Source organism: Capricornis sumatraensis, chromosome 15 (assembly GCF_032405125.1).
Source record: "Capricornis sumatraensis isolate serow.1 chromosome 15, serow.2, whole genome shotgun sequence".
NCBI classification, from domain to species: Eukaryota; Metazoa; Chordata; class Mammalia; order Artiodactyla; family Bovidae; genus Capricornis; species Capricornis sumatraensis.
Genome location: NC_091083.1, coordinates 22,970,427 through 23,042,515, shown reverse-complemented (window position 1 = coordinate 23,042,515; position 72,089 = coordinate 22,970,427). Strand labels below are relative to the sequence as shown.

The window sequence follows — 72,089 nt, the reverse complement described above, 5'->3', positions numbered from 1 at the left end:
GGGTCATTTATTTTTCTGGAATTGAGCTGCATGAGCTGCTTGTATATTTTGGAGATTAATTCTTTGTCAGTTGCTTCATTTGCTATTATTTTCTCCCATTCTGAAGGCTCCCTTTTCAACTTGCTTGTAGTTTCCTTCGTTATGCAAAAGCTTTTAAGTTTAATTAGGTCCCATTTGTTTATTTTTGCTTTTATTTCCAATATTCTGGGAGGTGGGTCATAGAGGATCCTGCTGTGATTTATGTCAGAGGATGTTTTGCCTATGTTTTCCTCTAGGAGTGTATACTTTCTGGTCTTGCATTTAGATCTTTAATCCAATTTGAGTTTATTTTTGTGTATGCTGTTAGAAAGTGTTCTAGTTTCATTCTTTCACCTGTGGTTGACTGATTTTTCCCAGCACCACTTGTTAAAGAGATTGTCTTTTCTTCATTGTATATTTTTGCCTCTTTTGTCAAAGATAAGGTGTCCGTAGGTGCATGGATTTATCTCTGGGCTTTCTATTTTGTTTCATTGATCTATATTTCTCTCTTTGTGCCAGTACTGTACTGTCTTGATGACTGTAGCTTTGTAGTATGGTCTGAAGTCAGGCAGGTTGATTCCTCCAGTTCCATTCCTCTTTCTCAAGATTGCTTTGGCTATTCAAGGTGTTTTGTGTTTCCATACAAATTGTGAAATTATTTGTTCTAGTTCTGTGAAAAATACCATTGGTAGCTTGATAGGGATTACACTGAATCTGTAGATTGCTTTGGTTAGTGTACTCATTTTCACTATATTGATTCTTCCAATCCATGAACATGGTATAATTTTCCAACTATTTGTGTCCACTTTGATTTCTTTCATCAGTGTTTTATAGTTTTCTATACATAGGTCTTTTGTTTATTAAGTACATGTATTCCTAAGCATTTTATTCTTTTCACTGCAATGATGAATGGGATTGTTTCCTTAATTTCTCTTTCTGTTTTCTCATTATTAGTGTATAGGAATGCAAGGGATTTCTGTGTGTTGATTTTATATCCTGCAACTTTACTATATTCATTGATTAGCTCTAGTAATTTTCTGGTGGTGTCTTCAGGGTTTTCTATGTAGAGGACCATGTCATCTGCAAAGGGTGAGAGTTTTACTTCTTTTCCAATCTGGACTCTGCCAGGAGCCAGCGTGAGGAATTCCACCCGTGACAAGGTCATGAGGCAGAGCTCTGATGGCAAGGCTAATCAGATCTCAGGTTTTCCCCCTGGTATTTCCTGAGCATGTACCCCCCAAAATAAGAATCTGCCTGCTTTTCCACTCTTCTGATAGTCTCTGGAAAAAGTCAAATCAGGGCTTTAGTCTTCTGCATTTGAAAGGGATGTTTCAGTTAAACCCCTCTGATAGCTCTCTAGCTTGCCTAACAGGTTCCCCCGGACCTCTTACAGCTTGTGAATTGCTTACAGCCCCCCAACCGTGAGAGGCGCAAAGCTTAAAAGCATCTTAAAGATACAGAGCCTTTTCTAGAGAGTTAAAAATCATATTGGTGACGGGTTTTCACTGTTGACTCAATGATTGCTGCCAGGCCTCCATATTGTTTATCTTTTAGGCACCTGGGAGGATGTTAATCAATGTAAATGGGATATGGAAAAAGATATATAATAGTTTTGATGTTAGCAACACTAGACTTTTGAGTTAATTACTTTTCTCTTTGTTATATATCACTGCACTCCTCTTGTGTCCTTGCTATGTAAGAATGTAACTTTATTTAGTGCTTTCTGAGAGTGGCACCAGACTTTGGGAAGATCAACACAAATAAGTCTTCTGGTTGACAAACCCTTATCAGAAAAAAGGCTGTAAAATGTTAATTGGCCCTTTTGGCCAGAAGATGATGTAAATCACCTAAGACTTGTATGCAGAGAGAAAAGCCTGGTTTTGATAAGAGTCTGGGCTGCTAACACTGCATAACTTTGTATTACCCATCGATCTCTATGTATAATCAAAAGTATAAGAGGCTTTTCTAGAAAATAGAGGCCGGGCAAGTCATTGGAAGGACTGGTTTCCCCCATGTCTCCTCTTTACTCTAATTTCAGGCTGAATTCCCATCTGGGGCGTGGAGGCTCGCCATGTCTACTTACTTGTCCTGGCTTCTAAGATCCATAAGAGAGAGAGCCCAAGGCGGGGCACTCTCTGATATTCAAATGGATGCCGGTGGCCTAACGTAGATGGTGCAAGCTCCTTGTCTGGAACTTTATTGGCTTTCCACATAAACCAAGTTATTAAGCCTCTTTTCTCCACTTAGTTTTCCTACTACACTATTTCTTCCTAATCTAATCTTATATTAATAAATAAGTTTTTTCCTCGCCTACTCTGTCTCCCCTTCGAATCACCCTGAATCCACCGGGGCTGGACCCCAGCAGGACTCCTTTTCTTTTTCTTATCTGATTGCTGTGGCCAAAGCTTCCAAAACTGTGTTGAATAGGAGTGGTGAGAGTGGGCACCTTTGTCATGTTCCTGACTTTAGAAGAAATGCTTTCAATTTTTTGCCATTGAGGATAATGTCTGCTGTGGGTTTATCATATATGGCTTTTATTATGTTGAGGTATGTTCCTTCTGTGCCTGCTTTCTGGAGAGTTTTTATCATAAATTGGTGTTGAATTTTGTCACAGGCTTTCTCTGCATCTATTGAGATGATCATATGGTTTTTATCTTTCAGTTTGTTAATATGTTATATCACATTGATTGATTTTCAAATATTAAAGAATCCTTGCATCCCTGGGATAAAGCCCACTTGGTTATGATGTATGATCTTTTTAATATGTTGTTGGATTCTGTTTGCTAGAATTTTGTTGAGGATTTTTGCATCTATGTTCATCAATGATATTGGCCTGTAGTTTTCTTTTTTGGTGGCATCTTTGTCAGGTTTTGGTATTGGGGTGATGGTGGCCTCATAGAATGAGTTTGGGAGTTTACCTTCCTCTGCAATTTTCTGGAAGAGTTTGAGTAGGATAGGTGTTAGATCTTCTCTAAATGTTTGGTAGAATTTACCTGTGAAGCCATCTAGTCCTGGGCTTTTGTTTGTTGAAAGATTTTTTATTACAGTTTCGATTTCTGTGCTTGTGATGGGTCTGTTAAGATTTTCTATTTCTTCCTGGTTCAGTTTTGGAAGGTTATACTTTTTAAAGAATTTGTCCATTTCTTCCAAGTTGTCCATTTCATTGGCATATAGTTGCTGATAGTAGTCTCTTATGATCCTTTGTATTTCTGTGTTGTCTGTTGTGATCTCTCCATTTTCATTTCTAATTTTGTTGATTTGATTCTTCTTTTTTTTTCTTGATGAGTATGGCTAGTGGTTTGTCTATTTTATCTTCTCAAAAAACCAGCTTGTAGTTTTGCTGATTTTTGCTATAGTCTCCTTTGTTTCTTTTTAATTTATTTCTGCTCTAATTTTTTGATTTCTTTCCTTCTGCTAGCTCTGGGGTTCTTCATTTCCTCTTTTTCTAGTTGCTTTAGATGTAAAGTTAGGTTATATGTTTGATTTTTCTCTTGTTTCTTGACATAAGTGTGTATTACTATGAACCTTCCCCTTAGCACTGTTTTTACTGAATCCCATAGATTTTGGGTTGTTGTGTTTTTATTTTCATTTGTTTCTATACACATTTTGATTTCCATTTTTATTTCTTCCATGATTTGTTGATGATTCAGAAGCGTGTTATTTAGCCTCCATATGCTTGTATTTTTAATACTTTTTTTCCCCTGTAGTTGACATCTAATCTTATTGCATTGTCATAAGAAAAGATGCTTGAAATGATTTCAATTTTTTTTTTAATTTACCAAGGCTAGATTTATGGCCCAGGATGTGATCTATCCTGGAGAATGTTCCATGTGCACTTGAGAAAAAGGTGAAATTCAGTGTTTTGGGGTGAAATGTGCTATAGATATAAATTAGGTCTAACTGGTCCATTGTACCATTTAAAGTTTATGTTTCCTTGCTAATTTTCTGTTTGGTTGATCTATTCACAGTTGTGAGCAGGGTATTAAAATCTCCCGCTATTCTTGTGTTACTGTTAATTTCTCCTTTCATACTTGTTATCATTGCCTTATGTATTGAGGTGCTCCTATGTTGGGTGCATATATATTTATAATTGTTACATCTTCTTCAGAATCCACCTGCAATGCAAGAGACCCCAGTTAGATTCCTGGGTTGGGAAGATCCGCTGAAGAAGGGATAGGCTACCCACTCCAGTATTTTTGGACTTCCCTTGTGGCTCAGCTGGTAAAGAATCCGCCTGCAATGCGGGAGACCTGGGTTGATCCCTGGATTTGGAAGAATCCCTGGAGAAGGGAAAGGCTACCCACTCCAGTCGGTATACAGTCCATGGGGTCACAAAGAGTCGGACATGACTGAGTGACTTTCACTCACTTCTTGGATTAATCCTTTGATCATTACGTAGTGTCCTTCTTTGTCTCTTTTTACAATTTTTATTTCAAAGTCTATTTTATCTGATATGAGTATTGCTACTCTTGATTTCTTATGATCTCTATTTGCATGAAATATTTCTTCCAGCCCTTCACTTTCAGTCTATTATGTGTCCCTTGCTTTAAGGTGGGTCTCTTGTAGACAGCATATATAGGGGTCTTGTTTTTGTATCTATTCAGCCAGTCTGTCTTTTGGTTGGAGCATTCAACCCATTTACATTTAAGGTAATTATTGATAAATATGATCCCATTACCATTTACTTTGTTGTTTTAGGTTGGAGTTTGTAAATCTTTTCTATGTTTCCTGTCTAGAGAAGATCCTTTAGCATTTGTTGAAGAGCTGGTTTGATGGTGCTGAATTCTCTCAGCTTTTGCTTGTCTGTAAAGCTTTTGTTTTCTCCTTCATGTTTGAATGAGATCCTTGCTGGGTACTATAATCTGGGTTGTAGGTTTTTCTCTTTCATCACTTTAAGTATGTCCTGCCATTCCCTTCTGGCCTGAAGAGTTTCTATTGAAAGATAAGCTATTATCCTTATGGAGATCCCCTTGTGTGTTGTTGCTTTTCCGTTGCTGCTTTTAATATTTGCTCTTTGTGTTTCATTAGTTTGATTAATATGTGTCTCGGGGTGTTTCGCCTTGGGTTTATCCTGTTTGGGACTCTAAGTTTCTTGGACTTGGGTAGCTATTTCCTTCCCCAATAGCTTTCAACTATTATCTCCTCAAGTATTTTCTCACGCCCTTTTTGTCTTCTTCTGGGACTCCTATGATTCTAATGTTGGGGTGTCTAACATTGTCCCAGAGGTCTCTGAGGTTGTCCTCATTAATTCTTTTTTCTTCTCTGCTTCATTTATTTCCACCATTCTATCTTCCACCTCACTTATCCTATCTTCTGCCTCAGTTATTCTACTGTTTGCCCCCTCCAGAATGCTTTTGATCTCATTTATTGCATTATTCATTATTGACTGACTCTTCTTTGTTTCTTCTAGGTCCTTGTTAAACATTTCTTGCATCTTCTCAATCCTTGTCTGTAGTCTATTTATCTGTAATTCCATTTTGTTTTCAAGAGTTTGGATTATCTCTACTATCATTATTCTGAATTATTTTTCAGGTAGACTCCCTATCTCCTCTTTTGATTGGTTTGCTGGGCATTTATCATGTTCCTTTACCTACTGAATATTTCCCTGCCTTTTCATTTTGTTTTTATTGCTGTGTTCGTGGTGCCCTTTCTGTAGGCTGGAAGTTCGTGGTTCCTCTTTATTGTGGTACCTGCTCCCTGTGGATGGGGTTGGACTAGTGGCTTGTCAAGGTTTCCTAGTTAGGGGAGCTTGTGTCTGTGTTCTGGTGGGTGGAGCTAGATCTCTTCTCTCTGGAGTGCAATGAAGTGTCCAGTAGTGAGTTTTGTGGTGTGTAGGGGTTTGGCATGGTTTTGGTTATCCTGTCTTTTAATGCTCAGGGCTGTGCTCCTGCTTTGCTGGAGAATTAGCATGGTATGTCTTGCTCTGGAACTTGTTGGCTCTTGGGTGGAGCTTGGTTTCAGTGTAGGTATGGAGCCTTTTGGGTGAGCTCTTGTTTGTTAATGTTCCCTATAATCAGGAGTTCTCTGATGTTTCCAAGTTTTGGAGTTAAGCCTCCTGCCTCTGGCTTTCAGTCTTATCCTTACAGTATCCTCAAGACTTCTCCATCCATACAGCATAGATGATAAAACATCTAGGTTAACGGTGAAACAATTCTCCCCAGTAAGGGACACTCAGAGAGGCTCACAGAGTTACATGGAGAAGAGAAGAGGGAGGAGGGAGATAGAGGTGACCAGGAAGAGAAGAGGGGGAGTCAAAAGGAGAGAGAGCAATCTAGCCAGTAATCAGTTGCCTAAGTGCTCTCCACAGTCTGGAACAGCCAGAAAGAGTCACAGAATTACACAGAGAAGAGAAGAGGGAGGAGGGGGGAGATAGAGGTGACCAGCAGGAGAAGAGGGGGAGCCAAAAGGGGAGAGAGCAATCTAGCCAGCAATCAGTTCCCTAAGTGCTCTCCACAGCCTGGAACACCCAGAGAGATTCACAGAGTTAAGTAGAGAAGACAAGGGGGAGGGAGAAGATGGAGGTGACCTGGGGGAGAAAAGGGAGAGTCAAAAGGGGTAAGAGCAATCAACCCAGTAATCACACCCCTAAGTGAAAATGGATACTGAAGATTAGATTCTTAAAGGTACAAAATTGATAACAAATACCAAAAAGCAAAGATTAAAAATCTAGAGGTTAGACTCTCAAAAAAAAATTTTTTTTAACAAAATCAATCACAAAAATTATAAAATATATATATATGAAATTTGCTTTTAAAATAGGGTCTTTTGGCAAGGTAATAGGTTATGAAATGAAAATTAATAGAATGATAAGAACTTTAAAAAATTAAAAAGTGATAATAGTAAAAATATATCTAGGAATTTCTCTGGTGCTGTTGTGGGCAGTATGGGGTCAGTTCAGTTTCAGATATTTCCTTGTTCCAGCTTCTACTTGTTCTCAAGGTGTATAAGCCCCCTCCAATGCTTAGTCAATGTTCAGTTCAGTTCAGTCGCTCAGTTGTGTCTGACTCTTTGCGACCCCATGGACTGCAGCACGCCAGGCCTCCCTGTCCATCACCAACTCCCGGAGTCCACCCAAACCCATGTCCATTGAGTCGGTGATGCCATCCAACCATCTCATCCTCTGTTGTCCCCTTCTCCTCCTGCCCTCGATCTTTCCCAGCATCAGGGTCTTTACGAGTCAGCTTTCGCATCAGGTGGCCAAAGTATTGGAGTTTCAGCTTCAACATCAGTCCTTCCAATGAACATTTAGGACTGATTTCCTTGAGGATGGACTGGTTGGATCTCCTTGCAGTCCAAGGGATTCTCAAGAGTCTTCTCCAACAGCACAGTTCAAAAGCTTCAATTCTTCGGTGCTCAGCTTTCTTTACACTCCCACACTCACATCCATACATGACCACTGGAAAAACCATAGCCTTGACTAGAGGGACCTTTGCTGGCAAAGTAATGTCTCTGCTTTTTAACATGCTGTCTAAGTTGGGCATTCTGTTAGACCTCTCAACCATGACCTGTCCATCTTGGGTGGCCTCACATGGCATGGCTTAGTTTCATTGAGTTGGACAAGGCTGTGGTCCATGTGATCAGATTGGCAGTTTTCTGTGATTGTGGTTTCAGTCTGTCTGCCCTCTGATGCCCTCTCTTAGCACCTATCATCATACTTGGGTTTCTCTTACCTTGGACATGGGGTATCTCTTCATGACTGCTTCAGCAAAGCACAGACGCTGCTCGTTATCATTAAACAGTGGGAGTGAGAAATAGATTTAAGGGACTAGATCTGATAGAGTGCCAGATGAACTATGGACGGAGGTTTGTGACATTGTATAGGAGACAGGGATCAAGACCATCCTCAAGAAAAAGAAAGGCAGAAAAGCAAATTGGCTGTCTGAGGAGGCCTTACAAATAGCTGTGAAAAGAAGAGAAGTGAAAAGCAAAGGAAAAAGGAAAGATATATCCATTTGAATGCAGAGTTCCAAAGAAAAGCAAGGAGAGATAAGAAAGCCTTCCTTAGCGATCAATGCAAAGAAAGAGGAAAACAATAGAATGGGGAAGACTAGAGATCTCTTCAACAAAATTAGAGATACCGAGGGAATGTTTCATGTAAAGATGGGCTCAATAAAGGACAGAAATGGTATGGACCTAACAGAAGCAGAAGATATTAAGAAGAGGTGGCAAGAATACACAGAACTGTACAAAAAATGATCTTCATGACCCAGATAGTCACAATGGTATGATCACTCACCTAGAGCCAGACATCCTGAAATGTGAAGTCAAATGGGCCTTAGGAAGCATCACTCTGAACAAAGCTAGTGGAGGTGATGTTATACCAGTTGAGCTATTTCAAATCCTAAAAGATGATGCTATGAAAGTGCTGCACTCAATATGCTAGCAAATTTGGAAAACTCAATAGTGGCCACAGGACTGGAAAAAAGATTTTTCCACAGTTTTCATTTCAATCCAAAAGAAAGGCATGCCAAAGAATGTTCAAACTACCTCACAATTGCACTCATCTCACACACTAGTAAAGTAATGCTCAAAATTCTTCAAACCAGGCTATAGCAATATGTGAACTGTGTACTTCCAGATGTGTCAAGCTGGTTTTAGAAAAGGCAGAAGAACCAGAGATCAAATTGCCAACATCCACTGGATCATCAAAAGAGCAAGAAAGTTCAAGAAAAACATTTATTTCTGCTTTATTGACTATGCCAAAGCCTTTGACTATGAGGATTACAAGAAACTGGAAAATTCTGAAAGAGATGAGAATTCTAGACCACCTGACCTGCCTCTTGAGAAACCTGTATGCAGGTCAGGAAGCAACAATTAGAACTGGACATGGAACAGACTGGTTCCAAATAGAAAAAGGAGTATGTCAAGGCTATATAGTCACCCTGCTTATTTAAATTGTATGCAGAGTACATCATGAGAAACGCTGGGCTGGATGAAGTACAAGCTGGAATCAAGATTGCCAGGAGAAATATCAGTAACCTCAGATATGCAGATGACACCACCCTCATGGCAGAAGGTGAAGAAAAACTAAAGAGCTTCTTGATGAAAGTGAAAGAGGAGAGTGAAAAAGTTGGCTTAAAGCTCAACATTCAGAAAACAAAGATCATGGTATCCCATCCTGTCACTTCATGGCAAATAGAAGGGGAAACAGTGGCTGACTTTATTTTTCTAGGCTTCCAAATCACTGCAGATGGTGGTTGCAGCCATGAAATTAAAAGACGCTTACTCGTTGGATGGAAAGTTATGACCAACCTAGACAGCATATTGAAAATGAGACATCGCTTTACCTACAAAGGTCCATCTAATCAAGGCTATGATTTTTCCACTAGTCATGTATGGATGTGAGAGTTGAACTATAAAGAGAGCTGAGCGCTGAGGAATTGATGCTTTGAACTGTGGTGTTGGAGAAGACCTTGAGAGTCCCTTGGACAGCGAGGAGATCAACCAGTCCATCCTAGAGATCGGTCCTGGGTTTCCATTGGAAGGACTGATGTTAAAGCTGAAACTCCAATATTTTGGCCCCTGGATGCAAAGAGCTGACTCATTTGAAAAGACCCTGATGCTGGGAAAGATTGAGGGCAGGAGGACAAGGAGATGATAGGGGATGGGATGGTTGGATGGCACCCACGACTCAATGGACATGAGTTTGGGTATTCTGGAATTTGGTGATGGACAGGGAGGCCTTGGCATGCTGCAGTTCCTGAGGTCGCAAAGAGTCAGACACACCTGAGTGACTGAACTGAACTGGACTGGGTTGGTCATAACTTTTCTTCCAAGGAGTAAGCATCTTTTAATTTCATGGCTGCAATCACCATCTGCAGTGATTTTGGAGCCCAGAAAAATAAAGTCAGCCACTGTTTCCAGTTTCCCCATCTATTTGCCATGAAGTGATGGGACTGGATGCCATGATCTTAGTTGTCTGAATGTTGAGTTTTAAGCCAACTTTTCACTCTCCTCTTTCACCAAGAGGCTTTTTAGTTCTTCACTTTCTGCCATGAGGGTGGTGTCATCTGCATATCTGTTATTGATATTTCTCTCAGCAATCTGATTCCAGCTTGTACTTCATCCAGCCCAGAGTTTCTCATGATGTACTCTGCATACAATTTAAATAAGCAGGGTGACAATATACAGCCTTGACGTACTCCTTTTCCTATTTGGAACCAGTCTGTTGTTCCATGTCCAGTTCTAACTGTTGATTCCTGACCTGCATCCAGGTTTCTCAAGAGGCAGGTCAGGTGGTCTAGAATTCTCATCTCCCTCAGAATTTTCCACAGTGTGTTGTGATCCACATAGTCAAAGGCTTTGTCATGGTCAATAAAGTAAAAGTAGATGTTTTTCTGGAACTCTCTTGCTTTTTCGATGATCCAGCAGATGTTGGCAGTTTGATCTCTGGATCTTCTGCCTTTTCTAAAACCAGCTTGAACATCTAGAATTTCATGATTCACATATTGTTGAAGTCTGGCTTGGAGAATTTTGAGCATTATTTTACTAGCATGTGAGATGAGTGCAATTGTGTGGTAGTTTGAACATTTATTGACATTGCCTTTCCTTGGGATTGGAATGTAAACTGACCTCTTCTAGTCCTGTGGCCACTGCTGAGTTTTCCAAATTTGCTGGCATATTGAGTGCAGCACTTTCACAGCATTATCTTTTAAGATTTGAAATAGCTCAACTGGAATTCCATCACCTCCACTAGCTTTGTTCAGAGTGGCGCTTCCTAAGGCCCACTGCAGGTTGTATCTGCTGCACCTGTCACTTCCAGAGCAGTTCCCTCTTCTTTGTTTATTTTGGCTTCCTGTTTGCAGATCTCTTCAGTGTCTAATTTCCACCCTGCCACAGGAGGGTGAAGGTGGTCACTTATTTAGGCTCACTTGTTCAATTGCGTTGTGGGGAGAGAGGGACACTGCAAAAAAAAAAAAAGTGGCATGTGTGGTGATTACGTACAGTGTATGGACCACACTGGGTTTGCCCCAGCTCACAGCGGTGTGTACTTTGCTGGTCTACACTGCTCAGGCTCCACAGTACTCTGCAGGAGCACTGTCCAAGTCAGGCCCTGCATTTCTTGCACTTCCCAGGTCTAAGCCACTCAGGTTCTCGGGTTCTCTGCAAGGGCACCACTCGGTTGGGTGTGTGTTTTTTGCCCTTCCCTTGTCTGAGCAGCTCAGGCAACCAGGTGATTGGCAAGCGCACTGTCCCAGGTGGGCCATGCATCTTAATCACCTCCCCTGTCGCCACGAGTGCACTGTCTCAGGTGTGCCGTGTGTCTCCTCTGGGGAGCTGATCTCAGGCTGTGACCCTCCTGGCAGATGTCAACTGTTCAGGATCCCAGGAAGACGTGGTTAGCAGCTGGGAGCCTGCTCATGGTCTGGTGGGGGATGCTGGTCTCTGGGGCTGAGATGGGAGCCTGTAGGCAGCCGGCTAGCTCTCCTTTGGTATTTACTCAATCCCTTTGTTCTGTGAAGAGGCATTAGAGCCTTTCGTGGGAAATTTCCCTTTTCTTTTTCTCTCTGGCTATGCCACAGTTTGGTTGCTATCTCACGTTAGCTCCCTCAGATTGTCCTCAGGGCATTCAGGCCCGGTCCTTACCCTAAGCGCTGATTATGCAGCCCATGCCCCCCTGTTCAGCCCCTGCTCACTGGTGGTGGATGGGAGTCTCTGTTGGCAGTTGCAGTTAGGCACGTGTTCCGTGGGGTTCTTTTCCTCCCCGTTATGTTGCCCTCTGAGATTTCAAAACTCCCCACAGGCCCTCCTGTGAGAGGGTTTCCTACAGTTTGGAAACTTCCCCTCCTTCATGACTCCCTCTCCAAGACGGGTCTCCATCCCTAACTCTTTTGTCTCTCCTTTTGTCTTTTATATTTTGTCCTACCTCCTTTCAAAGAGAATGGGCTGCCTTTCTGGGTGCCTGGTGTCCTCCACCAGTGTTCAGAAGTTGTTTTGTGGAAGCTGCTCAGCATTCAAAGGATCTTTTGATGAATTTGTGGGGGAGAAAGTGGTCTCCCGGTCCTATTCCTCTGCCATCTTGGGATCACCTGAGTTACTCATTTTTGTAAATTATCTTTAAAGACCTCCTCACCTTCTATTACTAGTTTCTGAGTTTTTTTTTAAACATGACTTCTGAATTTTATCTAATACTTATTTGCATCTATTAAGGTTATCAAATGATACTGCTCAACTCTATAATATGGCAGATTGTATTAAAATAATTTGTTTCCATTGAGGTATAACATAGTAAAGGAGGTAAATTACATAATACAAAGTGTAGTTCAATGAATTTTCACATTTGTATATAATCATGAATCTACCACCAAAGCCAAAGTCAAAATATAGAACATGTCCATCACCACAAAAATTTTCCTTTTACTCTTCCCAGTCATGACCCACTCTCACCCAGAACTAATCACCATTCTCATTTCTATCACTTCTGATTATTTTGCCTATCTTGAACTTCACATAAGTAGAATCATACGGTATGTACTCTTGTGTATGTATCCTCTTATCAACACTGATTTGTGAGATTTATCCAAGTTGTTGCATGTGTCATTACTTATTCTTTTTTTTTTTCTTTAATCAATTTTGTTGCATTGTATAAACTGATAATGAACATTTGGTTTGTTCCAAACTGTTGACCGTTAGAAATAGAGGTGCTATGAAATGGTTTGTTCATGACTTCTAGTAAGTTCATGTACTTGTTTATCTAGGGTAAACACCTACAAGTAAAACTGAAGGCCCATAAGTTACACACATGATTAAATCTACTAGATAATGCCAAACTTTTTTTTTTTTAACATTTCCACAAGCCACAAATGAAAATTGTGCTTGCTGGACATTCTTGCAAATACTTGATATTACCGTATTTTTCCATTTCAGCCACTCTAGTGTGTTTGAAGTGGCATGGGACTGCAGTCATGCTGTTAATATGCCTGGCCCTGTTGCACAGTTATGGTGAGCATCTTTTTCTGTGTTTACTGGTCATACAGATCTCTTCAGTGATGTGTGTGTTCAAGCCTTTGCCACTTTCTCAAAGTGGGTTATTCTTTTGCTTAATGATTATAGGAATTATTAACATGTTCTGAATATAAATTCTTTATTACATGTATGTATATCCAATTTTGATTTTCCAGTATCTTGCTTAATTTCTCACTCTCTTAATAATTCAGTAACTGGAAGTTCATAATTTTAGTGAAGAGCAATCTATAATTTATTTAGCTTTGTTTCCAGTATTAGAAATTTCTGCCTACCTAAAGAAGAGATATTTCTCTAGTAGTAGTAGTAGTATTTCACATTTTGATTTTTGATTCTTCAGCTTCACAGAGTTAGTCTATATTTTTTAAAGAGCCTCTTTCTTAGTGGATGTTCTTTGAGCATTAAATGTAATGTATATGCTGTGGGACCTGTGAGTTTACCCATCTGATTTCTTCTAAATTTCTTTTTACCCACTCTACTTTTATCTATTTATAGGCTTCTCACCAACCAACCAAGTCATTCACCATTACCAGTGAGCAAGGGTATAATCTCACCTCAGGATCCTTCTCTTGACACAGAGTGGGTAAGCTCTGACCATTGTGGGATTTCTCTTTGGAGGATTACTTGTCTTTCAGCATCACCCAAGTATGAACTTAGAATACAACAACCCATTTTTAACTTGTTTCCACATTATTGGTACAGGGTGATCCCTCTGTGAATGCTACTTGGTTATTTTTTAACTCATCCATCAGCTAGACACAGACTTCCCCAACCTCCTAACTGACTGTGGGTGTGGCTGATGGTGGATAACATGGGGGTCTGAGTCACCCACTCATCCGGATAACTTGAGCCCTCTGGCCTTACTTGTGCCCCGTCTTGGATACAGCATCTGCATCTACCCCGGAACAGACTGCTATTGGATCCATTGTCATTTTAATGTGAAGCATCTGACAAAACTCAGGTGATAACGGGCAGTTGAGTAGCTCAGTCATGTCCAACTCTTCGTGACCACGCCAGGCCTCCCTGTCCATCACCAACTGCCAGAGTTCACCCAAACCCATGTCCATCGAGTCGGTGATGCCATCCAGCCATCTCATCCTCTTGTCGTCCCCTTCTCCTCCTGCCCCCAATCCCTCCCAGCATCAGGGTCTTTTCCAATGAGTCAACTCTTCGCATGAGGTGGCCAAAGTACTGAAGTTTCAGCTTTAGCATCAGTCTGTGATGTCCCAGTCAGTAGTAGTTTGTTTTTTTTTTTTTTTCATGTCAGTCTGGCCCCCAGGGTATAGATTTTTATTCTCCTACTTGAGCTTGCCATAAACTCCACATTCATCTTTCCAGTCACTTGGTATATTAGAGCCTGTTAGTTCATAGGATTCAATCATCTTGTCTGTTTACCCCTAGACTGCACTTGCTGCAGAGCTCTTTCCCGAGTCCCATTCAAAGCCAGCAGTATCACCTGATATATGGGTCAGGTAAGTACTTTCAAGTAAATACACATCCTCCAGAACCCAGATAGGATTACCAAGCACTTTTTAAAATCCTCATCACTGAGATCTGTGACATGTAATTATCTTTCATTTTTGAGGGGATATCTTAGCATGCTCCTAAGAACCTTACTGATATGGTATGCCATTGAATATTTACTTTGTCTCCTACCCCTTGGAATACATATGGCTATAAAGGCATCCAAAATACTGTGACCTCTTAGCCATCTGGAATAACGAGCCTAGTTCTGAAGACATAGCTGATGTGCTGTTTATCAGATGTCTGACTGGGTCACATCTCTTCAGACATATGAGAGGCTGAGAGAGTAAACACTGCCAGATAGACATATATACTGTTGTCCATCCCAAGTGGATGCAAATTCATGATCTTTTCTGGTAAAAATGAAAAAGAACACATATAGTGGCTCAATGGACACATGCCATATACCACAGGCCATGAAAATCTGCTCCAGCACTTACACCTCCTCTCTCCTGGCATCTATCCATGTGCCTACTAGTTGAGTCCAGAGGGGGCAGATTAGCCAATTAAACATATGATGGAGTCCACCATGCCTGCATCCTTTGAGCCATTAGTTTCTGCATTTATTTTTGCTGTTCTCATAGATGTTTTTCAAATTTACTGGCTTAGATGGGTCTGAAGTAGGTTCAGAGGCCTCTATTTGGCCTTCCTCACTATATTTTTGTTCTGTTTGTGACAAACCTAGATAGTGTATTAAGAAGCAAAGACATCACTTTGCTGACAAAGGGCTATATAGTCAAAGCTATGATCTTTCCAGTAGTCATGTACAGATGTGAGAGCTGGACCATAGAGAGGCCAAAGTGCTGAAAAACTGATGCTTTGGGGACTGGAGAAGACTCTTGAGAGCCCCTTGGACAGCAGGGAGATCAAAACAGCCCATCCTAAGAAATCCACCCCGAATACTCATTGGAAGGACTGATGCTGAAGCTCCAATAATTTGGCCAACTCATGTGAACAGCGAACACATTAGAAAAGACCCTGATGCTGGGAAAGACTGAGGGCAAGAGAAGCAAGTGACAGAGAATGACAAGGGTTGGATGGCATCACCAATATGAACATGAACTTTAGCAAACTCTGGGAGATAGTGAGGGACAGGGAGGCCTGGCATGGGGCAGTCCATGGGGTCGCAAAGAGTCTGACATGACTGAACAGCAGTTGCTGTAACAAATTATCACAAAGTTATCAGCTTAACACAAATTTATTAGCCTACAGTGTGGCAAACTAAAAGTAGAACACAGGTTGCACTAGACTAAAAATCAGGTGTCAGTGGTCCTGTGTTCCCTCCTGCAGTCTCTGCCAGAGAATCCATTCCTTTGCCTTTCTGGGCTTCCATGTGCCGGCCACACTCCCTCCACTTGTGGCCCCCTTTCCTCCATCTTCAAAGCATCTTTCTGATCTGTCTGTAGACACATTTCCCCCTGGCTCTCTTCTCCTGTTGAGAGCCTCTTGCTTGTAGTCTTCTCACATGGCCTTTCCTTAGCATATGTGCACAAAGAGCAAGAGTTCTGCTCTCTCCTCCTCTTGTAATGAGGACACTAATCTTATCAGGGCCCTATCTGTATGACATCATTTAACCTTAGTTATTTCCATAAATGTCCAATTTCCAAATACAGTCACAGTTTAGAAGACACATTCAGCCCATATAGGATGAATTTGGTTAATAAAAACATGTCAATACTGGTTCATTAATTAGGATAAATGTCCCTTACAAGATGATGGTATTACAGAAGTATATTTATCATGCCTTTTTATTTTCTGTATTTTTGATGCATTGACGTCTGGGGCCTTCCCAGGGCTGAACAGTTCCTGAAGGTGATAAACAACTCACCTGAGAGCACTGTTCCAATACAAAGCAGCCAATACAGAGCCCACACCCAATAAATCTCCTGTATCAGGCCCTCTGGTAATTGAGTCATGTAATGCTATACGAATGTGTTTTATGTTGAAATATCTACTTTTGAGTCATTCATTTTTTTTCCTTAGAGTTTGTCAACTTTGTTGACATATTCAGAAAACCATTTAGTTTCATTTTTTTCTATTGGTTTTCTATTCTCTATCATATCAAAGTATAACTGCTAAAACAAACTGCTAAAACTTCAATACATTTAAGGTGTACAACATAATGTTTTATGTATATACTGTGAAATGTATGTATACACTGTGTTAGGTAACTGTACACTTACAACTGAGCTTCCCTGGTAGCTCAGCTGGTAAAAAAGCCGCCTGCAATGCAGGAGACTCTAGTTCGATTCCTGGATCCATAAGATCCCCTGGAAAAAGGGACAGGCTACCCACTCCAGTATTCCTGGGCTTCCCTGGTGGCTCAGACGGTAAACAATCTGTCTGCAATACCGGAGACCTGGGTTTGATCCCTGGGTTGGGAAGATCCCCTGGCGGAGGAGGGCATGGCAACCTACTCCAGTTATTCTTGCCTGGAGGATCCCCATGGACAGAGAAGCCTGCAGGCTACAGCCCATGGGGCCACAAAGAGTAGGACGGGACTAAACGACTAAGCACATACTTACAACTGCTCTTTTGGGCCGCACCTTTACATAATGCTCAGAGTCCGCTTTGTCTGACCTGAGTACGGCCACTCTTGTTCCTTTTGGTTGCCATTTTATCTTTTTCCATTCTTTTACTTGCAGCATGTGTCCTGAGATCAAAAGCCAGTCTCGTACATGACATGCAGTTCAATTTTTTTCTCTCCATTCAGCTAATCTATAGCTTTTGATTGGTACATTTAAACTGTTTAATTACTGATAGAGAAGCACTTACTATTTCCATTTTGTTAACTGTTTTTTATATGGCTTTCATCATTTTTGTTCCTCTTTCCTGTCTTAATTGGTGTTTTTTTTTTTTTTTAATATATATATGTACTTTGATTCCCTTATTTTTCTGTTTCCTTTCTAGGTATCTTTAAATTGATGTTAATTTACAATGTCTTAGTTTCAGTTATACAGCTGAGTGATTGTTTTACATATATATTCTTTTCCATTTTAGGTTAGTACAAGATATTGAGTCTAGTTCCCTGAGCTATACAGAAGTCCTCGATGTCTACCTATTTCACTATAGTTTACTATATGGTAGTGTGTATAGGTTCATCCCAAACTCCTAATTTATCTCCCTGCCTCAATCCCTTTTGGTAACCATAAGTTTGTTTTCTATGTCTGAGTCTATTTCTCTTTTGTAAATAAGGTTATTTGTATCACTATTGTTACAATGCACATATAAGTGATATCATAGGATATTTGTCTGTCTCTGACTTACTTAGTATGATAATGTCTAGGTCCATCCATATTGCTGCAAATGGCATTATTTTTTATGATTGAGTGGTATTCCAATGATGTGTACATGTATGTCTAAATATCTTTTCAAATTAAGAGTTTTCTCAATATATGCACAGGGTTGGGATAACTGGCTCATATTTTAACTATATAAAAACATGTTAGGAGAAAAATCACGTATTATAGAAAGACTATGTTCCTATATTATTTTTAAAAATCTCATTAAAAAAAGCAAACTTATGGAGTAAAAAAATACAAATTCAGTTATACTGTGGGTGTAAGGAAATGAGTTGAACCACACAGCAGTGTAGATGGTAGGAATGGAAAATGAAGCGGGTGAAATGGATGGTTCTTTTTCTCATAAAGAGGTATAATCCTCAACTTAAAGATGATTTACTCTAAGCTAGGAAATACATTTAAACAGGAGAGGTAAAAGAGATACCCATTTTTAAAACCAGGAAGGGCACTGCAAATGTGCTGGGACGACTTCTACCACAGTGCTTTCCCCCACATCTAACACTTGCAATGGTCCAGCAAGGGATCTATTTTGAAAAGCTTCACACAAATATTTTTTATGGATACATATACTCTATAACATAAATAAACCAAAGACAAATGAAAAATTTTAAACAACTCCTTAACAGAAAAGTAACAATTTCCTGTCTGAATCTTAAGTAAAATGATATAGTTTCCAGCTTCAAGTCAACAGCTGTAAGATCATGTTCTTAAAGAGTTAATTCTGCTTAATGTAGGAATGAAACCCAGCTCCTAAGGATGGAAGAGAAGCAGATTTGTCCAGTATTCGGAGCCAAAAAATAGACTGACATCTTATTTTACTCTATCTACCTACCTTCCTTCTCTCTTTTGGCTTAAGTAAAATACCAGAAATTTTTTAAGCTATAAAAACTTCACGTATACAAACTAACAAAATATACAGAGCCCAAACATCTGATTTAAATATTTTAAGCATCTTTATTTAATAAATAACTTCACTAAAACAGCATTGTAAAACGTGAACTGTTAAAATTAAAAGGCACTTAAAATAAGAAAGTGAATAGTATGAAACAAAACAGGAAACTCAAACAGTGAGAAGTAAATATACAGTGGTCTGTTATAGCACTAATTGAAAGTAAATGCTTAAGTGATAGATATTGCATGAGCCACAGTACAACTTCACATGTTCAATAAAAAGGCAAATGTACAGCTAAAACATCAATGAAAAAGTACTGATTTTTTAAAAGTCTTACCCCAAATTGCAAACAAATACATTAAATGATTAGAAGGTGATAAAAAGCACCAGGCTTTAAAAAGAAAATAAAATAAAATTCACCTGGAGGTCCTCAATTTAGCAAATACTATGTAAATTAAGGCCTTTAGGTAGATAATGCTAAATCAAGGACTTTTTGCAGAAAATTTCCCAAGACTTGAATTTACAGAGAGAAGGCATAAAAGTTACCAAAATTAAGTAACTCTTAAAATGGCACACAGGTTTTAAAGCTATGTTTTCCCTTTCTAGCTCTGACTTTCCCCATGGCCTTTGCAGATCAAATATTTCACTATTTTACACCTGTAACTCCTAGCATACTCATCTTTCAGGTATGTCATCAGTCATGTCTAACAGGCAAATAGCAAAATAATACATTTAAAACAATTCTAAACTAGCTAGAAGGACATTACTTTGGATTCTGTATAACTGAAAAATGACATGTCTGCAAAGCTAGAAATCAGTTTTAACACTTGATTAACAGAAAATATCATCCTCATTAACTATTGCCTTTCAATCACTCTAGAAATACTGCCTAATCCAGTAAGAGCTGGATTTCACTAGTCCAGGAGAAAAGGTCAAAAAGGCACATTGTGACCTTAGATGACAAGGATAACCATCCTGTCTCAAGTCTTTTGTCAGTCCCTGGCATCGGTTATAACATTATTTTCAAAGTAATAAAAAATTTTCAAATTATACATATGGTACATTTTCAGAACCTGCCCATGAGAGAACCATGGTGGCGCTGCCCTGAAGCTATCTCACTGTGACTGTGGATTACTGCTTTGCCTTCAGTGCTGCGGGCACACACAGGCAGTGCTCATTTCCCCTCGTACTTCGGATTAACAACAGTTGTCACAGCACTCTTGTAAATAGGATTTTCACCCTAAAAAAGAAAAAAATTATCAGTCTACTAAAGTCATCTAACTTTATAAAGCAATATTAAAGACCATTTTCATAAGTAATTTCCATTTGATCTGTCCAGATATCAAAAGCTTAGAAAAAATGAAAAACGAAAGCTTTGTCCCACAAGGCTAAAGATGCCCCTGAAAAGGCACTTTTCCTTTCTAAAAAGTCCTTTCTCCACTAGTGATCTGCTGTCAACGGCCTCTCTTTTTTAAACTAGTTTTGAATACTATCTTGAAACTAGTTTTTAACACACTCTTCTGCCATCAACTGCCTGATTCTTAATCCTTATTGTGCACAAAGGTGCTTGATAATGAACAGACTGCTTGGCTTTCTTGTCTGTGAGGGAGGTGCTCTTCTGAGGCTTTGCCACTCAGGGTGCAGAGATTCTGAGGTAAGACTGTCACAAGTGGGCACAGTGCCAAATGTGCTTAGACAAAAATAATTACTATTCTTTATGAAATAACTGCTATTCTTCAATATGCTGATGAAACATTTTATCTTTGACACTGTATTTTACTGAAGAATTAAATGATTCCAAGCCATAAACATGAGAGATCTTTCAAGAGTCAAAACTTCACTGACAGTGATGTTTTAAAATACATAATTTTCTTTAAAAATTCTCATTCTATATTATACATTTTAATATCTTCTACAGCATTCTTTTTCTATTCTTTAAAACTGAAGATAGGCTTGAAAGTCAAATGAGAAATACAGGCAAATATTCCTATATCAGAGGAAATAAGTGAGTACAAATCAAATAAATGTTTTAAGATTTTTAAATGCTATTTAGTTTCATATTTTACTATAGAACTATTTGAGGTTATTTTTAAATTATTTATAGAAAGCACCTAAAGGGTAATTTTTGCTTTTAAATTTTATCCACATTTCACTTCAGGTTACATTTGGATATCGCTTTCATTGCCACAATTTCTGCCTCCTAGAAGGGTATAGTTTGGTGGATGACAAACAAGAAGATAAAGAACTCTGAAACAGTACACAAGAGAATTACATACATAAAATGGGAACAGCATAAGAAAAAAGGGATTGACTGAGATTAAGGATATTGTCAAAATGAAACTGACTACAGATAAAACACTGAAAGGTCTATAGAAGCAGTACACATGCAGAGTTAGAAATCTATATGGTTGAGAAGTTTTTAAGGGTACATATGTATGTCTTGAGTGGGAAAGGGAAAGCAGACGATGCCATCTTTAAAAAGACTAAGAATTCATTGAGGGAAAGTAAAACATATAAAGGCTGGGTCTTGAGAAACACCAAATAAACCACTGACTTCAGTTCAGCAGTTAGTCTGGAACCTGACACTGTGCCTTCACTCCACCCAACAAAGCACAACCTGCCCAGTCATTTCTGAAACTGAAGAACTCAGGATCCCTCAGAGATAAACATTATATAATCTGGGTGACAAAAATCACATTGGGTATCAAATTCGGAGCTCTCATCCCAACTGGATCCCAAATGCTATTATAACAGACATTTCATAATGGAGACTGGAGTATGGATCCTAGCAACTACATTCCTAATGAGTAATCAAGTACAAATAAGTGAGTCTATTTCCACCTTCCTATCATCCAAGGCTAGAACTGCCCATTTTTTTCAAATATGCTAGGAAAATAAATTACCATTAAGTTTCTTTAATGCATTAGATAAATCTAATATTTAATACTTTAAAACTGTAAGAGAGGCAATAAAACATGGAAAAGAAAAAAAAATGCCTAAGTTATAGATGAAACCAAAGTACAATTTACATGGCAGAACTTACCTTTGGAGAAAACACTGCCTTTTCATGTGCACATTTATATTTATTATTTCATATATATTATTATTTCAAAGTCCATCCAAACAAAGTATTAACATGCAAGGTTAGAGGTAAGAGATTAAACCATCTGCATTGGGCATCATCTTAAATGGAGCTAAGCTAAAATAATGCATATTAGTTCCCATCGTTCAGAGTGCAACCCTTCCCCATCCCAACAAAAAGCAAAGCCTGTTTAAATCAAGAGGAACAGGGTTACATTCAGCAGGGAAGTCCTCTGTTCTCAGTAAATGTCGTCCGTGCTTACTCTGGAAGGCCTGATGTGGTTACAGCATCCTTTCTGTTGCCTATTAGAAATGCAGTGCACAACTGTGGGAGATTAGCAGCCCATATTTAATGTGTTTATATATGAACAGCTTTAACAGAGTTCATGATTTGATTTTTTTTAATGTACCTACATGAATAGTCTCATGTGTTGAAGCAATTAGACTGCCTGCCTATTTATCTGAAATATGTTAATGACATAACTGACCAGCAACCTTGGTCCCATACTGGAAAAGTGTTTTGTAAGCCATGATTTAATTTCTTAATGCTCATTCATTAATATCTACTGTTTATTTCTACTTTAGTTTTTCTTGAGAAAACATCTCAGAATAACCAGTACCCATTAATTTTCCTGAATTTGACTAACGAATAAAAAAATTTTCACAAAATTTTCATATCTTGAATTATCCAAAATGCTTATTTTGGCTGAAGTAACAGTGTACCAAAAATTGACAACAATAAAAACATGAAGTTTCACTGTTACTGATGATTTCCTTCAAAATACAATTTAACATATAGCAAGGTAAAAATTTCACCTTTCAATAGGATACAGAAATTTTTTCATGTAAGTATCCATATAAAATGTCAATATCTGATTATGACAGAAACAAGAAAGGAAAAAAAACCCAGCAAATTAGTTTCCTTCTAAAAATGACATTCTTTCTGTAAAGCTCTAAGTGAGGAAGAAAAGACTATTAAGTCTCATACTACTAAGAAAATGTACCAGACAATGCAAAATGAATCTGACAATAATTTTCTGCCATCAAATTTAACTTTGCCATTTCAAAAGTCTTAAGATCCGCTTAATCAGACACATAATGGTTTCTAATGTTATCAGTACTCCCTGTATCTCTTAAAAATAAGAAACGTTCCTGTACTTTAAAATCTTACCATGTTATTATAAGTATACTCTCACTCATCAGAGTAAATAAACAAATCTGCATTGAAGGGTTTCTGGGTATAACAGTGACTTCCCCATTCAGTAGTGTCACAGTAACACTAACATTCTTAAGTTATCAGAAATAGCAAAGACTGTCATTTCCCATAGTGACCTCCCTCCTCCTAACCAGGTAACAGTGTCTCCTGAAGACATGTTGATTGCTACCAGTTCAATGCAGTGCGTAAGAACCTAGACCCTGGAGCCCAGTGGCCTGGGTTTGAATCTCAGCTTTTCCAGTAACTAGTCTTGTGAACTTGGTCAAATGACTGAACTCTTCTGTGCCTTAGTCTTCTCATATGTGAAATAAGAATAAAGGAAAGGAAGGCGTTCAGGGTCACCAGTCAGGAGAATTGGTTCTAATCACAACCTTTTTATCAGAGTATTAGGGGCTTACATAATTATATTAAAACATGCTAGAAACACTTCATGAAAATTCAGTTATAAGGAAAAAACCTGTCCAGTGTTGATAGAAGAGAAAATGATACATTTGTCACCCAGGTAGAGCATACACTCGCCAAAATAACTTTCCCTTACCTTAGAGAATAGGTGAACCAAGCTTTATTACCACTATGAAATTTTCAGCCAAGTTTTTATTTAAAACTCTAGTAGGATTTTTCTCTACATGAAATTTAAATTTCATGTTCACTTTTCACTCTAAAACTTACAAATAATAATTTGTTATATCTAAGGATGTTATCATATAAGGATGATAATACCATCTAAAGCAAAGGACTCTAGTGAGGATTATAACTGACAGGCTGCTATCAAATACTGTAGTCATCAGCCAAAAACAACACAGTATAGTTACTGACTCCCTGTTAAAGCTCTGGGACATGAAGTGACCCAGTACCATTCTACCTAAGCAGAAGACTTAGCTGGGACTCAACCCAGGTCAGTCTGATCACAACACATGTTCTTTTCACTACAACACAGTTGCTGCTTCTATACCATAAAGCTTAATCCAAAGCCCTTCTAAATACTATTATTAACACACAGAAAGAAAAGCCACAGTATAGCCATATAAATAAAGCCAGACTTTGGAGAAAGAAAAAAAGCAATAGTGATAAAAGACACGCAGTGCAGTAAAGACATGCAAAGACAGAAAATGAAAGAAAATACGAACGGCAATTTAGAGACCAGCTTTACGTCCATAGTTTGGATTCTTGAAATTATTAATAGGACTCTTGTAAATCGGATTTTCTTGCTAAAGTAAAAGAAATAGTTTCTAATGATTTCATCAGAAAAAAACTGACATGTATAGTGAGTGTTTAAACACTATAAAAGACAATTTTTTACTATTCTTAGGCTTCCAAAATTATTTTTTAAAAATCCAAGCAAACTGTTGTAAAATGCAAATGACTAAAATTCATTTATACCTGAAAAATACAGAAGAGTGTCACTGCCTTCTTGTATCAAAAGATGAATACAAGATGGCCAACGTGTGGCCACACTAGCCTCCAACCCCACATTTCAAAGCACTAAATGCTGACATACATTTTCATTACTTATAGCTTTTAAGTTTTGTATAAAACAAGGTTACTGAGTTGTAATTTGCAGAGTAAAAATACCCTTTTAAAGTATATAGTTTCATGAATTCTCAAATGTATAAAGACACCCATCTGGGCAATTTAGAGACCATAGGTTTAGTCCCCATGGGTTTGCCTTTTCTAGACTATTATATAAATTGAATTACACAGCATGTAGTCTTTTGAGTGGCTGATTTCTACTTAGGGTTGTTAAATTTAAAAAAAAAAAAGAAAAAGCAGCAGCTTTCCACTGAATAGTCTGAAGTTATGTAGGGTTTTAATTTTTTTGGTCATGCCAAGTATGTGGGATCCAAGTTCCCCAACAAGGGATTGAACCCACACCTCTTGTGTTAGAAATGAGTGTTAACCACTGCACCACCAGGGAAGTCCCCAGGATTCTATTTTATATAAGAAGAAAAGGCAGAAGAGCAGAGTTAAGATTAAAATTATTAAGAAAATAAAAATACCACAGTAACCTGAAGAAACATTCTTACAACTATTTTCTTTTAATAGGATGTATTTAAGATGTTTTCTGTTTTTCACTGAATGCAAGTTTCCTGAATAATAAATTCTGGGGGGCAACTGAAATATTTAAAGGACTTTAATAATCAGCTTTAGAGCTAATAAACAAGTCTTAGAAGCGTTACATTTACTTTATGAAACACCTTCCATTTTAGATGTTTTCCAACTTACCGTGTCCCATTTGGCATTCATTTTTTCCTTTTCAAATTTGGCAAATTCCCTTCTGTCATGAATGATCATTAAAAGCTTCCAAATCAGCAGCAATGCAAGGCCAATAAGAACAATCCCAGCAACCACACCTGCTACAATCGGAATAATGTCTGGGCCAGTGGGGCACTCTGTAAAGTAAAAAGCAAAGGATACGCACACAAGGGGGGTTAGCTTGTGAAGGTGCAGCCAGAACCACAGAGAGCTGTGCAGTCTCACAAAAGACTCAGGAATTGAAACTCCAAGATAAGTGACGTATCTTGGGGCACACTATCCAAAAGAACCTATAAAAAAAGATACTAGAAGTAACAGATAAGTTTACAAGATCATAAGGTACATGATCAATAAATAAAAATCATGTATTTCTATGAATTATACCAAAACTGATTTCTATATATTAGAAACTGAACCTCAGAAAATAGTATTATCTACAATAGCACCAAAATCACAAAATACTTATGTATAAACCTAATAAAACATGTACAAGATTTATATGCTAAAAATTACTAAACACTGATTTTTTAAAAAGACCTGAATGGAGAGATTTTATCTATGTTCATCAATTAGACAATTGATTAGACAATCCTCTCCCAATTTTATCTATAAACTCAGTATTATCCCAATCAAAATCCTGGCAGGACATGTGTGGGATATCAAGCAAGCGAATTCTAAAATTTACAAAGAAGTAGGAGAACTAGGAAAGTGTCTCAAAAACACTTTCAGGAAAAAACAAAGTTGGACAAGTTACATTACCAGATGTCACAAAACTAGCCTTGAAGCAACAGTAATTGAAAGAGTGTGTTCTTAGCTAAGGGACAGATGCCTAAATTAATGGAACAGAATCAAAAGTCAGAAACAGGCCCACACACATAAGGTCATCTTATTTTCACCCAAAGTGGAGAAAGGTCAGCCTTTTCAAAAAATGGTACAAGAACTGCTGGAAATCTACCTACAAATAACTGGACCTCCACTCCAGATACTGAGAGCAGCTCAAAATACGTTATGGACCTAAATGCAAATCCAGAAACTAAAACTTTCAGAAGAAAACACAGGAGAAAAATACTTATGAAGTTGAGTTATGCAAAGAGTTCTAAGGTAGTAAGAAGCAAGATCTACAAAAGAAAAACTTGGTAAAATTTAAGCTTCTGGTCTTCAATAAACAGTATTTGAAACACACATACCTGAAAATGCAAAATAATAACAGAGGCTTTAAAAAAGTTTGCCTGTTTCTTTTGAAGTTAAATATATGCCCTCTCCCCAATCCCTAACATTTATCCTAGAGAAATGAAAACTTACATTCCAATAATAACTTAATCACAAATGTAGAAAATTCCAAAGAATGTATTAAAAGTTCCCAGAAAAAAAAAAGATAAAAATGATTCCTCTCTTGAAAAGCAGAACAAATTCATGCCACATAATACCCTTTAACAATTATCTTTCCCAGCGTCCAAGCCTAAATCAAGCTGCTATTAAAAATATTATTAGTGATGATGTTACTGAGTACCTTCTACCAGGCACTGTGCTAAGGGCTTTATACGGGTTACTGCATTTACTCTTCAAACTCTCCATAACATAAAATTTGCTTTCTCTTTCCCTTATTTCTTATAGTTAATTAAATACTATTTTAAGCTTGAAGAGATTAAAATGTCCTAACTTGAATGCAAAGTAGTCATGTAAAGTAGCTGGAAGCTGTTCCTAGATGTGAGTGAGTCAAAGTTGCTCAGTCATGTCTGACTATTTGCAACTCCATGGAATGTCCATGGAATTCTCCAGGCCAGAATACTGGAGTGGGTAGCCTTTCCCTTCTCCAGGGGATCTTCCCAACCCAGGGATCAAGGGGAACTGCCAAAAGCTCTAACCAGCAGAAAGACATAAAAGAAAATGCAAAAAACTTTGAAATGATCAGATTTCTACCTGGAGTCTCTACAACATGAACAGTGGCCTCATTGTTCCCATTCACTGAATATGTGAAGTAGAACCAGCAGTCGTCAACGTCCTTCTCCTTACAGTGGGACAAGGGATCCACCTGGCCTGGCTGGGGCAATTTGTCCCGATTTTCAACCTTGGTAATGTTGAAATGTGAACATTCCTGAGCACATGTGTCTTTCTTTTCTCCTTTATTGAAGGCTCGGCACTGAACACATTCTCTGTTAAAATGCAAATGATTATATTTATTATTTATAATAATATTTGCTTAAAGGTTATTTTGTGTGCTAGACTCAAAATTTGACCAAATTAGGCCAAGAGAGTATGAAAGAAGATATGAATAAATGAAGAAACATATGACATTTCTTGGTGGGAAAACTAAACATAAAGATGCTAGCTTCCTAAGTGAAATTATAGATTTATTATAGCTCAAACTAAAATCCTCCAAAAGAAATAAGAGTAGTAAGCTAAAACTAGCCCAATCAGAAATGAAATATACAATATAAAGCCAAAATAACTTTTGAAATGTGTTGCTGATATTATGGTTCTTTCTGCTGGAGACAAAACCTTCCATTTTATTTAGTCAAAAGGCAGTAAATAGCAATTGGTAATACTAATTTAACAAAGGTTACCACATGGATTCAATTAAATACCAAATTCAGGTTGAAATAATGGTACCACCACACTCATAGGATACAATTCACTATCATGTGCCAACACTAGCGATTGAGAATTTTTAGATTTAAAAAGTGGGCTTCAAGGTGACAGATACTTTATTTACAGTGTGGCCTGGTGTTGGCACTGTTCTAGGTACCGTGTGATCACACACAGGCGAACAGACAGTGACCAATCACCTATTTCAAGCAACTGAGAAAGACTTACTTATGCTCAGCACAGACTCCAAGGCAGGTCTGACACATCTCACAGGTTGGCCCTTGGAACTTGGGGTCTGTACACTTGCAGGCCCCACACTCGCAGACGCCGCGGCCATTGCAGATCTGTCCATTCACGGCCATGCAGGACGTGGTGTCCAGAGAACAGTCACAGGCGCTGCCGGTGTAGTTAGGGTTGCACTCACACACTCGACACTTGCAAACACCATTTCCTGCAATTAAAAATCTCATTTCTCACAACAGTGGTAACAACATAATCACAACACTGCAAAGTGAAAACAAGCAAGAATATGTGAGAAAGTACCCACAGGAGGGAGTGACCCTCAGTGCTGCCCCTTTTCTATTTATCACTAAGCAAACTTGCAACATGTTTCATTATATTAGACAGGACCACACTCTATAACCACTTTCAGGCCCATTCTCACCTCCACATATTAAGCCATTGGATCTATCACAGTTGAAATTATCACACTCGCAGAATTTGCCAGAATAAATTTCATTTGTATTGTCCCTCTTCCTACACACACACTGTCCACAGACACACTCTCCGTTGTTGCTGCAGATTTCTGAACTGTTTTCTTTCCTGCAGTAAGCGTCCATGTCTTCACTGTTCACCTCATCCGTGCTACATTCGCAGTGTCTCCCAACACGCCCTTCGTTGCACCTAAACAGAGAGTCCAAAATCTCAGTCACATAAAATAAACATAACTGAAGTAACAAGTAAAGCGAGAAAGGCAGAGAGGAAATAAAACTATAAATATTATCTTCAGACTACAACTAAATGAGTGTTTGTGCCATGTGTCACGGAAGTGTGCATATGTGCATGTGTACACACACACAGCCATTCAAGTCCATACGGAATCTACACAGGGGCCTAGGACAAAATTCCTCTTTAGGAAAATAACCATTCTGATCAAAATGAAAATACAATCTAGCAATGAACAGGTGAACACAACATTTGCAAACAAAGGATAAACTTATTTTTCAAGAGTGTAGTATGTTTTCAAAGGATATGCTGTATATTACATTTGCTATTATTTGCCCAATTTTTATACTAAAAGTTTATACCCAATTTTTATACTAAAAAAGTATAAAAACACACAACTGAAGAGCTGAAATGATAAAAAACACAGCCCAAAAAGTACATGGAAGTTGAAAATCATACTAAAGGTATCATATGAAAATGTAACTACCATAATCTTTAAAAACAAATTTATCCTAAGGATTCAGACTTTTCAGACACTTTTTATAGTGCTTATACACATTGTATCTGGTAAATATACAAAAAGAAGGCAAAACATTTTCAAGATCTTTCAGATAAATAATATTTTACTAAAAATGTATCTATACAAATCAGGATATGACATGGAAAATAAAAAATGTAACATTTTGTTATTTAGAACAGAAAGCTAGTAAATGATGGCAAAATAGTCATTAATTTTCCTCATGATTAAAAACCCTTCAAAGCCTAGTCATTTGGGAGCTGACAGTTGGATCAAAACAGTCTTCTCTCCTGTTCTAAAAAAAATAGGAGAAAGATGAAATAGGAAGATTTATTTACAGTATAAAAATTAAAAATAATTTGACTTAAGTTCTGTTAGTAGTAGATTCTATGTTCTGAAAATAGTGCTTTCTTAGTTTTACAGATATATGAATTTTTTAAAAATTATTCCAACAATGCAGAAGTACATGTAATAACAAGCTGAACACCCTTTATTAATTCCTAATTCCAGTTCCCATATAAAATCACTATTATTTTCTATAAGTAAACTGAGCTCTAGAGAGTTCAAATTGCTATCATGAGAGAAAAACCCAAATGCTACCATAACCATTTGTTAAGTAACATCTTGGATGGCTACAAAAGCTTGTATTTTAGAAGGCAGTCTGCCTAAGGAAAAAAAGGCAGAGAAGAACTTTCTATGAAGAACACACACAAGACCAACAAATTGATCTTGTGTGAGCAACAGTAGTTGGAAGAATAATTTATCTGCTCCCACAGAGATTCTGGGAAGCTCAGACAGGCGGCCTCCAGCTGGCCCAGCTGCCACGCCCCCGGACCGTGCGCGCCTCCCGCTCACCTGCAGGCCCCACACTCGAAGGTCCCGTTGCCATCATGGCACTTGGGGCTTCCTGGGATGCCTTCACTCTGGCACTCGCACTCACAGATGAACTGAAGGATAATCTCCACTTCCTCAGTGAAGCCCAGAGGCTTAATTTTAATGGTTTCAGAGTTCTTATTTGGACATTTATTTGCAGTTATGCTAATTTCAAATTGAACCTTAAAAGGAAAACAAGAAGTTAAAAACTAAGCAACTTCAATCTACTAAAAATTTTTCAAAAAGCTACTCAAGTTATATTTAACTGTTTCTCCAATTATAAGCTAGATTGCTTATAAACAAGTAAGCTTTTTCTTTACTTCAAAAAAATGTTTATGTAACATACCTCATCCCCAATGGAAATATTAGAGCATTTTCTCCCATTTTCCCCTGTTCCATTCACCCCATTCTTGCAGTAAGACTTGTAATTTATCGTTACTCCTTCCGGTAATTTGCTGTTTTCCAAAATGACTTCTGAAGAAAGGGACTAAAAGAAAGACTAGTAAGAGGAAAGGCAAACAAATGATACTATAAAATAAGTTGAATTAATAAATCCAATGGATAAAATGAGCTGTTAAGAAAACAGTATTATTTAAATATTGGAAGCCTAATCTTGGATGACTAGAAAACACAAAACCCAGAGAAATGGGCTCAAATAAATAACAACCAATTATTCAAAATAATGTACACAACCGAAGAGAGTATTTAGTTAAAATTTTAATGATGACACAGCACAGAGGCCTAATATTAATTATGAAGAGTTCTAAGAACTCAGAATACTTTCTTTCCCCACTGGCAACACCCTCTCCTCTGCCCTACCACTTCTAGCTCACTAGTGTTAGTCGCTCAGTCATGTCTCTCTGTAGCCCCATGGTCTATAGCCGACAAGGCTCCTCTGCCCATAGATTTCTCCAGGCAAGAATACTGGAGCGGGTTGCCATTCCCTTCTCTAGGGGATCTTTCCAACTCAGGGATCAAACTTGGGTCTCCTGCATTGCAGGCAGATTCTTTACCGTCTGAGCCATCAGGGAAGCCTCAGCTCACTGAAGACAAAGGTAAATAATCTACTACATAGGCTGGAAACAAATCTGCTTAGGGGCCATTGCAGGCCTGCCCCCACTCTCTCAAAGAAAGAAAACCCAGAGTGGGAGGATTCAAGCCAGTGCTTTTGTAGAACAGCAGAGGGCGCAGGACAAATGGAGAAGACTGCAGCAGCGAGCTCGGTCCTGGTCACACCACTCCACAGAAGGAGTCAGGAAAGCATTCAGATATGCTGTAAAGACAGAACGACTCTGGGGGTGACAGGGAAAAACCGGAATCTAGAAAGTCTGTAAAAATCTGTGTAGGGTCTCCCCTGGCATGAGGTAGAAAATAAAATTCAACTTGTCAAAGGGCTGGAGCTGGTGTATGCAGCACAGGACAGTTACAGTTGTATTACAAAGGCCTCCGATGACTTACAACAGTTACTGACCAAGGCTTAATGAGTGAGTATCCCTAAAGTACCCAGAACTAAACTCAAGATGAACAATTCCTCTTTAATTTCAACTTCCTTCCACGTGGGGTGAAAATCTTACAAATTTTACTTTAATAAGTCATGTATGGATTCATATATATTTTATGGTACATGCACATATGACTGTGTGTGTACCACTTGAGAACAGAGAACTATGTACCCTGAAAATATGGCAAGAGAAGAATTAGAAAAAAAAAAGGGTTTCTGGCACAATTCATCAAAATCAATGAATCTGTAAAATGAAGGGAAGTAAAGAAGACTGAGGTAATCCTATAAATCTAAATGGAAGTTGTTTCATACTTGTTTTCCAAAAAGGAGAATTACTTAATGACATTCAAACAGAATGTAGAAATCCACCCGCCGCCATGCCTTTTATTTTGCCTTGCAAACACATTTTTGTAAGAGAATGAGTTTTTCCTCCATATACAGAATTTTACATACAAGTTTTACATTGTCTTCTGGGGCCTGCTAAATTGTGTATGAAAGGAGTTTTACTTTTTTTGAGCAAAGTATTCTCAACAGGGTACTGCCCAAAACAGATCTTACTTAAAATGCACTCACATTGTATGCATCGATGATCAACTGAATCACATTGCTGGAATTTGCAGATAATGTTCCTACCGCTGACTTAGGGATCAAATTTTTCAGTTCCTGCAATTAAAAGATAAAACCTATAAAACCTGACTAATTAGCATCTACTGAGTACCTACTATCTATTTTTTAAAACCATTTCTTGATATATATTCCTAAATAAGGAGTCAGACCTAAAAACAACTAGTTTTGCAATGTAATTAAAATTAATACCACGTTTGTAAAATCTAGCCTTTCTATCTGATGACATTTTCCCACATTTCAATTCAGACATATCATTTTGCCTTTGATGACTAAACAATAAGGATCTAAAAATGTGTTCCTATTTTAATCTCACACGTATATATTTACCTTGTAAACAGGCTGAAATTCTTCAGTAACTGCAAAAATGGTCTGAATGTTATTTTCGCTTAGTTTCTGGACAAGGTGAGCAATAGAAGGATAATCCTAAGAAATTAAGAAATAAAATTTAGTATGTAATTATATCCAATATACTCCAGTTTTTCAATACTTTCTGAAAATAATGATTTGCAAATATATCTGGATTACTTATGCAAGATTGCCTGAAACAACACAAATTATTGCTGAACTGGGTGCTGTCTAGTGGGTTTCTAATCCTTTTCTATCTTTATGTGTACACAAAAATTTCAATAAAAAAGATTTTTAAAAGATTATCTATGTATATTAGATGTCAGAACAATGAAATTGAAGAATTGACATAATGAAAGGTATATTATCACTAAGAAAAAGACCAAGATTCAGCAAGGTTTAGGTTTCTTCCAGACCTTGAACTGCCAATGTTTGTTTTCCGTAGAGGCAGGATGCCTACTTTCTTAGATCGTATATAAATATGACAAGGAGTGTAAGACTATACAAATGATTTGTTTAGACACAGTATCAAACTTGCTATCCCTTGAGGGACAGAGCAAGAGGAGACAGAGCTTTGGGCTGGGGTGCAGGGCCAGGAGTCAGCAGCTCCCTTAACCACCAGGCCCTCAGCTACGCGGAAGGAAGCAGGCGCAAAGCCACAGCCTCAGAACAGCAACAAAGCTTTCCTGCACATTAGGTCAGGGCCCAACTTACCAAAATAACAGAACCCCAATCCTGAAAACCCACAAGCCCATTACCCATAATACTCTAAAAACCCGAATCCACTTAAATGTAAGGCACTAAGCACTTACATAATAATGGCTCATTGTGTACACATCATTTTCCAGGTGACACTGTCCATCATTCGGTAAAACAATGCCACCAAGTTTCCCATCTCCAGCAAAGTGAAACCCAGCATCCGTGGAAAACACCAGCAGCCGTGTCACATTCCTCCAACCAATCAGTGACTTGAAAAGAAAAGGATTTCAATTTTAAAATACTACCTACAGAAATTCAGCAAAGATTAACTCTTTTCATCTTTATATAGGCTACCACTATACTTTCAACTTAATTCTGTATTTTCTCTTTTCACAATGCTAATAACATCCTTGCTGATAAAGGCACTGAGCCCACTGAATAAAACTCCCTCGCCTCACTATAACACTTCACCTTGCCTATCTGTCTGTCTCAGCTCTTTTTTAAAAAACTACCTTTTAAAGTCAATGTCCTTCTCCCCACTAAAAGGTAGCTCCACTCCACGCAGGGCAGGGACCACATCTGGTTTCGTGCATCATCTTATCTCTACTAGGTGCTTAATGAATAACGAAAATGTCTCAGCCCACACTCAACTTTATCTAAACACTGTTATCTCCCCTTCCCATCCATACCTACTCCACCTTCTGGAGCATATACTCCCTTTATCAGCCACCATATTAAAAAAGCCTCCCCTTTTTAATTATTAAAAAAAAAAAGCATTTTCTTCAAAGACTTGACCCTGCTTAATTCCACCCCTTTTAATCCATCAGTACTGTTTGTTCATTTATTTTATTCTCCACCTTATTCAGCAAAAAATTTAAAGTGGTGGTAAAATCCTCCTGAATAGTAATTTTATAATCATCTGTCTTTATTTACTCCATACATCTGTATATATCTTCCTAAGACTATAAAATCCTTGAAGGCAAGAATTAAGTTTACTCATGCTGACAGACCAACTGGAATATGTCTCTTCTGCATTTAAAGAAGTAAGTGGAACAGTTACTCTCAGTCAGCACAGGGAGCAGAAAGCAGCAGCCAGGATACCATGGCCTGTTTTAATCTCAAGGCTGAGGTTCAGGCAGAGACAATGCAGAGAATGCTTTCTCCATATGAGCTTCTAGCAGGATCACAAATGAATGGCTGGAGAGGAAACAGGCATCAAGGTAGGCACCACCTGGAAAACTACTCTTCCCCTTTAAAAGTGGAGACTATCCTTAAACTGCATCTACCCTGATGAGAAGTCAAGAGTGACCACAATACAGTTGTTAACTGTTTGTTGGCTACTTGCACTATCTATGGATTTCCGTATTTAAACTTTCTAAGGTGTATCTGTTATCTCTTAAGGAGAAGGAAACAGCCCTCTAGAATGGCAAGGAAATTGCCTAGTGGATGAGCAGTGATGGGAACATTTGAAGCTTTGTCCTAACAGGCTAAAGACTGTTATCTCAAGCACTGTATTATATTATCATCTTGGGTATCAAATAGCATACTAAAACTTGGTTGAAAAGTAACCATTAAGAAGCATCTGGAAGAGAAAGGTCTTTTAGGGCACAGGGGTACTATAAGGAAAAAGAGGAGGAAATGAGACAGATAAAACTTCATCTAGCTCACAATGTTTTCTACTTCCGTCCTCAGCTACATCATTAAAAGGTCACCTAAAATTTTCGGCTGGTAAATGGGTCAAAAAATTCTAACCACCAGTCCAATGGAGGATCAGCTTACTGTCACTGAAAATCTTGTAATTAAAATTACAAACATTATATGACTTCTCAGAATATCTATTCTCATACAGCTTTCAAACTAGGACTTAAAACTTTCTTTTTAAATTACTAAGACATGGGGACGATGCCTCTCAAAGATAAGCAGAAGAAAACTAACCAAAGGAAGATGGTGTCTGACACACAATCTATTTGAGCACTTTTAATGTGCCTGGTGACGTCTCAGATAACCCCAATACCATCTCAGTCACAAAGCTGGAAAGCCAGGGTACCCTGAGCCTCTTTAAAAAAACCCGGAACACCAGCTAAAGCTACACTGCCCCACTGTTTCAAATGGTGAGCATTTTGGCTTTTAAAACCCGGATTAACTATGCTTTTTTTTAAACCACTTGCAGTTGGGGAGGGAATTTAAGGGATTAATCAGTATGATATAGAAATTAAGGTAATATTTTCTGACAGAAAAATCACACTTAAAATCCACACAAATAATATCCCCTTGTAGAGAATAAATGCACTCACTCCACAAACTGCAACTTGCATGATTGCATCAAAGCCACCTTCTGGTGAATCCAAATTTCCAGATATGCGCTGCTTACCAACAAGTTCATTAAATACTTCCCCTTTATCAGTAAGGCTGAGCACATTTTTGTAGCTAAATGGGCTCGTGCAGTTCTGTTCATTTGTGCAAGGGTTCCTGAGTTTAGCTGGTGTTGTGCTAATGTAAGGCATCACAGTTTTCTCCACGAAAGAGCCAAACCCTGTGGAGGAAAACGCACATGCAGTGATAATGGAGGGTGGATGGTTAAACTGCATTAAAAAAATCAAGTCTAAGTAATCAACATGTTTATAAGATCAACAAATGAATGAATATATTCCTGTAACAACAAACATGCAGTTTATTATCTATGTGGTGTAATGTGTGTCAAATAACATGGCAGCCAGTGAGAAGGGCTCCCCTGGGGGCTCAGATGGTAAAGAATCTGCCTGCAATCCATGAGATCCAGGTTCCATCCTTGGGTCAGGAAGATCCCCCGGAGAAGGGAATGGAAACTCACTCCAGTATTCTTGCCTGGGAAATTCCATGACAGAGAAGCCTGGCGAGCTACAGTCCACAGAGTCACAAAGAGTCAGACACAACTGAGTGACTCTTTCTTTCTTTTTTACAGTAAAAGAGGAACAAGGAGGCAGAAAAATCATTCGCCATGTGACAGGAGTATCAGTCCTCTCAGAAAGAAAAAGCTAAAACCTAGCCTCCTAATCTCACATGTACGTAGTGAAGAATAAAACTGCCAAGATTTACACAAATGAAAATTATTAATTTTCTCAAAATTCCTACCAATTCGGAAGTCTGAAGTGATCCTCCTCATTTCATTCATCAAATCTGTTCCCAGACTTTTGACATTCTCCAAGTCGTCTTTCATGGAATAGGAGAGGTCCATGAGGTAGTAGAGATCGATGGGATAGTCTTCAGCCCGCTTGAATTTTAGTGCGAATGTCTGTGGCTCCCCTAATTAATCAGAGATTAGAAAACTAGCTTGCCAGCAATCAAAAGCAAACGGAAAAGCCAAGTAAATCAGATTGATAAGGTCAACACTATAGAGTAAACCGTATTATTCACATAGTTTTTACAAAAACCAGGGCATTCCATAGGTAATTCAATCAATGGCTGTGTACTCTTTTTATTCACAAATACTTAAAATGCTAGGCCCCAGGGATAATGAAAAAAGACAGCATTCCCAATCTACAATGGGCAAGACCGGCAAATAGTGGGTTGGTAACTACGACAAAGGAAAACAGATAGGGAACAACACAAACTGGATGGGGTGGGTGAGGCAGGCACTCTACAGGGTACTCCGGATGTTTTAGAGACTGACTCTGTCAAGCGAAGACTCCTCTGTTTACAGGATGCACTGTGTGCAGTGAATAAAGTAATCTGATTTTCACTTACGAAAACCTGATGAAAAGTTTTAAGATGATTAAGGAGACAAACTTGTTAAAAAATTATAGGGAAAAAAAAAAGAGGATACAGATATGAAACCAATAAGGACACAGAAGAGATGTACCAGAGGTATGAGCTGAAATGCGTCAGAAAATACACGAGTAGGAAGAGGTCTGGGTAAAAGGTCATTTAGTTTTTAACTTGGAGATTTTCTCTATATAGATTTCTAGTAGGCAGCTGGATAACTGTGTGTGGAGCTTGCGAGAAAAATGTCTGTGTTACAGCACACAAAGGGCTTCAAAACCATGAGAGGAAAGCCAACGGTTAAGTGGACTACAAAGAGGAAGGAAGAAAAAAGACACAGAAAGAAGACTGGCAGGCACTGGCGAGAGATAAGAAGGAAAGCAGGAGCGTTATCGCACAAGCCAAAAAGAAGCATGTCGAGGAGCTCAAAGGCATCACGTGTACAGAAGAGTTAAATAACGGAATAAAAAAGGCCTGCCGAAGGTCCATCAGGCCTGGCGGTTTCAGGTGCCAGCAGAGGTTGGCCAGAGCAGGTCTGGAGGCACTGGGCTGAAGAGAGGGCAACAGGGGAGGGAGTGGGGAGGGCACACGCGAGTCCCGAGTGGAAGGAGCTGGAGATTAGGAGAGAACAGGGCATCCGTTTTATTTTTTCCAGATTCAGGACTGCTACAGATTCTTATGAAAACCTTAATATTTTAACAGTAGTGTACAAAAACAAAGGAAAAAATAGATTAAAATGTTATCTTTATGCTATATATAGTTACACCAGAAGATGGATATTTTTATTTTTTAAAAAACCCACTAAATCTATTAATAATACTTTCTGAATCTTTAACAGAATTTACTTTGGACATTAGGCAAATGTCAGGTATGTGGTCTGCCAAATTATATCTGCAAAAAATTCAAAAACTTTTCTAAAAGTTAACATACTCAGCATTTCTCAACAGAAACTTATATAACGTTGTCTGGAAGCTCAAGTGGACCCAAAGGCACTCCTAGAATCAGATTTCCATACCTGATCGTAACTGCAGAACCAACTGCTGTGGCTGGATTTGAGTGATATCTTCTGGCTGCAGCTTCTCTGCTGTTCCTTTGCTTCGGTTCGTTACATTTTTATTTTTCTTTATATCTTTGGAGCCTCTGGGATTTTCAATGTCATTTGGATGACAGCCCTTCTTTTTTAAGGCTTCTAAATCATCACATCGAGCAGATGTAGGCATACCTTCTTGTAAAAATGTCTAAATAACATATAAAATATAGGTATAAATATGGTATAAAATGGTCAAACCTTTTATATAATTGCAAATAACCAATTAAATTGCAAAAATCAGGTAACATGTCTAACGTACTTCGTCTCTGGTTTTAAGCAAAATGTTGTTCCCTTCATCTAACCATAATAAAACATTTCTCCTTGAAGGTAGTACCTTTATTACTAATATATAACTAGTACTATATTATTTTAGAAATATTTAGTAGGACTTAAGTGTATATTTTAACTGTTTCATGTTCAAAGTCAAAGTATCTACTCAAAGAAATTTGTTTGTGAAATTATTCAGCAGGGTTAAGAATTATTAATAATGAACATGCCCAAATAACAGACAAAATACTTTTCCCAAAATTTCCCTTAGAAAAATTCTCAGAAGTCTTTCATATTAGATAGCATTTTCCTTCATGATATTTTGAACAATTCAATACTAGGAAAAACATATGAGCCCAAAACCTGTTTTAAAAAGGAGACCAAGAAATTTACCACAGGTTTACTAAGTATTCTTGAAGTTTAAAAAAAAACAAACTATTGGCTATTATTAGAAAAAAGCCTTTTAGAATTTACTTTAAAAAAAAATTAGCAAGTGATTTTATAACAGGGTCAGAATGTATTTCTATTGGGTGAATTTTTTAAAAACAAAAAGTGGTAATGCTGTGTGAATGGTACTTGTGGTGTGGAGTAAAACTTCCAGTAGTGACGTTGATTTTAAAATGGGTTTTATGTGGAATCTAGAAAAATGGTACAGATAATCCTATTTCCAGGGTTTGGAAATAGAAATCTACTTCCAAGAAGAGAGATGCAGAAGCAGAGAACGGAGCTGCGGACAGAGGGGAGTGGGGCGGGGGGGCGGACGGGGAGAGCGCTGGCACAGACGGCTCGTGGAAGGGGCTGTGCGCCGGGGAGCTCAGCTCAGGCGCTCTTCGAGGACTATAGCGGTGGGATGGGGGGTGGGAGGCAGGCTCAGAGGGAGGGGTTACATGTACACATATAGCGGATTCATGCTGCTGTATAGTGGAAACTAAGACAACGCTGTAAAGCAATTATCCTCCAATTAAAAGAAGGATATACTGTACAGCACAGGGAATATAGCCAGTATTTTATAATAACTACAAATGGAACAGAACCTTTAAAAATTGTGACTATGTTGTATGCCTGAAATTCACATATGATACACCAACATCTCAATTAAAAAAAAAATAGAATGTTTGCCAAAAGAATCAGAGAACAAAAAAGAGTTACAACTTTTAAGTAACAGAAATAGCTACAAAATATATTCTTGTTTATAATAGGATGGTGAGTTAGAAATGCATTAATATAATGCATCCAGGATCTTTTCCGTACTTGGTAAATAAACAGCAGCTAATAAATATTCATTACTACCATTCTTTTTTTAATGTGTTATTTTTATCAGATGACTAACTCAGAAGTACTTTTAGTGAAAGCAAAAAAACTGCTGTTAAGATGTGTGTGTGTGTGTGTGTGCACATGTGTGCACTCACTCATGTCCAACTCTTTGTGACCCCATGGACTGTAGCCAACCAGGCTCCTCTATCCATGGGATTTCCCAGGCAAGAATACTGGAGTGGGCCGCCATTTCCTACTCCAAGTGATCTTCCAGATCCAGAGACTGAACCCACATCTCTTTCAACTCCTGCATTGGCAGGTGGATTCTGTACTACTGCGCCACCTGAGAAGCCCTAAGATGTAAAGATTCTAAATAAATTTTCCATAAATGTGAAAAAGGGGAACAACAACAGTGTATACAAGTATATTTGTGCATATCATTTTAAAATGTGTAGTTATAATAGCCATTTAAGTATTTCACATATACCCCTAAAAATCGTTTAGTTGGCCAGAAGTCTTTTTTTAAAATCTTGTCATTAGGAAAACGAGGAAATGCCTTTCATTTAGGGTCACTTTGTGTTCACTTTTATATGGTATTTATTATCTATCGATTTCATGGTGCTGCATAAAGTGAGGATATTCATAAAAAAGAATACACAGTAGTTTTGATGAGTTTTTTTTTTTAAGGAAAATGTAACACTAAATGAGAGCCTTTTTGTACTTGGAGAAACAACTGGAAGGGAATGCCATAGGTCTGATGGTCCAAAGCTCAAAGTTGTTCTCCCTTTATGTATGGTCAAACTAAAATGCTGCCCAAGTGCAGGCCAGTGCACCATCCATTTCCAAATATTAGCCAATCCAGGAAACTCGGATCACAAAACTCAAGTAAACATATCCCAAAATACCTTTAATAACTTAAGAATTGTGCCACAAAGATCAAAGGCTAAATTATTAAAAGAATAACTTGGCTAGGATAACTCTAAACCCCAGATAAACAATAACCTCCATGAAATGAATGCTATTGTTGGGAACAGCAAGTACCACTTATTTATAATCATCTAAGTGAAACTGCTTTAAGTTTCTCCAATTCTTGTGCCAACACAAAGGAGGCAGCTCATGCTCAATTTCCAGGTAAGAAAACCAGGGGTTTCAGTTAAGTAAGCCTTGTCTGAGACAAACTCAAGGCACTCCCTCTGTCTCCTCCACTGTCTCCAACTTAATTCCAGAACACCGTTTTTTGAAGAAGAGAAAGTTGCCAGTAGAAAAATTCTGAAAATACAAAACAAAAACTTCTCATTTTGTCTTTCAGGTCAAATCACATGAAACATCTGATACCTGACCAGTAATGGCCACAAGGCAGGCATCTGAGTGTGGGGTTTTTACTCAGGTGCCTGAGTGAAAACAAACAATAAGCCCTCAACCTTCTGATATTATTCACTCTGTAAATAAATTACATATCCTCAAAATGACTCCCCTTTACCTCCAGTTCCAACTTAGTGTTCACTGTCCATTCATTCATCTAACACTTACTTAACTTGTGGAAGGTGCCATGTTAAGCAATATATACAGATGACAAAAAATAAAATTTAAACCCTAACCTGAATGGGCTTTTATTAGGATATAAATCAAGTGTATATTAGTTTAATTGAAACACAATTAGGCAGATTAATTATACTTTTCCCATCATAAAAAAGGGAAAATCTAAAATAGTTCAGTGAGATGGCTAGAGTTTTTTGGGAAGCTGTCCAACAGAAACATAACGCATGCTACAAAGGTGAGCTACGTATGTATTTTTAAGTTGTCTAATAGTCACACTGAGGGGAAAAAACAGGGGAAATTAATAATACATACAAAATATGAGCATTTCAACCTTAATGACTTTTAAAATCACTAAGTCCTTGATCTCTGGCATGTATGAAGGCTGACAGCAGTTCTCAGGAGCTCAACATCACCACACATGCCCAGTGGGCCCTGTGCGGGGCAGCACAGCTCCAGACCACCACACATGGTCACACACAGAGCTGACTCTCATTCAATCAACAGTGAGTGAGTGAGAAGTCACACCAAGCACCTCCCAAGGATACAGTTTTGAGCAACACTAAGTGACGAGGGAATGAATGGAAAGGCTTGAATAATCAATCTGACTTACTGAATTTGTGCACCATCCACAATTTGGCCCTGCTTGTATACACTCCCCACATGACTTGGCATTTGCTTTCAAACATCTATTTTCATCTGTCAGGAAAAAAAAAAATTAGGCTACTTAAGTTCAAGAGAGAAAACAATGAAAGATCAGGATCACAATGGCAATACAATATATATGAACCAGATGTAGAAATACTATGAAGCTAGTTACTAAACTGACTCAGACCTACCCACCAAAGAGAGGTGATTCTGGATCATCCTGGCGCAGAGAACAATAAAAAGACAGTTATCCTTCCTGTCTTCTACAGCAAAGACTAGGTATCCTTAATCTATACATCTGTCCTTTTCTTCCCCCCAAAGGCATAATTCCAGGCTCTCTCAAGTTGGTCATAATTGTCAAGAATTTCCTTACCACTGGGTAAAGTATTATTTCTTTTCATTTAACTCATACCACCACACCCATACTCCCCTCCTCCAACCAGGCTGCTTCACTTTAGTTTGGTAAATACTTGACAAGTCCACATTCATCCTATCCACAACTGCTTGACTTCTCAGGTCTATGTTCAAAGTATGTCGTGTATTTCTTTAAATCCTCGTAAGAATCAGCATGCCTGCCATGTAGCACACACTAATACGCACTGTCTCCAATGTATGTTTTCTGATTATAAACCTAACACACGCTCATTACAGAAAATTTGGAAAATACATAAAAGCATTAAGAACTAAAAATCACCCAAAACCTGCTCATTAAGACATACATTTTTTGTATATTTTTCCCAGTCTTTTATCTATGCAGATAAATCAAAAAAATAGCAAGGAAGCATGCACAGACATTACTTAAATGAAACTGAGGACATACATTTTGTATACTACTTTTTTATACTTAATTGTTTCATTCCAAATTCTTCAAAAACATGGCTTTAAAGATTACATATGCCACTATATTAATGTAGCCTATAGAGTGGGAAAATTTCTATTATTTTTAATCGCATGGTTCATGTGGGCCATAAACCCGACATATAACACACACATGCACATGCATGAACCCACACAGATGACCATTCTTATGCAAAACTCCATTTCCTTATCACAAATTTAAAAAAAAGAAACACTGAGATGAAAAGGATCAGCTTTAAACCTCTCTCCAGCAGTAACATTCAAACACACATCCTCACAAGCAGTGCACACACATTTCCTTTTTTAATGCGAAGATTTTCCTTTCATTTAACAAGTGTAAATAAGAACATCAATTGTCAGTTATTTAAGAAATCTTTTTTTTCCATATTTTTCCTGGCCATTTATTTTGTAAATGTTCTATTCGTCTTTTGAAAAGTTTTCTATCATCATGTTTTTTACTGTTTTTACTGGATCTCTACACTTGTGAGTGAAATTAAACCCTTATTTAGCTATTTTTTGATACTGTTTTGACATACAGATAATTTGTTTATGTTACTGTTTGTCTTTTGTAATTTAAATCTATTAATAACTTCCCTCATCCCTAGTATCAAACAGCTCAGCTGTTCTATGCAGTGCATTTTCTGAGATTTGGAGAACAAAAAAATAGGACATCCATTATTCTAGATTTGGGTGCACCACGGTTTATAAGAGGATTAAATATATTTTCAGCTTTATTTTTTCATTCCTCTTCTATACAACACCAACATTTTGCAAGACTTCTGATCAAACAGCAAGAACATCTTTTGGAAAACCAACTGTTCCTCCTTTCATTTTTTCAGACAGTAGTGGACAGTTCATAATCTGTCTTCTACACATTTACTTTACTTCCTTCTAAAGATGTAACACGCCTTTGCTCTCTCTGTGTTCATTACACACTCTATCCTATCCCCCCCAAAGATCTCTATGTAGTGCATTCTATTCCTGCTGTCACTCCGGGTGGCGGGTGGGGAACCTGACAAAGGACCTTGCAGGCACCAGCGGGAGCCCTGCCCTCGACTCTGAGAGGCGGGGCCGCTGCAAGGCCTTCTGAGGGAGCAGGACCACCCAATTTAGGTTTTCCCAGGAATTTAAGGTGGTCAAAAAGTGATACAAGATATTGAACAGACAAGTAGGCAACTTTTTTTTTACCTGCTTGGCCAAACACACAGCAAACTGAACTGATCAATCCAATCCAGAAAATCAGTTGTAAATGCATCTGAAATAGAAAATGTACAATTTTTTTTAAAGGGGGGGGTTAACATGTTAAGCATAATCATGCCCACTCACCTGATTTTCTGATTTATAAACATAATACATCTTCTTCCCCAACCCTTCTCCATACTCACCCTCCTCCTCTCCCCCCAGGTTCCCAGAATCCACTCTTGCTTTTCTCCAAATCAAATATAGTTTAATATTTAATTAACAGTGCTCAGGGAAAAAATGTCAAGCATTCTTACACCTAAAACCTATGTATTAAATCTCTGTCCCATGGAATCTGTTACCTCCTGTGACTCCGAGGTGGCCAGTCGGGCATATCCCAATGCCTGTTATCTCAACACTGAATTGTGAGTGTGAGTGAGCCTGTCAGAACCCTGATCATGTCACCAGCTTGCTTACAGCGTTTCATTTTCTTGTAAGGGTAAGACCAACATCTTGCACAGGCCCCCAATTCAGCTTTTGTGTCTGATGTTCTATGACTATCTCCTTTTCAAGAAAATCAACTTCTATGCATGAAATTTGTAAAATATTCAGTTCAGTTGCCTACAGTTTCTAGATCTATAAACATACGAATTGAAGTTTTTCACAACCTTAATCTACATCTTACCAGAGTTGGTCAAAGACAGCTAAAGTCATAGGTCACTAACTCTGACTACTCACTGCTCTTGGACTGCACTCTAGCAACAGCTGCCCCTTCCACAAGAACGCAAAAAACCCAAAAGCAAATATAACATGCCCTCAAACAAAGATTAGCTTTATTACTTATCAAAGAAATACAAATAAAAGCAGTCAAGGCTATGGTTTTTCCTGTGATCATGTATGGATGTGAGAGTTGACTGTGAAGAAGGCTGAGCACTGAAGAACTGATGCTTTTGAACTGAGGTGTTGGAGAAGACTCTTGAGAGTCCCCTGGACTGCAAGGAGATTCAACCAGTCCATTCTGAAGGAGATCAGCCCTGGGATTTCTTTGGAAGGAATGATGCTGAAGCTCCAGTACTTTGGCCACCTCACGTGAAGAGCTGACTCATTGGAAAAGACCCTGATGCTGGGAGGGATTGGGGGCAGGAGGAGAAGGGGACAACAGAGGATGAGATGGCTGGATGGCATCACTGACTTGATGGACGTGAGTCTGAGTGAACTCCGGGAGTTGGTGATGGACAGGGAGGCCTGGCGTGCTGCGATTCATGGGGTCGCAAAGAGTCGGACACGACTGAGCGACTGAACTGAACTGAAGGTGAACTAGCAGGTGAAAAGAAAAAGGTTTTTCTAACTCAACAAAACTTAAATGATTTATTGCAGGTGGGTAAGAGAAACCAGAGATGGCTCTGTAAGTTGATACAATTTGGGGGAAACAATTTAACAATCTATATCAAAAACCATTAAATATGTTTCTGCTCTCTGGCTTAGTAAACTAATTACTAGAAACTCATCCAAAAGGAATAATTTAAAGTTTCAAAGGTGATATATATGTACTTTCAGTACAGAACTCTATCATGTTTATAACAGTCAAAAATCCCAGTGTCCTCTACCCAAGATCCACGAAGAGCAAAGGGCTAACTGAACCAACTTCACGGACTACTGGAGTCAAAAGAATAAAATGCAGCAACATCACAAGTTTTACAGAATAATTTTTGGACACAAAGAACATATTTAAGATGACAGGTATGTAAAAATAACAGTATATATACATATAAAGTAACCAGAGTCCTGGAGATGACAGCATTATAAGCATAATATAAAGACAATGGGTTCATTTGTTTTTAGATTGTTCTAGTATATTCTTCATTTCACTTTCTTAATAAAAACAATATGGTAGGGTAACTGTGTGGAATTTTTTTCTTTCTTGGTAAATTTCCTTTAATAAGGAAAAAAAATTTCTTTAAAAACCCTCATTTTCAGGATACAATACCACAGCTCCAGAAAAACACTTAAAAGTTCTACTCTGGTATCCTTGGGTTTCCTCTGCTGCCAAATGCTGCTTGCATTTTCTGGTTTTCCAGAGAAAAGCAGTGTGAATAACTCACACAGTTATCCACTTTGCAACCAAGCTCAGAACAGCCAGTTCTGTTATGCCCCAGTTTTGGCTTACGCATCCAGAAGCCCAAATGAAGCTGAGGGTCACTGACAGTTCACCTTTTAAGGCCTGACTAAAAGGTTCAATGTGTAATAAATCCACACAGACTATGATTCTGAGCAGTTCAAATAATGTTATCAATTCCAAAGTTATGACTAAAAGGCCCTGGACAGTAAGACACCCGAAGAAATGCCTGACTGTGATGAATGGAGCCTCTGAGCAGTTTCCACACCAAGGGAACAGAACAAATATCTGGTCCATATATGGACTCTGATCCACGGTCTTCAGAATACAACTCGGATCACTTTCAGGACCAGGAGACTACCTTGGAAAACCTTTAAAATGTCCTACAACTCATAGAAGACCACTCAGATAAAGTTACCAGGTAGCAGAAAATATTTCCTGACATTCTTAGGTCCATGGCTTTAAAACACTACTTTAATGCCACTGTCTTTTCCTCTATAAACCTTGACACGCTGTAGATTAGACTTCTGGAGCCCTCTTGGCCCTGAAGAGCTCTGACCCCAGAAGCAGACAGCACAAGGGCTGCACGGTGGCAAGAGCAGCAGGGTGGAGGGCAGCTCGAGAGACGAGTGGTGTTTCTAGCAGGGCAGCCGCCAGGCCTGCCAAGGCCAGGCTTTCTCCCCAGGAAAGGGAACAGCCACAGGGGGCGGAAGAAAGCAGCCAGCAGGGATGAGGAAAGTCACAAGGGCCACAGGCAGAGACAGAGCAGTGAGGGGCGGCCCTGAGAAGACGGGTGCTGAAGAGGCAGCGGGGCGAGGGAGGCGGGGGCAGGGCGCCCCGAGAGCTCCCGAGACAGCCAGATGCCCCGAGGCAGCACCACCAGTGTGTGGCCCGGGGAGCCCCCCAGGCCTGAAAACCCCCACCTCTGGAGGTAGGGCCGGTGACTGCCTACCAGTCTCCCCACAGACTCTCAGGCTGAGAAAGGCGCCCTGAGGAGTGAACAGCTCCCAAGGAGGGGCGCCCAGTAAGAGATGCCTTCAGGTCCTGTCCTAACCCTGACTCTCCTCCTCTTCATGACCAAAGGTCTAGAAAGAGCCGTGAACCCGGGTCTCTGGCTCCTCCTCCACCTGTGCAACTGGTGTCTGCCTCCTGGAGACACACATCAGTTTACACGCACAGAATGCACACAGCATCACTGACTACACCTCACCGTTCTTCCTGAACATGCTCTGTTCCCACCGACTTTATTGGCTCCTCCCCTCCTCCTGGAAGAGCTTCCTTGGAAAATTCTGCCAGATTCTGTGCCCTACAGGAGATACAAAGATTGCTGTCTCAAGGAATTTTCAGTTTAAAGACAAACAATACCCATAACTGTAATGTGACGCGATGGTTTCTATGAGGAGGACAAGCACAAAGTGCACTGAGGATGCCAAACCTGCCAGGACAAGTCCAGAGGCTTCCTGGGGCTGGAGCCGTGGCTCCCAGGAAACTACAGGCAGGCCCTGCAGAGAAACAGCGGGTGAGAGCCCGCATGTCAAGGCCACAGAGCCACGCCAGCAACTGCAGGGACTTCTTTCCAATCTCATCACTAAACATGCATGTTTGGGTGACCCCCCTCTCTCTCTCTCCCCACAAACTGGAATTGACTTGGTCTAACTTTACAGAAAAAGTGTATTTAAGCATTACTTGTAGTTAAATCTGGTCAGCGGGGTGAGTGATTATTTTATCCCCATAATTTTCTACAATAAGAATAAATTACATTATGTTACAATTTTAAAATGTCATAGAGCTAAAAAAAAAAACCTTCAAGTACTTAAGTATTTTTGACAAATTATAAGCTAGAAATAACAGAGATTGAGACCAACAAGGCAGGAGGTTTCAGTCAGGTTACAGAGTCTTAAATGCCATTCATACTAAGAGTTTAGATTCTATGCTACACGTACCAAGGAAGCTGGGAAAAAATGGCACAGGGTAGTAACATGACAACATATATGTGACAGAAAACCAGCGGGGTGGAGGATGAATGGCAAGACATGAGCTACTGGACAGTTAGTTACACAATGTACCGCCCAGGCTCCAGAGTAACAACGGACAAAGAGGTGCTTGGGGGGATCTGAGGCTGCTTAGGGAAGGAATGGTTAGAGAAAGAATCATCACTTTCAAGTAAGGAAGACAAAGAAAGGTGGGAGTTAGGGGAGAAAATACTGATTTTGATTTAGAAATGTGACTGTGAAATGCCGGTGTGAAACCAAGGAAAGACATTAAGCAGGAAGTTAAGACCTATGGGTCTGGCTTTCAGATTTCAGGGCTAGAGATACAAACCCAAGAGTTGTGGGCAGCTATGAAATTCTGAAGATGGATGAGACTGAAGAATACTCAGGCAGAGAGGAGTAGGCAGGCCTAAGGGAAGAAGGGAAGAGTGCCAGAGCCAGGCTCCTTAGAGCAAAGAGGGATGGAGCACAAGGGGCCCACCTCCCGGAAGAGAGGTGCGGCAGCTTTCTCTCAGTCAGGGCAGCGGGTGAGAAGCTGGGTGAGTTCAGGCATGACAGCTTGTGTTTCTTCCTGAAACAGGAAGCAAGGACAGGTGCTGGGAGAAAAGGGGAGCAGGGTTGGCAGACGGGAGAAAATCAAGACGATGCAACAGGATTATGGAGCAGTGCTGAGGCCCAGCAGGTACTGGACACCCTGATCGACAAAGGCACATTTCTAACACTCATCTCACCTGAAACTACCTGGTAATAATCTGCCCTGATGGGTTCTAAGCGCCAAGAACACAATCTTTCCTGTCTTCAGTGACAGGACCTATAAGTGCTTGGGACAAAATCAGTACTCAAAACTTAAGCTGAAATACATTAAATTGTATGTCATTTTTCTTGTACATTATTTAGAACCGCAAGAAAGTATAGATACCCCAGGGATAACAATTTTGAATTTTTGAATCCACATAAGTATACACAAGCCAACTTTCAGCTAGATATAAAATGCCTCACACTCTAGGTGCTTGTGCATCATGAACCAAAATTCATTTACATATACAAGGCACTGATTTACATATACAACATAGGCACTGATGTACTACATACACACACTCAGTTATAAGGTCATCCACTTATTGGTTATTATTCTAGTTACTAGCACAAAACCCCAAAGTTTTTAGAAATTCTTGTAGAAACAGTCAAATTGCTGAGACTACCTCCCATGGGTCCTCAGACTCCGATCTGAAACTGTGGAATTAATGCCACTGTTTACAGAGCAAGTGCAGGAGGAGGAAGGGGCAGTGCTGAGAAAACACACATACACACAGAGAAGGTCACAGTCAAGGGCCTAGATATCAGGGTGCAGGTAAGAGAAAGGGCTAAACAGCCAGGTGTAACATTTCAGGGGCATGCAGCCTTGGGTAAAAGGTTGAGGTGAGGGAGACAGCTATGGCAACTGGGTTGGCTGGGGTCCGTTCCCAAAGCAGAGTCTGAGACGAGAGCAGGCGTGCAGGCAGCTCACTCAGAGGGTGATGGGGAATGAGAGGCGCTGAAGACGCAAACCAAGAGAAAAGGCCAGGGCACTTTAGCTACCACAGGGGTGCCCAAGGGCTTGGTCTCCCTGAGAAGTCTTGAGAAGTGTATACAGTTCACCCCTGGATCCATGGATTCCATTGGCAGATTCAACCAACAACAGATGGAAATAAATTTTTTTAATTAGAGTTCCACAAAGCAAAACCTGAATGTGCCCTGCACAGGCAACTCTGCATAGTATTTACATTGAATTAGGCATCATCTGGAGCTGACAAACTGCACATGAGGATGTGCATAGGTTACATGCAAGAGCTACTGCTGCTAAGTCGCTTCAGTCGTGTCCGACTCTGTGTGACCCCACAGGCGGCAGCCCACCAGGCTCCCCCGTCCCTGGGATTCTCCAGGCAAGAACACTGGAGTGGGTTGCCATTTCCTTCTCCAACGCATGAAAGTGAAGAGTGAAAGGGAAGTCACTCAGTCATGTCCAACTCTTAGTGACCCCATGGACTGCAGCCTACCAGGCTCCTCCATCCATGGGATTTTCCAGGCAAGAGTACTGGAGTGGGTCGCCACTGCCTTCTCCGACACTCAAGAGCTACACCCTCTCAAAGAGACTTGAGCATCTGTGCATTTGCTTGGGGAGGAGGAGTGTCCTGGAACCAATCCCCCTTGGATATTGAGGGACAACTGTGGAAAGTGTGTCCAGAGAAGGGTCACTGGGAAGACATGCCTCAGTTCTAGTCCCCACAGGTAAAAGTCTGCCCCAAGGGGCTCCCAAGAACAACAGTACACCCCACCAGAAGGCTTCTGCCAGCCTCTCTCCCCACGGACATACAAGAGGGCTGGCTGGAGATGACCCAGGGTTGAAAAGACAGAAGCACGTAAAGCAAGAAGCAGCCAGCCTGAGCGAGTCAGAGAGCTGCTGCGAGAGGCGGCCCCGGGAGCCAGAGGCGGCCCCGGAAGCGAGGACAGAGCCTTCCAGTCCAGCGCTCAGAGCCCCTGGCGTTAAGAGAGCAAGAAAACTGCTAGAACAGAGTGACAGGGGTCACTTGCATTAACTCTGGAGATCCCAATGATGGCAAGAACTGGGGAGGGGATTTAGGCCAGGCAAGTCACATATGGGCGCACATACATATATTAAAACAAACACAAACAACTTCTGTTTAAAAGATTTAGTAATTAAGACGCATGACGCTCTTTCCCATCTACTGCAGATGTGTATGACTGATCTACCTTACGAACTGTCATCTTCTAGAAATCAGTTCTCTGTGTCCTCTGTACCTAGCCCAGTACACAAAGAGTCTAAAGATAACTGCAGATATCTGAGGTATCCACAGAAAAGTAAACAAAGGCAAGCAGAGTGCAGTGATCACCACCGTTTGCTAAGGCATTGCTCAGAGTGTGGACTGTGGAGTCAGGTGCCTGGACTCAAACCTCTAATCAACCCCTAACTAAGCAGGTGATACTGGCAAGTTATTTAATCCGTGCCTTAGTTCCCTCATCTTTAAAATGGACACTATAGTTTCTGCCTTATGGGGGATATGTGAAGTCTGCATGAGTTGTGAATATAAAATATTGAAAACAGCATCTGGCACACTGCAAGCAATACCTAGATGGTACTTGTTATCATTATTACTATACATTACAGCTGGAGCTCAGCAACAACTTGATTCAATCAAGAAGTAACTATGTTTGAATGTTTGGGTTTTTTCAATCCTAATTATTAACCAAAAACTCAGAACTGATCCATGTTAGGTGAAACACAAGACATGGACGAAAAGATGAAGTATAAGGGTTAGAAAAAAAACACAACTGCAAACAACAGATTAATGTTGACTTTTTATAGAAATTAATACATTACTTTGATATGATATCAAAACCTGATACTGTATATGGTGATGGTGGTTTAGTCACTAAATTGTGTCCAGTTCTTGTGACCCCATAGTCTGTAGCCCGTGAGATTTCCCAGCCTAGAATCCTGGAGTGGGTTGTCATTCCCTTCTCCAGGGGATCTTTCCAACCCAGGTCTCCTGCACTGCAGGCAGATTCTTTACCAACTGAGCCACCAGGAAGTCCTATACTGTAAAAAAAAAAAATAAGGCTTAATCAGGTGCTAATTATTAATTAGATACTAATTATTATGCTAAGTATAATTAGATAATTATTTTAGGTTCTACATTTAAGTAGGATTATTTTACTTTCTAACAATCATATTTCTAACAATTTGTATGTAAAATAATAAAAGCATCAAAACTTTAATGCTTTTTACTACCACATTAAATACAGCACAGATATTTTTGAATGTTAGTATCACGAATCACCTTAAAAAAGATCAGAGTGGAGAGTAACATTCCTAATTAAAATAGAAATAAGGAAGAATGACTTCAGGTTTCTTCTTCTATATGGGGAAGCAAATCTAGGAGAGGCTAAAAGCAGGAAGAAAATTGCCCTGAAGAGACATCCTGTAGCAGAAACTTAGACCAGGAGGCTGTGTACCAGTCTGGTTCATTCAGAGACTGCCGCCCACTGAGAACTATAAAACACAAATGTGATCTGTTCACTTAAAAGGCGGACAAGGCTCACACCAGGCACACCCAAGAGTGATAGGATAATTGAGTTTTGATGATTTATGGTAATTTGTAACAAAAAGTTTTCTTTTTTTTTTACTTTTATTCTAACATGCAAACGACTATAAAAATGACAATAACTAATAAAAATAATAACAGCAGCTATCCCTTCTAAGCAACTCCATGAGGTTGGGGACAATATTATCTTTGTTTCATATATGAGGAAGCCAAACCACAAATACCTTCTCCAAAGTCACAAAGGTAGAAGTGAAACCAGACCATCTGAATTCTGAAGTTGTGACCTGAGTCTGTGCTCCATTAAGCTACAATATTCTGAAGGCACACTCAGTCACTATTTTAAAAATAAAAGAACATCCTTCTACTGTTAGAACTGACTCAGAGAACAGAAATGGAAAAGACTTAAAATGCTCTTTGAGTTTATTTCTTAGTCCTTCAAAATGACTGGAGGCCATCAGAAGTTATTTTAATTGTCAAATTTCGTGAGTATACTGACAGGTTATGGTCTCACTCCTACAAAAGCATTTCATCCAAATATCTTTTCTTACTACATTTAATTTTAACTAAAGGGTCATAAGGGCTTCCCCAACGGCTCAGTGGTAAAGAATCCAACTGCAATGCAGGAGATGCAGGGTCGATCCCTGGGTCAGGAAGATCCCCTGGAAGAGGGCAGGGCAGCCCACTCAGTATTCTTGCCTGGAGAATCCCATGGACAGAGGAGCCTGGCGGGCTACAGTCCATGGGGTTGCAAAGAGTCGGACATGACTGAAGCAACTTAGCACGCACACAAAGGGTCATAATTCATCCTTTGAACAATAAATTATCTCAAACAGCTCCCCCAAAACATCATTCTGATAGTTAGAAACATGCAATTGTTCCCTTTGTCAAAAACCGCACATAATTAATCCCCACTGTAAACTCATCTTTATTTATCAAGGTTAAATGTGGTTTTATGAGCTAGTCAAACTTTTAAATACATACTAAGTATCTGTTAATGTTCTTAACAATGTGACAAATGACTCATTTGGTATTTCTTTTTTACATTTATAGATAAGATCTTTAGAAATTTCATATGTACTTTATAGAAATTAAACAATTATGCTTTACAGAAAAATTACTTTTAAAAAATGGAGAGTTACATTTACTTTAAATTTTAAAATTGGGTGCTCAGAAGCCATCTATGCCCCAAAGGACACAGTACAAAAAGAAGTCATCCACAAAAGATTTCTTCCTATAAAATCTTTGCACTAAGAGCACATTTTTATTCAGCACAACTTGGATTTCCAAGTCAAATATCCATTGCGCATCTACCATGTACAAGACATATAACTGACAAAGCTGGGACATGAACCCAGGCATGAACTGAAAGCCCAAGCATTCAACAGAAGTAGGTTTCCAATAAGAAAGGTTCCCTCTTTTATATCCTAACATTTTAAATCTTTTCACCTTAATGATGGAAAAGATTCAAATACCTCCATTAGGGTATATCGTAAGCCTCTCCTGAAAACAGAATAAGGTTAGATTCATCCCAAGTCTGTACCACCATCGTTATTTTCTGTATCTGTGTTCAAAAGGAAAAAAATAAATAGTCCAATAACACATTAATACTTACCGATCAACACAGTCCAGAAAAGGAACAGAGCCAAGAGGAAAGCCTGAGGCTTTCCTACCGTGCAGTTCACCCTGCTTCTCCCCACGCAGAGCAAGCAGCAGGAGAGCATTCAAGAGCCTGCTCTGCTTCACACCACCAGACTCGAGGGCGAGCGCTGGGGATGAACTCACCAAGAGCAAGAGCACCTTTCCCCTTGTGAGAAGAACAAGTAAAACTCAACATTTTCCCCCTCTCTGGCAGAAGAAGTGCGTGGTGGTGATCCTGGAGCTGTCTACGGCCCAAATAAATAATAAGCTACAATGAATGATTAACAAAACTTAGCAGAAAGGATGAAAGAGGGAAGAAAAAGAGGGACCAGGAAAGAAAGGAGGTTGAATACTCCAAGACAAACAGGCAACATTTCCTTTGAAGTCCGTGTCCACCCACTGTGGAGGATAAATCGTATTCTGAACTAGGAAACTTTCTAAAATTCACAACTCCCACTCAGAAAAAAGACTTTTTATGAGCCCCGACCCCTTCTTACCCAAAGGTGGTATCAGCCTGAGTTGAGTCCCAACAACTAAGGTTTGACTACTCCATAACTACAGGCTTAAAAAACAATTTGAAACCTGAGAACAGGGCCAATACTTAAAATTACAGAACAGAACAAAATGTGTCTATTCTGGGGCTTCTCTGGTGGCTCAGCAGTAAAGAATCTGCCTGCAATGACGAAGAGGTAGGTTTGAACCCTGGGTCAGGAAAATCCATCCAAGAAGGGAATGGCAACCCACTCCAGTATTCTTGCCTGGGAAATCCCATTGTCAGAGGAGACTGGTGGGCTTTTGCAACTGGGGTTGCAAAAGAGTCAGACACGACTGAGCAACTAACCAACAACTGTGTCTACCCGACCCCCCATGAAAATGACAAAGTGGAGATCAATCATCAGCACCCACCCCTGTGGTGCAAGGGGAAGATAAAGAATTGACACACTGTGTCTTGCGAAATAGTTTCAATGATCAAGATGAAAGTGGGGGGAAGTCAGGGCATGGAACTGAACTACGAAAAATTTCTACAGCAGGAAAAGAGAAAATTAAGAATCTTCTCTGGAAAAAAAAAAAAAGGAGAATGAACTCATTATGCTCTTCAAGGAATTAAGAAAATCTCAAATAGATTTTGTAGCAATCAAACACAGTAAGACCACAAATCTAGAGAAGAAGTGTACAGAGCTACAGGAGGAAATATAAGTTGAAATCTTCTGCAGAACTCAAAACACACAGGAACAGAATCAACATGACAGGAAGAGCAGGCTTGAGCACAAAGAATTCAAAATAATTCAAGGCAATAAGAAGCATGGCATTATAGTCAATAGTGATCCAGTAGATAGATAATTGGTATATCACCACCACCACTTCCCCCACCAAAAAGGTTATAGCCTTTACATAAGGACCAAAAAAATAAAAAAGATTAATAAGCATTAAATTCCAAAAAATGGTGAAAGGGCATAAAATAAGTTCAAAGCTCATAAAATAAGCCAAAGGACAAGACTTAAAATATGAGCAAGGGATTTCCTTGGTGGTCCAGTGGCTAAGACTCCACTCTTCCAATGCAGGGAGCCTGGGTTCCATCCCTGGTGGGGGAACTAGACCCTACCAGCAGCAACTGACGACCCCGCATGCTGCAACTAAGATTGAGGATTCCACATACTGCATCTAAGACCTGGTGCAGTCAAATAAAGAAACAAGCAAAAGTCTAACACATTAAGTAAGTCTATTAAGACATAATATTAAGGGCTGACCCAAAATGAGCATGAAAAGTTGCCTGAACTTAATTCTTCCCAGGTCCTCCTTCCACTCGAAAGACAAGACATTACCCAGCAACTGCTGTATTTCAAAATAGCCTAGCGAGCTGTTCCTTCTTTACACTTGGCTATGTCTATAGATTTTGCCTTTCTCTGTGAAGGGAAAAGAGTAAGTCAGCAGCTGCTTTGGTTGAAGAATTTACTTCGGGGCAAGTTTACAAAGAACCAGCAAAAACAAGTTTACCACCGTAACTAATGGGATCGACAAGCACTTGAGAGCAATATATGTTCCATGTAATTTCAGTCGAGGAGAACTGTAAGTTACACTCCTTGGATAATTTTATGTACTTTTTAGGTAAGTCATTCCAAAATTCTTACTTGGTCAAACCTTTAATAAATTTTCACCATATGTTTTGTCATATCTCTCCTCTGCCCTGTATTAGATTGAAACAAACACAGTGCTTGAGTATATTCTAAATATATATATATAGTAAATCAAGGTTAAAAATTTTACCTAAATATAGGTAAAACCCAATTCATGTCTCATTTAGCACTAAGCTGGGAATAATATCTACCTTAGAAATGTTACAAGAATAAAATATGATCATGAATGTAAAACAAATATCTTTATAGGGACCTATAAATCACAGCTTACTTGATTACTGAATTTTCTTCTTGCTCTTCAACTCATTCACTGACTCCATTAGAACCTGAGTGACTACTTAATAAATGGTTCTCAATCATTTTAAGCCATTTTAGTAAGCACAAGTCCACTCCCTACTGTTTCTGTTGTGTTTTTCTAAAATAATACTAAATGCAACTTTTAAAACTACAATCTCCACCTCCAATAATCAAATATGACCCACCACTACACCTTTGGGGAAGGAAAGAAATTACAATCTGAAATAAATAAAAAACTGCAAAATACTGGAGAGCTAATAATTACTCTTCTTAATTTTACAAAGACTAAGTGAAAGTGGAGGGTGAAAAAGTTGACTTAAAGCTCAACATTCAGAAAACGAAGATCATGGCATCTGGTCCCATCACTTCATGGGAAATAGATGGGGAAACAGTGTCAGACTTTATTTTTTTGGGCTCCAAAATCACTGCAGATGGTGACTGCAGCCATGAAATTAAAAGACGCTTACTCCTTGGAAGGAAAGTTATGACCAACCTAGACAGCATATTCAAAAGCAGAGACATTACTTTGCCGACTAAGGTCCGTCTAGTCAAGGCTATGGTTTTTCCCGTGGTCATGTATGGATGTGAGAGTTGGACTGTGAAGAAAGCTGAACGCCGAAGAATTGATGCTTTTGAACTGTGGTGTTGGAGAAGACTCTTGAAAGTCCCTTGGACTGCAAGGAAATCCAACCAGTCCATTCTGGAGATCAGCCCTGGGATTTCTTTGGAAGGAATGATGCTGAAGCTGAAACTCCAGTACTTTGGCCACCTCATGCAAAGAGTTTACTCACTGGAAAAGACTCTGATGCTGGGAGGGATTGGGGGCAGGAGGAGAAGGGGATGACAGAGGATGAGATGGCTGGATGGCATCACAGACTCGATGGACGTGAGTCTGAGTGAACTCCGGGAGTTGGTGATGGACAGGGAGGCCTGGCATGCTGCGATTCATGGAGTCGTAAAGAGTCGGACACGACTGAGCAACTGAACTGAAGAAAGCTTAAGTTACCTATGTATTCATTCAATAACATTTATACACGGAAATGTGACCTCCATACATCTAAATACTTTTCCTCATCATTCTTAATATTTTCAACCACCGTAAGTAGAATTATTTCAAAAAATTTGAAAAAAATTTTCACCAAAATTTAAAAACATTTTTCACTTTTTTCAACCACCATAAGTAGAATTAACTACTACTTTTTTTTGTCCCAAAATATAGTCTTGATAGAGTCTGGCACAGCAAATGACAAACCTTCAGTGATCCTCAGTAACACAGTGTTGTTTAATTCAAATTTCTATTACAACTAGTTGTAATTATGTCTGTGAACCACACCAGACTAGAGTTGGAGGGCAAGAGTCCAGGCCTTCATTTAAAATATCCTTCATTTTATTTATATGTATTTACTATATAAAGACATATATATTTGTATGTGTATGATTATATATCAAAGTAATCAAACAATATTTATTTGCTAAATTAGACGGTATTCTACCTTCTAACTATACTGTCCTTTGACCATGTCATCATCTATATTCGTCTCTTTGGTCATACCATTCCAAGCTCCTCACGGCCCTCCAAAACCAGTTAAGCCAAAGCTGGTATTTTTCTCAAAATCTATTAGAATTACCTGGTACAGTGCACTGTGTAAACATCCTGTGGTGTTTGCTACATTTCCCTAAATTGAAAACAACATACCCCAGCTAGACAGTATCCTCAACGGCAAGGTGCAGGTCAGCTTCTTGACCTACACCCAGTAAGCACCACACTGCTCAGGAAGTGGCACTTAGCACACGAATGGATTAAAATGTTACTGACAACAGAGCTCCATCCTGACAGAGAGCTTAGAGTACTAGACTTGGCTGGCCAGCACTTGCAGGCTTGCTCAAAGCCATGACTTGGCACACCACATGCCCTCTGGGGTGAGGGCACAAGAGAATGGCTGGTCATGAGAGAGGGAAGACCTGTCCTCTGTAGTCAGGTCACACAGCAGCTGGCCTTCAGCTCACAGGGCAATAGAAAGGAGAAACCAAGAGACCACTCTACAATGCAGATACAGAAACCAGAGCCCTTTCCAGGTGAGGTGTTCCAACAAACGTCCCAGAGGAGCTCAGTACGAGCTTGCCCAAAACCCAGGTTTCCCAATCAAGAAGCCTCTGCTACATCAAACTGCTTCTCTAAAGAACTTGTTTCACCTCAAACAAGCTCATCAAAGGAAAAACCTGAAAATATCCAAGTCCCCCACTAAGCTATCACAGGAAGGAACCAGAAATTCAAACAAACTGAGGAAGGGAAATGCTTTTTCTAGATTCCTTTTCTTCCTCCCAGCCTTTGACTGAAAGTGTTTCCAGGGCCCCTCAGTGGCACCTTTTCACTCTACACGCTCTCCAGTATTTTCATCTGCAGCCCAGAGCGTCAGCCTATACAGACTAAGAATTCCCAAATCGTAAGCTCCCAACCAGACTGCACGTTGTGAGGTCGCAGTCTGCACAGTCAACTACACTCCAGGCGTCTCAGCAGGAGTTCAGCATTCCCCTGCCTCCAGGCGGCCAGCAGCACAGCACCCCCTTGTGGTCATGCTTCCCACCTCGGACAAGCCACCTCCTAACCAGACACCTAGGCCACTTCAGTTCCTTTCTCCTCTCTTACCTCAGATACCAAGTCTGACCTGTCCACCCTCCAAAATAAGTAGTTCTTGTAGCCCCACCCAGGTCTTCCCCCATGCCAAGGATCTCCAAAGCTTTTTAATACTCCTTTTACTATTTAACAACAAAAACAAAAAGAAACTTGAGAATACGTGTACCCCAAAATATGTATTTATAAATTAAAATACATGTACTTCTACAGCAATGTGGTAAGATATTATAAATCATAATAATAAATTTAAGCTTTATAAAAAAATAGTAAGTCTAATATTTTCTTCCTACATCCAGTGATTTTATACACCCCTGGGGTCCAGAAGTTGCACTTTGGAGACTGTATAATGAAACAAGTCCAATAATTGTGTTTATACATGCATGCACTATGCATATTTGAAACAGTTTGTCACTTACACACATTTCTTGATCGGATGATATACATATGCTTTAGCATATTGCTAAATATAGTTAACCTTATCTTCCAAAGCCACAAACCAAAACTAAAGCTTAGAAGTAGCTGGCTTCTGTACTATTTTATAAATACAACTTAACTCTGCAAAATTCTCACAATTAGTCACATTTAAAAGAGAAGAAACCTGCAGAGTATAACTTGGCTCCTTTTGCATACAGCTCCAGAACAAGAAATACCACCTTTTTCACTTATCTATTGAAAATTCTAAGACTGCTAAGGTTCTGAAGGTTTTCTGCACTGCAACTCCAGTAACCTAGATAAATAATTTTCTCAGTTTTCTACAGCTATAGATACTGCTACCATTTCAGGGTTCTGAAGAATAAGGTACTCGCCCACCCTCTGGACCCCAAGACTCCCACCTCTGCTATAACAACATACAAGGACAAAACTACATAACACATGACCAGTCAGAATAGACTTGCTCACGCAAAAAAAAAGATATTTACATATTTACACAATATAACCTAGGATTCTACTGACAACCAGACAGATCCTAACCCTCCAGGCAGAGTAGGATAATCAGTCCACATGAATCCTCTCAGATACTAAGTGAATTTGTTACATGTTCAGAAATACCAATTAGCAGAACTCCGAAGTTCTAAAACTTTAACTATCTCATGTTCATCTCATCACTCCAGCAGAGTAGTCAAGAACTAATGCACCCACACATATGCCATGAAAACAAGCACCACCTAAAACTATTAATTTGTAGTATTTTATAAAGTAACCAAATGCCCTAGTTTCCCCAGGAGTTAGGAATTTATCGACCCCAGTATAGCACATGTTCATTCAATGATGCTAATTTGGGGCAGCTTTTAAATATCCTGACCAGAAAGCTGAGGAGAAAGCCACCTAAATCCAATGATTTATTCAATATTACTGATCCTATACTTTCCACACACAGAATAGCGAGGGGATTAGAAAACAATACAGAATTGAACATTCTTTTAAAAAGAATCAACATTACAAAAACTTTAAATTTTAAGTCTGTGAAATCAACACTGATGACTCAATTTGGAGTTTGCTATTTACAGAACCAAAGTATTAACCACATCCCATCTTTTTAACTAGCATTCTAATAACATCTTCCATTTTATACTGAATTCTAGGGTGGGTATAATTGCTTTCTCCTCAAATGCCTGTTAACTAAAACATTGATTTCTTTCATATGTTTTCTATTTATCAGCTAATCCTCTTCAGTCCCTCATTTATTAATCAGTGAACTAAAATTATTTTCAAATGTGAACATCTCTGTAGGGCTCTTAAGCCACCCCTGACTCCTGTGAGCCTTGATGTCCACAGATCCAGAATAGGTAACTTGCAAGTCAAGTTCCTTCACCACTTCTTAAGTGTTTAACACACAACGTATTGCAAAGTCTGGATTCAGTTTAAGAAAAATTCCTAATCGAAATTTCAGTTAGCATTTCTTATTATTGTACCATCAAAACAACAATAAAAAATAACAATAATTCTACCCGGCTAATATTTATGTGGAACGCAGATTCAAAGAAACCTTACTGATATCACCAATTACATGAGTTTTTTTAAAAAGTCCTTCTACTGTATCAAGAAGGAAAGAAAAGGAGTTAATATTCATTGTGCTAAGCGTCTTCTTACATTTTCTCACCACTACACTGTACCTATACAAGGTTACCTGTGGTTCAAACACGGGTTGCTGGACCACATGGGTTGTCCTCATCACAACTGGGTGACCACTTATGCTCCCTGTGCCTCAGTTTCATTTGTAAAACAGGGATAAAATACAACACCTACCTCTTTGGATCAGTTCCAGGATTAAAGGACAAAATAAAGGAAAAGTGCATAGAGGTAGGCATAGCCCTCACTGTCCTCATAATAATTCCTAGCTTTATTATTAGTATAGGTAGGTACTGTTCCCATTTTACAGATGGAAGAAATGGAGCCTTAAAGAGTGTAATTTACTAGTAATGATCATACAGACTAGCGCTAGGTTTTCATGCAAAAGCACAAAACTGATGAAACAAAAATTGCTCAGGCATGAAATACTACCATTCTTAAAAATACAACTTGTTCTGAAGCATCAGGAACGGCACGAATCAGGCACAGGCTGGGCAGGAGCCCTGGACACGGCCGCGGCGCCCACACCCAGCACTAGGAAAAGGGCCCACAGGACGCGCCCACCCGGCTCCCCGGTGCCCAGCGGCGCGGCGACGCCAGGGACGCGGGGCTGGAGCCGGGGTGAGTGGTCCCGGGGTGGAGACCCGGCAGCCGAGGCCGCTCCCGGACGCAGGTCCGCGGAGGCCCGTCCGCGCCCAGCCGGCCGGTACGCGCCCAGCCCAGCGTCCGAGTGGCTGGTCCGACTCCCGGGCCTCCGCGACCGCGGCCCCGCGAGGACAGCGCCCCTGCCGGGAAGGTCCAGGGGCGCCCGCGGCCCGACTTCCTCCCCCGCCTGACGGCTTGGAATCCACCCGGAGGCCGCGGCCCCCACGTCTGCTCCTCCATGAGAGCCCGGTCGCGCACCGAGCCCGCCGCCCGCCCTCCCGGGCCCACCTTCTCCCGCGGCGTCCGGCCCGCGCGGTCGGCTCGGCCTGTGCTCCGCGGTTCCCGCTCGGCCTGTCCCGAGCTGGCGTGGCCTCCCGGGCTCGGGCGCGGCGGCGGCGGCGGCGGCTCCTCCTCCTGGCGGGCGGGAGGAGGAGACTCGGCGGCGCGGGGCCGCCTCCCGGCAGGAAACGACCCCCGGGGCACCGCCTCCCTGGCGCTGCGATCCCGCTCCTCAGGCCGCCGCCGCGGCTCTCGCCCTCCGGAAGCGCATTCCTCTCGGGCCGCGTCAGCCGCGCCCGCGGTGGGAGGGGGAGGGGGACAGGGAGGGGAGGAGGACGGAGGGAGGAGGGGCAGAGGGACGGCGGCGCGGGCCGTGCGAGGGGCGGGGGCCACGGGACAAAGGAGCAGGGCCACGGGCTCCGCCGCAAGCTCGGCGGCGCCTCCTTCCTTTGCCGCCGAGGGAGAGAGGGAGGATTTTGCCTGGCCCTGCTCACCTTAATATCCTTCTCGGCCTGCCTTAGGCGCTGCTTCTCCAAAGCCCCTTGTCTGTCCGGCCGGAGGACTGCCCGGGTTTGAACCCTGGAAGCCCTGCCTCCCAGGAGCCGGCTCAGACAGATCCGGGACACTTAGTCACTCACCTTGTTAAGGTTTCGTGGGGCCAAAAACGTTTCCCTTTGGAAGGGAAGTAGCTAAAGCCGATATTTTTCTGGTGGGAGGATTTGCTGGATTTACGTCTTTGAGAGAGGGGAAGACTTAAGGAGGAGATGGGTGCCAGGAAAAATGAAGAAAGTTGTAGAGAAAAACTGGTGAGTTGAGGAGCAGCTTTTGTTAGGTTCATCTGGAGGTCCATTTATGGGGAACAGGGAGGAGAAGGAAAAGTTCATCCTTGATAGTTGCTGTTCTACCTCACTTTTTCCAGTAGGTGGATAGGGGGCCTGGAGGAGAGACAGCTAAAAGAAGCATGGCTGGGCACATTTTGATAAGAGCATCGAAACCTCTGCCGGCCGGCATCATACTGAAACCCGGTTACTCAGAATGCGCTGCTGGCAGGCTGCCATCCTGTTAGCAGAAAATGTCCATTGCCACGTGGTGAGCTGCAGCACCCTGTTGAGAACAGAACTCGAATGATGAGATTTGTGAAACTGAGAAGCAGTGTTTCATTTGGGGAAGATTAGAAGCTGTGATGCTCATTTGACGGCCAGTCTTGAGGAAGAAAAAAAGACAACCCCATCTATGGACATGTTGCCCATTGCTCGCCAGCAAAATTAAATCTTTGGTTAGATAATCTCCGGAAACCTCTAAAGAAACAAGAATGATTTTTCGCACTTAATGGATGAGCAAATTTAAGAGACTAAATGATGTTTCCTTATTTGGGGAATCTAAAAAAGGATATAGATGAACTTCTTTACAAAACAGAAATAGTCTCACAGACATAGGAAAACAATCCCATGGTTACCAAAGGGTAAAGGCGAGGGAGGATAAATTAGGAGTTTGGGATGAGCATACACACACTACTCTAAATAAAACACAAACAAGGACCTACTGTAGAGCACAGGGAACTATATTCAGTAACTTGTAATAACCCATAATAGAAAAGAATCTGAAATATATTCTTTTTCAGATTATTTTCCATGTATATATTCTTTTTCAGTTTCTTTTCCGTGATATATATAACAAACTTTTCTGTACACTGGACACTAACATAACATTGTAAATCAACTATACTTAAATTTTTAAAAATTAATGTATCTATGTTAACAACCCAATGGTGCAGCTGCCAGCAGACCTCAACATTCTTGAATTTAAATGTACTATTAATACAATTGTTCAAAACTGATCAAAATCTATGTCTGGTCTCCACATGGATTACCATTCTAAAGTGTAGTTTATCCATGCTTGATTTGTACTACATTCCCCAGAACTTTCTTCCTTGTGTGATTTGCTACATTATAAGATTCACATTGGCACAACATTAAACTAAATTAGACCAAAGGCAGTGTAATAATCATCTTTTTAATCTCAGTGTCAAACACTGTTCCAGGTCACACAATAGGGGCTCAGCTAATACTGGATAAATGAATAAATGGGTCCTTTTGCTCCCCTGGGACCACACCAGACCATCTGACTGCACTAAAGTGTGAGTAGCAATTTATGTGCAGAAGTTATGAGCTTTGAGGAAATGAGAAATTAAAGAAATATATTCTCTAAGAAAAGCAGTGATTGGTCAGGAGTATGGCTCCATTCGTGATTTCAGATAAATATTCATCGAAGGACAGCTAACTATAAAATTTATGAGCGTTCCAAACGTTGGTCAGTTTTACCATGCTAAACAGAGTATCCTGGTAGGTAGGAATAGTGTAAGTCACATTGCTAAACCATGTCATGATAACAACATCTATTAGTATCTTGAATTTGAAGTGAAGTGAAGTCGCTCAGTCGTGCCCGACTCTTTAAGACAAATCATATTTTACCTACACTCTTTCCCAGTTATTATAAATTGTCTTATGCCATCTCACAAGTCATTTTTATCAATTAAAAGTTGACCTTTCCTTTAGTTTTGGCATCTTACTACAACATGCTCTCCAAAATATGTCTTTATTCACTACTGTTTTCCAAAAGTAAGTTTTCAAAGATGCTCACCAGCAAAGTCTTTACTGTTCATTTCAATCACTGTTTAACCCCCATTTCTATTAATAATTAAAGGATAGGCTTACATAAATGAAAGGAATCACAAATTTTTAGTCAAGTACAAAAGAGGCTAAAGGCCTCTCTAGAAACCTGATTGTCTTTTTCAGACAATGGGATCAGAGTTGATTACTGACCTTTAGATCCAGTAGGCTGTATTTAATCACTTGATTATGGAATACAGGACTGGGAGGGGAGTGAGTCAGTGTTGCCTCAGGAATGGATTGCTGTCTTTCTCTTGTAGTTTGAACACTTGGGGGACGCAATCTGTCAAATCTTACCCTGTCCAGTAAGTTACAAATCATCCCATGATAACTTAAAGCCTTTTCAGTCTTTTGAGAGTGAAACTACCTCTATAAAAATGTAACATTTTACAGGCAAATATGTTAGTACACATTCATTTACAAATGATTTTCCAACTGCAGTAATCAAACTTGGGCAAGACTCCATGGAGTTAAAGCAAAGGGTGCATACATGCGTAGTGAGGAGTATGGACCCCAGAACAAAAATGTTTTGGTCTTGACCACTGGCTGGCACGTTCTGGCTCAACCCAGACCAGATCAACCTTAAATAAGCTGGGTGACTTTGTACCCCAGCATGTTCAAGTTACCCCCAATGTGTCTGTTATCCAAGCATAATTATTAATAGCACCCCTTTTCGTTCTCAAATGTACATCCTGATATGGATGGTAGATTATATCATCACCCTATAAGTAAGCATGTCCAGCCAATGAGATATGAAAAAAGTAATTTTAGCAGTTCAAAGGGGATTCATAGGGACACATTGCAAGTCACACCCCAGGTTTATAGGTGAAGACCAATTCCAACACTGATCATCAGGAAAAAAAAATGTGTGAGGATGAGTGAAATGAATTAGGCAGCTCCTGAATAGGGACTTCCCAGGTGGCTCAGTGGTAAAGAATCCACCTGCCAATGCAAGAGACTCGGGTTTGATCCTTGGGTTGGGAAGATCCCCTGAAGGAGGAAATGGCAACCCACTCCAGTATTCTTGCCTGGAAAATCCCATGGACAGAGGACTCTGGCAGGCTATAGTCCACGGGGTCTCAAAGAGTCAGACACAACTAAGCGTGCACACAGGTAAAGTCCAAGGAAGGTGCTTAGGTGAGTCATGGGGGTGATGGAAGAGAACACTGAGGGGAGAGTTAGACACTGATATCCTAGATAATTTTGGAATTAGAGGGTTTCCATTTATTTTGGAAAAACAATAATGTAACATCTTTAACACATGCGATGAAGATGTCCTTCTAGGAGATTTAATGAAAGAAAATAGAAAGTAGCTTGGCTGATCAACAGATTTGGGTTTAAAATACCATTGTAAATGTATATGATGGTTTCTGGAGCAGATTGATTGCCAGTGGCTAGGTAAGTCTTCCCTGGTGACTCAGCAGTGAAGAATCCGCTGCCAGTGCAGGAGCTATGGATCTGATCCCTGGGTCAGGAAGATCCCCTGGAGAAAGAGACGGCAGACCACTCCAGTGTTCTTGCCTGGGAAATCCCATGGATAGAGGAGCCTGGCGGGCTACAGTCCATGGGGTCTCATAGAGTCGGACAGGACTTAAAGCAACTAAACAATGACAAAGTTAGGTTTTCAGCTACTTTTCTAAGAACTGTTTCTATAGAGTGATCTGGATACATTTTTCTCATCTACCACCTCCAGCTAATTAGAATGTAAAACCCTTAAACATAAATAAAGATGAGCAGATGGGGTTTGAAGAAATAGAAGTCTCTGATAATTCTCAATAGCACATATGTTGATGAGCTTCTGAATCATAACTTCATTCCTTTCTCCTAAGACACTGAACTCCCTTTATTAAAATGTGAATCTGTGTGTCTGAGTTTAAAAAAAATAGCCCTGGAAATTATTAACATTTTGAAAATAAAGAAAGGGTAAGCTAGTCCTCCAGTTCCTTTTTCTGTCGCCAAGAATATAAATAACATACAAATAATGAAATATTGCAAAGAAACTGGAAGGTCATTTATTTTGCAACTTCTTATTTTTGTCTTGGGAACTTGAGGTGGATGCTGCTCAACACCCTGTTATAATTGCCAGAGGAACCAAGAGTTTGCTACAAGGTGGTCAGCAGTTGTGTATGTGTGGTATGCAGCAGTATATTGGATTAACCCATCCTGAGGCTTTATTTAGTGCTTTATTCCTTTGCTTATTTAAAAGTAAGGTGGAAAAGTGTCAGGATAGTCTGCCCTTCGAGCTTAGGGCTAGCCATTGAGTCTGTTCTTTTTCTAGATGGTTCACATTTGCTAGGTTATAGCTCTGAAAATGGGTCACATATGAGTAAGCCTGCCTCAACTGTTCAGCTTCCTGTTTTCCATATATAGCATTCCCGTGTTTTGTTTGTTTTTTTTTTTGCTCAGTCCATGGAGCATTGCCTCTGCTGGGTGTGAGCATTCCCTGCCAACTTTCAGATGCTGAACATTTTTAAGAGCCCAGAGGGAACAGTGTTTTTAGGCAGCTCTTTTCAGACGCTGAGTTTCTTCAGCTGGAGAAGGGAATGTGCCTTCCCAAATAAGAATGAAAAATATGCCAAATATAAGCAGTTGAACAGCACTGGAGTTATTTTTAGGAACTAGGGTCACTCAGTACAGGAAATGATGGTGCTACCAGTGAGTTATGGCTAGAGACTATGAAACAACATAATTTCTCTCTGCATTTAAGTACTTTAAGTATCTTGAGAAAATCTGGCAATTTGAATTAGGAGAAGCTTGATTTTAGGCCAGATTTATTAGAGAGTGGGACAAGTAGGTTAGTAGAAAGATATGTTTGTTTGGTAAGTAATATAGCTCTCATCTCCCAAGTTAGTTCCCATCACCTTTTGTCTAAGATTGAGTTCTTGCTGTATGCCTGTGTATGGGAAATGATGAATCCACAGACCCCCACAACTGGAGACTATTTCACTTAAACATATAGATCTGCATTTTTGCAGATGTTTCTAGTTTTAATGGGATTCTAATCCCAAAAGATTAAGAATCACTATATTAAACACAGATATGATCAGTCCCTTTTATAGACCAGGAGCCTAAACATATTTTTGTTTTTTTGTTGTGGTCCTGGAATCTTGGTTTGTGTACTAGTCTTATCTAAAACAACTTTTTGTTCATCAAATACACCACTAAATATTTTACACTAACAAGATTTTCCCCACAGTATTATTTAGCCTGTGGGAGGTAGAACAGAGAAAGTCTTCGGTGATCAAACCACATGACTAAAAAGTGTGTTGTTTGTGTTTACTTTTCAAAGAGAAACCAGAATAGTTTATGTCAAATTTTCAACTTATATCAGTTCGGTTCAGTCGCTCAGTCGTGTCCAACTCTTTGTGACCCCATGGACTGCAGTACCCCAGGCCTCCTTGTCCATCACCAACTCCAGGAGTTTACTCAAACTCATGTCCATTGAGTCGATGATGCCATCCCACCATTTCATCCTCTGTCGTCCGCTTCTCCTCCCGCCTTCAATCTTTCTCAGCATCAGGGTGTTATCAAGGGACTCAACTTATATACTAGGATTTAAATGCCTTCCAATTATATCTTAAAATCACCCTGATTGAAAACTATGGTACATTTTTGATTAGATTGAGAACAATTCTAAATTAATTTTAATTATACTTCCTAAGAGTATTTTCCACCTAGTATTAAGAATAACCAGCCCTGTATCTCTTCTCCTTTAGGATTTCTGCATTGTTGTTGGCTGATGTCATGGACTTTTGGGTCAATGATTGCAAGAATTCCCTATTTATAACTGCTTATGGCTGCCACATGCCTAAAATGTCAGTTAAACTGTTTCTTCCTTTACAGTCAGAACATCAGCTACAGAGATGAAACTCTTCAATTAAAATTTCACCAGGAGGGAGAAAATATTTGCAAAAGATATATCTGATAAAGGGCTATTATCCAAACTATAAAGAGAAATCTTAAAACTTAATAATAAGAAAATAAATAACTTGATTAAAAAATGGGTCAAAGATCTTAACAGATACTTCACCAAAGGAGATTTACAGAAGCAGAGGAAGAGATGCTCTACATCACATGTCATTGTTACTGTTCAGTCACTCAGTCCTTTCTGACTCTTTGCAACCCTAGGACTGTAGCAGGCCAGGCTTCCCTGTCCATCACGAACTCCCTGAGCCTATTCAAATTCATGTCCATTGAGTCAGTGATGCCATCCAACCATCTCATCCTCTGTCGTCCCCTTCTCCTGCCCTCAATCCCTCCCAGCATCAAGGTCTTTTCCAATGAGTCGGCTCTTCACATGAGGTGGCCAAAGCATTGGAGCTTCAGCTTCAGCGTCAGTCGTTCCAATGAATATTCAGGTTTGATTTCCTTTAGGATTGACTGGTTTGATCTCCTTGCAGGCCAAGGGACTCTCAAGAGTCTTCTCCAGCACCACAGTTCGAAAGCATTAATTCTTTGGTGCTCAGCCTTCTTATGGTCCAACTCTCACACCTGTACGTGACTACTGGAGAAACTATAGCTTGACTGTATGGACCTTGTTGGCAAAGTGATGTCTCTGCTTTTTAATATGCTGCCTAGGTTTGTCATAGTTTTCCATCTAAGGAACAAGTGTCTTTATTTCATGGCTGCAGTCACCATCCATTAGGGAAATTCAAATTAAAACAACAATGCTACCTACTACATACTTCCTGGAATGGTTAAAATCTGGAACACTAATACTACCAATGCTGATGAGGATCTAGAGCAACAGGAACTCTCATTCATTGCTGGTGGGAATGGAAAACGGTATAGCCACTTTGGAAGACAGTTTGGCAGTTTCTTACAAAATTAAATATACTCTTATTATAGCATCTAGCAATCACCCTCCTTGGTATCTCTTTAAAGGAGTTCAAACAATGTCTGCCGGAAAACCTGAAAACAGATGTTTATACTGACTTATTCATAATTGCCAAAGCCTGGAAGCAACCAAGATGATTTTCAGTAAGTGAATGGATAAATAAACCATGGTACACCCAGACATTATTCATTGCCAAAAGGAACTATCAAGCCGTGAAAAGACATGGAGGAAACTTAAATGCATATTACAAAGTGAAAGAAGCCAGTTTGAAAAGACTCCATCCTGTATAATACCAATTGTGTGACATTCGGGAAATGGCAAAATTGATTAAATAAATTCTAATACATCATGGAATGAAATAACCTACAGCTTTAAAAAAATGAGTTAGACCTGAATTCACTGATTATGAAAAGATATTTGATATATATTATGAGTATCTAATGAACACGATGAAGAACACGTTATGTGGAATTCTTTAAATGAAGTGGTGTTAATAGAGTTACACATATGATTATATTGCTTCTTTTTCATTGAAAATAAAATCACCATCTGTCTTTGACCTCATCTTAAACCACCTGCCCTTTGCCCACCGTACTTTAACCATATTTCCATGACTTCATCAAGTATGTTCCTTCTTAGAGTTTTTGCTTGTCATTTTCTCTGCCTGAAGTGCTTTTCATATATCTGGTTCCTTCTTGTCAATAAGAACTCAGCTTAACTATCACCTCTTTAGAAGGTCTTTCTACCCCCCAACTTAAAGTAGACTCCCAGTCCTTCTCCATCACATCACCATTGTTTAATTTTCTGCATGGCACCTATCATTATCTGATATTTTTCTTTGATAATTTTCTATCTTTTCCCACTAAAGTACAAACTCCAGAAGAGCAGCTAGTGCCCGGAACAAATAGAGAGCAAAGAAATAATCACTGAATGGATGAATAAATACTTGTTCTTTTTTTTTTTTTTTTTTTTTTTTGTGGCCATGCCACACAGCAAATGGGATCTTAGTTTTCTGCCCGGGTATTGAACCTATGCCCTCTGCAGTGGAGGTGCAGATCCTACCCACTGGACCACCAGGGAAGTCCCAGTACTTGTTCATTATTTATTTAGCAAGTAGTATGATGATTATTTGGAGAAGGAAATGGCAACCCACTCCAGTACTCTTGCTGGGAAAATTCCATGGACAGAGGAGCCTGCTAGGCTACAGTCCACAGGGTTGCAAAGAGTCAGACATGACTGAGCAACTTCACTTTCACTTTCATGATGATTATTCCAATACCATGTGAATATTACAAAATGAAAACAGAGTTACCATCAGTTAGTTCAGTCGCTCAGTCGTGTCCGACTCTTGGCAACCCCAAGAATCTCAGCACACCAAGCCTCCTGTCAATCACCAACTCCTGGGGTTCGCTCAAACTCACGTCCATTGAGTTGGTGATGCCATCCAGCCATCTCATCCTCTGTCGTCCCCTTCTCCTCCTGCCCCCAATCCCTCCCAGCATCAGAGTCTTTTCCAATGAGTGGAAAAGTCTTTTCCACCTCTTCACATGAGGTGGCCAAAGTATTGGAGTTTCAGCTTTAGCATCAGTCCTTCCAATGAACACCCAGGACTGACCTCCTTCAGAATGGACTGGTTGGATCTCCTTGCAGTCCAAGGGACTCTCAAGAGTCTTTTCCAAGACCACAGTTCAAAAGCATCAATTCTTCAGTGCTCAGCTTTCTTCACAGTCCAGCTCTCACATCCATATGTGATCACTGGAAAAAACATAGCCTTCACTATTTGGACCTTTGTTGGCAAAATAATGTCTCTACTTTTGAATATGCTATCTAGGTTGGTCATAACTTTCCTTCCAAGGAGTAAGCGTCTTTTAATTTCATGGCTGCAGTCACCATCTGCAGGGATTTTGGAGCCCAAAAAATGAAGTCTGTCACTGTTTCCATTGTTTCCCCATCTATTTCCCATGAAGTGATGGGACCAGATGCCATGATCTTCGTTTTCTGAATGTTGAGCTTTAAGCCAACTTTTTCACTCTCCTCTTTCACTTTCATCAAGAGGCTTTTTAGTTCTTCTTCACTTTCTACCATAAGGGTGGTGTCATCTGCATATCTGAGGTTATTGATATTTCTCCCGGAAATCTTGATTCCAGCTTGTGCTTCTTCCAGCCCAGCGTTTCCAGTCTGTTGTTGCATGTCCAGTTCTAACTGTTGCTTCCTGACCTGCATGTTGGTTTCTCAAGAGGCAGGTCAGGTGGTCTGGTATTCCCATCTCTTTCAGAATTTTCCACAGTTTATTTTAATCCACACAGTCAAATGCTTTGGCATAGTTAATAAAGCAGAAATAGATGTTTTTCTGGAACTCTCTTGCTTTTTCAATGATCCAGTGGATTTGATCTCTGGTTCCTCTGCCTTTTCTAAAACCAGCGTGAACATCTGGCAGTTCACGGTTCATGTATTGCCGAAGCCTGGCTTGGAGAATTTTGAGCATTACTTTACTAGCATGGGAGATGAGTGCAATTGTGTGGTAGTTTGAGCATTCTTTGGCATTGCCTTTCTTTGGGACTGGAATGAAAACTGACCTTTTCCAGTCCTATGGCCACTGCTGAGTTTTCCAAATTTGCTGGCATATTGAGTGCAGCACTTTCACAGCATCATCTTTCAGGATTTGAAATAGCTCAACTGGAATTCCATCACCTCCCCTAGCTTTGTTCATAGTGATGCTTTCTAAGGCCCACTTGACTTCACATTCCAGGATGTCTGGCTCT

The 72,089-nt window shown here is 39.8% G+C and overlaps 1 protein-coding gene across 1 annotated transcript; it reads right to left on the bottom strand.

Moving 5' to 3' along the window:
- Nucleotides 1-18,748: 18,748 nt before the first annotated feature.
- Nucleotides 18,749-61,914, bottom strand: ITGB1 (integrin subunit beta 1). The gene is made up of 16 exons (XM_068987678.1): nt 61,831-61,914; nt 43,922-43,988; nt 41,841-41,926; nt 38,096-38,318; nt 36,454-36,624; nt 35,637-35,875; nt 33,456-33,611; nt 32,626-32,721; nt 32,245-32,334; nt 30,517-30,657; nt 30,153-30,352; nt 28,500-28,738; nt 28,064-28,286; nt 27,170-27,402; nt 25,220-25,386; nt 18,749-19,939 (listed from the first exon to the last, which is right to left on the bottom strand). The coding sequence occupies exons 2-16, from the start codon at nt 43,986-43,988 to the stop codon at nt 19,874-19,876; spliced, it is 2,397 nt and encodes a 798-aa protein (XP_068843779.1). The 5' UTR covers nt 61,831-61,914; the 3' UTR covers nt 18,749-19,873.
- Nucleotides 61,915-72,089: the final 10,175 nt, after the last annotated feature.

Bases quoted from the DNA above. Each gene is read 5' to 3' on its own strand.
- ITGB1 (XM_068987678.1), bottom strand. From the start codon at position 43,988: ATGCATTTACAACTGATTTTCTGGATTGGATTGATCAGTTCAGTTTGC. The intron at 36,625-38,095 runs GTATGGAAATCT...CTGATTAATTAG, and splicing joins GGTTCTGCAGTTACGATCAG to GGGAGCCACAGACATTCGCA. The intron at 33,612-35,636 runs GTGAGTGCATTT...TTTCTTTTCAAG, and splicing joins TGCAAGTTGCAGTTTGTGGA to TCACTGATTGGTTGGAGGAA.